The 72,089-nt window shown below is 34.2% G+C and overlaps 5 protein-coding genes across 9 annotated transcripts; 3 read left to right on the top strand and 2 right to left on the bottom strand.

The window, feature by feature from the left end:
* The first annotated feature begins 7,894 nt into the window (after nucleotides 1-7,894).
* On the top strand, nucleotides 7,895-16,382 carry LOC147392482 (KH domain-containing protein At4g18375-like). Its single transcript, XM_086458091.1, is given in 9 exon segments — nucleotides 7,895-8,060; nucleotides 8,924-9,526; nucleotides 10,329-10,656; nucleotides 10,659-10,828; nucleotides 11,783-12,022; nucleotides 12,102-12,365; nucleotides 13,768-13,823; nucleotides 13,923-14,019; nucleotides 15,609-16,382. Coding segments are annotated over 9 exon segments (1,902 nt in total). The 5' UTR covers nucleotides 7,895-8,048; the 3' UTR covers nucleotides 15,741-16,382.
* A 9,522-nt stretch (nucleotides 16,383-25,904) lies between these two features.
* Nucleotides 25,905-28,141, top strand: LOC147392483 (F-box protein At5g46170-like). 2 transcript variants are annotated; one of them, XR_015183141.1, is made up of 3 exons: nucleotides 25,905-27,348; nucleotides 27,779-27,844; nucleotides 27,982-28,141. XR_015183141.1 is itself a non-coding variant. In XM_086459693.1 (2 exons), the coding sequence occupies exon 1, from the start codon at nucleotides 26,142-26,144 to the stop codon at nucleotides 27,327-27,329; it is 1,188 nt and encodes a 395-aa protein (XP_086315819.1). In that variant the 5' UTR covers nucleotides 25,905-26,141; the 3' UTR covers nucleotides 27,330-27,348; nucleotides 27,779-28,141. The 2 variants fall into 2 exon arrangements, 1 of the variants encoding a protein (XP_086315819.1); XM_086459693.1 differs by having other exon boundaries at nucleotides 27,779-28,141.
* Nucleotides 28,142-31,549: 3,408 nt separating this feature from the next.
* LOC147392484 (transcription factor TCP2-like) lies at nucleotides 31,550-45,252 on the bottom strand. Of its 3 annotated transcripts, none has more exons than XM_086459690.1 (4): nucleotides 45,097-45,252; nucleotides 44,432-44,605; nucleotides 42,303-44,062; nucleotides 31,550-31,777 (listed from the first exon to the last, which is right to left on the bottom strand). In XM_086459690.1, exon 3 carries the CDS (start codon nucleotides 43,688-43,690, stop codon nucleotides 42,341-42,343), a length of 1,350 nt encoding a protein of 449 aa, XP_086315816.1. In that variant the 5' UTR covers nucleotides 43,691-44,062; nucleotides 44,432-44,605; nucleotides 45,097-45,252; the 3' UTR covers nucleotides 31,550-31,777; nucleotides 42,303-42,340. The 3 variants fall into 3 exon arrangements, with proteins under 3 accessions (XP_086315816.1, XP_086315817.1, XP_086315818.1); XM_086459691.1 differs by lacking the exon at nucleotides 45,097-45,252 and adding an exon at nucleotides 44,775-45,055; XM_086459692.1 differs by lacking the exon at nucleotides 31,550-31,777 and adding an exon at nucleotides 37,899-38,641.
* Nucleotides 45,253-62,671: 17,419 nt separating this feature from the next.
* On the top strand, nucleotides 62,672-67,237 carry LOC147392485 (Transducin/WD40 repeat-like superfamily protein). 2 transcript variants are annotated; one of them, XM_086458530.1, is made up of 3 exons: nucleotides 62,672-63,368; nucleotides 65,376-65,676; nucleotides 66,830-67,237. In XM_086458530.1, the coding sequence occupies exons 1-3, from the start codon at nucleotides 62,724-62,726 to the stop codon at nucleotides 66,910-66,912; spliced, it is 1,029 nt and encodes a 342-aa protein (XP_086314656.1). In that variant the 5' UTR covers nucleotides 62,672-62,723; the 3' UTR covers nucleotides 66,913-67,237. The 2 variants fall into 2 exon arrangements, with proteins under 2 accessions (XP_086314656.1, XP_086314655.1); XM_086458529.1 differs by lacking the exons at nucleotides 65,376-65,676; nucleotides 66,830-67,237 and adding an exon at nucleotides 64,837-65,153 and having other exon boundaries at nucleotides 62,673-63,368.
* A 548-nt stretch (nucleotides 67,238-67,785) lies between these two features.
* Nucleotides 67,786-70,934, bottom strand: LOC147392486 (putative pentatricopeptide repeat-containing protein At3g01580). Its single transcript, XM_086458528.1, has 2 exons — nucleotides 68,739-70,934; nucleotides 67,786-68,647 (listed from the first exon to the last, which is right to left on the bottom strand). Exon 1 carries the CDS (start codon nucleotides 70,909-70,911, stop codon nucleotides 68,758-68,760), a length of 2,154 nt encoding a protein of 717 aa, XP_086314654.1. The 5' UTR covers nucleotides 70,912-70,934; the 3' UTR covers nucleotides 67,786-68,647; nucleotides 68,739-68,757.
* Nucleotides 70,935-72,089: the final 1,155 nt, after the last annotated feature.

Consider the following 72,089-nt stretch of genomic DNA (forward strand, 5'->3'; position numbering starts at 1 on the left):
CATTGAATGTTTCTCAAAGTTCTGATGATTCTTTATTTGATAAGTTCAAGAAAAATCATACTTTACAATGAATAGTCAATGTTTATCTAATAATCTCGACTTGAGCTATTGAGATAACGTAAGTATTAGTTATTAGATTGAATATTAAATGTTACTCATAATTTTGATGACTTCTTTCTTTGATAAGTTTAAGAAGAATCATGCTTCACAGAGAACAATTAATGTTTATCTAATAATCTCTAGTTAAATTATTACATACTTTTGATCTCGTATATATTATAACTGCTTAATTTTTCGATCTACAAACATTAATTTTGTTTAATAGATCGTGATAAAAAGATAAGTAGAATTCATTAATAGAACTTTTGAAGGTGGATCCAATTGATCTACATTTCTCTATCGTATTTCTAAGTTTATTTTATTTAGTAGTTTATTTTCGATAAATCTCTTTCGAAAACTATTTTTAATCGGTTGCATAAACTTGAATTGGATTGGAAGTAAAAATTCTTTTGATTAATGTTGTCTCTATAGTTCCACCCTTACTTGTCAACGTATTTTTTATTCTTTATTTTATCATCATTTACAAGTGAAACATGTATGATCACATTCATACTATTAACTCCAATTTATAATATTAATAGATATCTATGGTGTTAACAATCACGTGTCAACCTAACAGAAGATTTTTTCATGTACTTTTGGCTGTTACTAATTATGATCATTTATGATAAAAGACAAGTTAATCTTTGTAACTTATAAACAATATTATAACTTTACTGAAATCATTTCAAAATGTCACATTTAGGTTAAGTTGAAACATAAACTCAAGATGTCAATTCGCAGATTGAATTAGGGAAATCATCGGCTGAACCAATTTGAATCAATTTGAAGATTGAAACATCAAATAAGAAATTCACATATAGAAAATCAAATTTTAAAAAATGAAAGTGATATCTAAGTCAATCAAGAAGTTAAAAACTTAACAATTTCATAATACATAACAAAAACTTGAATGATTGAAAATAAATGGATTGGACCTTGGTGTTAACAAGAAACCTCGTAATTCAATACAACATATTTTGTAACTCTTGGAATAAAAGAGGACTAGTCAATTTTTGAGAATCGAGACAATGAGTTTTTATTTTTATTTGTAACTTAGAATGCAATGTTTGTAGATCTAATGAGAATAAGACATACAAAATAAAATAATGGGAAAAAGAAAATTGAATTGATCTTCACACACTCGGTTAACATCCTTTGTTTTTGTTATTTATCAAATCTTTAATGTGAATATAAAATCTCTTTTCTGGATGCATTCTAACAATCATCTATTTTGTTTCAGCTATTACAAAGAGCCAAATTGAAGATTTAAAGATTAAAAAGATCAGAGTTTGTGAAGAAGTAGGAAAATAAAAAGAGATTCTCAAACATGCATTACAGTTCCTTATGAATATAATGATGTTATTGACTACATTTTGCAGTATGTTTTTTGACTTCTGAGATTTTTGTACATCCCAAGTTTTGTTTTGGATTTTGTTTCCAGTCTGTTTGTGCCAAATTTGGGCTATTACTTTATCAACACATTGAAAACTACGACATTGTGAAACAATGGTCCATACATTAAATAAAGAAAATGAAAGGCTGGGGGATAATATAACGGAGTTGGTGAACGGAATAAGTGAAGAGTGTCGGAAAAACATTAACAAGGAAGTTCCGTCGTGTTTCCCAATTGTGGGTTCCTTGGAAGTATCAATTAGACAACCTATTTTTTAAAGGAGAAATTGATTACTCGCTATCAATGGACAATTTGGGCACTTGCAGTAGTGCTGACCGTATTGTCATTAGTTATGACAATCTTCACTCACTATAACTGTGGTAAGTTAATTTTCTTGTAATTTCTTATTTTTATTTTATTACTATACTTATTTTTTAAAATCTAAAATTTTTCAATTACTTTAACAAGGAAAAAACATAAAAAAAAAAATGAAATTGAACCTATTTGGGCCAGCATGAGGTAAGCTTTTTTTTTTTTTACTTATCACATTTCTACATAGTTGTTTTCTCTTATCTAATTCTTACAACTATTAGTTAAAAGGTCTTATCATCATTTCACTTTTTTACCTTCCTAATTTATAAATTAACATTCATCTTAGACACAAATATTTTCCACTTAATGAGGTGGTATTTGTTTGAAATCTCAATTATTATTAATGGGGATGTTAATATCTTTATTATTTTGTTCATTTTCCTAGAGTTTAATTATCTTTAGAGCCTCGTTCTTGTTATTGATCTCTAATTATTTATTCTGTTTTATTTTGTTAATTCAGGTACAGCCCCTGAGCCAAATCTTCTCATACAAAACACATTCCCACATCTAGTTTCATCAAGTTTGCTTTGTTTTGTTGATGGATAACTACTGTCTCACTTGAAAAATAGTCTAGTCTGTCATCCTAAATTTTTCTTGTGTATATTTCTAGAGATGCTACTGTTTTTTGTTAAAAAGAAATTATATTAAAATAACAGTGATGATTAAACAAAGGGGAAAATTGATAACTTGCATCAGTTTAATTGTTTTGTTGACTTATGTGATATGGAAAATTTTGATATATGACTTCAAATAGTCAATTAGGCTGTCACGTTTGGGTGGTGTTTTTGAGCCGGGGTAGACTGGATTAGGCCTTGTTCATACATTTGGTTGGACTCCCGATAACTTGTATGATAATTTTGTTAATCTAGGTACCTGATCGAATTGTAGACCAATGATTTTTTTTTATACTAATGTTTGTTTATGTTTATATTTATTAAAAAAAAAAATTCTGGATTTGAAATTTGAGTAGTCGTATATCTGATTTGATAACTATCCATTGATAGCCTTATTATTGGACACTTCTCATATACACACTTATTCTTTATACACTTTACTCTTCTTATTTCTTCCAAAATTTCAATTACTTTAAATTTTATAATTTTTTATAAAATTTTATGATTTTCTTATTTTTATCTTGTTATTTTTATATGACTAATGATTTTTTGACTCCCCCCTCTAACTAACGCCCTCGGAACATAATTGTAGATCATTTGCTTTAAGATATGCAGAATCATAAATCTTTTTCTTGTGTATCCCGAAGTAAATGATCTACGATTTTGTCGTGGGGTTTAGAGGGGCGTCAAATTATTATGACTATTTTTATATTTTTCTTTTAAAACTATATATTCTTATGTAATGTTTTGAGAGGAAATATTTTTTTTTTCTTTGAGAAAAGAGAAATAGGTTTTGAAGGGAATGATAGGAAGGCAAAAAATAAAATAAAAGAATGAATGAAAAATAAAAGAAATATATTCTTAAGATAAGATATGAATTTTTAAAAAAGATTTGAAGAAAAATTGGACCCATATAAAATATCCAAATTTGAGTAAAATTTTTATTTCATTACCGGTTATACATTCAGCAAGAAGTGTGGATCAGACCTCGGCCCACATAACCGGAAATCCATTTATTAGCAGTTTCATTCTAAAGTCACTACAGTAATCGATTGGATACCCAGCCCTAGCCTGTAGATAAAAATCTCTCAGGCTCAGCTTTGTCGTTTGTAGCTAAGCTTACTGCTACTATTTTCGGTTGCTACTACTTTCAGTTCAAGGAGTTTAATGGTGCCTTTTGTTATGCTAAATGAGATTGAGTTTATTCAATCCATTTTTCTTGATTTTGTAATTGTATCTTTTAGTTGGTCTTCTTGCCCATTTTATTAATAAATTTCGTTATCTATAAAAAAATAAAAAAATAAATCTTCATCACTATGTCCCTTGTGACAAGTATGTATTGATCAGAGTCTAGAAAGTCGTTTCTAAAGTCCTTTTTACATGAATTTTACGAATAAATTGCATACTAAATTCCCTCATTAGACATAATGTATTGTTAGATATAATAATTCTTATTTTTAATTTAATTATGTATTTTGGAACTAATTACCGTTATTTACGTGTAATAAGAATTATTCGTAAAGTTTCAAAACGAATCAAGAATATCCAAAATTACCATTGTGATTCAAGATTAAAAACAAGATCGTTGACCAAAATTTAAGTCAATTGACCAAAATTTTATCGCGACGCTATGGTTAACGACGACGCAATCAACTAAGAAAATCAAGCATCAAAATTTTCATTGAACCTTAGTGGCTAAAAGACATTCGTATTGAAGTAGGACTTTGGTATTTTTGTAATCACGGAATGTTTTCAAAATCTTAATTATCTAAGAAATCTTAATTTGATTTCTCTATAAATATGAGACTAGATTAAAGGACATCTCCGAATTTCCAATCCCCCGAAGGGATCTCTCATCTCCTTGAAGATCAACTTCTGTTATTTTAATTTAGGTTTTTATTTTATATTTCTTAATTTTACGAAAGTTGTAAAGAGGTTCTATTGTTTTCAAGTCAAATAATAAAGATATTTTCTTTCTCTTATCTCTAATTTTCTTTTCATATTTTTTTCATTTTGCACTTTATTATTCTTGCGATGACTGTTAGATAAATCACTGTTAAATCGGTTGAGGAAGCCAGAGCAAGATTTGTTAGTGTTTTGATTGTTCTCGAAATTATTTCATAGCTTTATTGAGATAATGTTGGGTTTGTATTATTAGGTTAACAATTGAATGTTTCTCAAAGTTCTGATGATTCTTTATTTGATAAGTTCAAGAAAAATCATACTTTACAATGAATAGTCAATGTTTATCTAATAATCTTGACCTGAGTTATTGAGATAACGTAAGTATTAGTTATTAGATTGAATATTAAATGTTACTCATAATTTTGTTGACTTCTTTATTTGATAAGTTTAAGAAGAATCATACTTCATAGAGAACTGTTAATGTTTATATAATAATCTTTGTCTAAATTATTACATACTTTTGATATCGTTTATATTATAACTACTTGGTTTTTCGATCCATAAACATTAGTTTTGTTTAGTGAATTGAGATAACCAAGGTATTCTTTTGTTTTTTATTTTATCATCATCTATAGTTCGAACATGTATGACCACATTCATAGTGATAACTCCAATCTATAATATTAATAGATATCTATGGTGTTAACAATCATGTGTCGACCTGGCTGTTACTAATTATGAACCCTTATGGTAAAAGACAAGTTAATCTATGTAACTTATAAACAACATTATAACTTTACTGAAATCATTTCAAGTAGCAAATCATTCAAGATGTCACATTTAGGTCAAGTTGAAACATAAACTCAAGATGTCAATTCGCAGATTGAATTGGTGAAGTCATCGACTGAACCAATTCAAATCAATTTGAAGATTGAAACATCAAACAAGAAATTCACATATGAAAAACTAGACTTTTAAAAGTGAAAGTGACATCTAATACGATCAAGAAGTTAAAAACGTAACAATTTCATAATACATAACAAAAACTTGCATGATTGGAAACAAATGGATTGGACCTTGGTGTTAATAGAAAACCTTGTAATTCAATGCATCATACTTTGTAATTCCTGGAATAAAAGAGGACTTGTTAATTTTTGAGAATCAAGATAATGAGTTTTTGTTTCTATTTGTAACTCAGAATGCAATGTTTGTAGATCCAATGAGAATAAGACATACAAAATAAAATAAAAAATCCAATGATAATAGGAAAGAGAAAATTGAATTGATCTTCACACACTCGGTTAACATTCTTTGTTTTCATTATTTATCAAATCTTCGATGTGAAGATAAAAACTCTTTTTTAGATGCATGCTAACAATCATCTCTTTTGTTTTAACTATTACAAATAGCCAAATCGAAGATTTAGAGCTTAAAAATATCAGAGTTTGTGAAGAAGTAGGAGAACAAAAAGAGATTCTCAAACACACATTACAGGTCCTTATGAATACAGTGACGTCATTGACTGCATTTTGTACTATGTTATTGGCTTTTGAGATTTTTATAAATTTTGAGTTTTGTCTTGAATTTTGCTTCCAGTCTGTTTGTGCCAAATTTGGGTTATTACTGTATCAATACATTGTAAACTACGACATTTAAAAGCAATGGTTCATAGATTAAATGAAGAAAATGAAAGGCTGGGGGAGAATTTAACGAAATTGGTAGACGAAATGAGTGAAGAGTGTTGGAAAAACATTGATAATGAAGCTCCGTCGTGTTTCCTAGTTGTTGGGTTCTTGGAAGTATCAATTAAGCAACCTCTTTCTTTGCAGGAGAAATTGATTACTTGCTATGAATGAACAATTTGGGCACCTGCAGTAGTGCTGACCGTATTTTCAGTGGTAATGTCAATCTTCACTCATTATAACTGTGGGAAGTTAATTTCTTTTAATTTTTATTTTATTACTGTACTTATTTTTAAAAATCTAAAATTTTTCAATTTCTTAAACAAGGAAAAAACATGGGTTGAACCTATTTGGACCAGCATGAGGTAAGTTTATATTTTTCTTTTATCTCATTCTTACAATTAGTACCTAAAAGGTCTTATCATCATTTCCCTTTTTTAACTTCCTAATTTATAAATTAACATTCATCGTGGACATAAATATTTTCCACTTAATGAGGTGGTATTTGTGTGTAATCTCAATTATTATTAGTGGGAGTGGTAATATCTTTATTATTTAGTTCATTTTCCTAGAGTTTAATTATCTTTATAGCCTCGTTCTTGTTATTGATCTCTAATTATTTATTCTGTTTTGTTTTGTTAATCCAGGTACAGCCCCTGAGCCAAGCCCTCTCATATAAAGCATATTCCCACATCTAGTTTCACCAAGTTAGCTTTGCTTTCCTCTAAGTTGATGGATACCTCCTACCTCACTTGAGAAATAGTCTAGTCTGTCATCCTAATTTTTCTTGTGTAATTCATCTTTCCAGAGATGCTACTGCTTTTTGTTAAAAAGAAATTATATTCAAATAACAGCTATGATTAAACAAAGGGGGAAAAGTTGATAACTTGCACTAGTTTAATTGTTTTGTTGACTTATGTGCTTTGAAAAATTTTGATATATGGCTTCATAGTCAAATGGGCTGCTAAGTTTGGGTGGTGTTCTTGAGCTGGGGCAGGGTTGGATTACGCCTTATTCATATATTTGGTTGGGCTCCCAATAACTTATATGATAATTTTGTTAATCCAAGTATCCGATCGAATTGTAGACCAATGATTTGTTTGGATTCGAATTTGGATATTAATGCTTGTTTATTTTTATGTTTATTATTATTATTATTATTATTTCTAGATTTGAAAGTCGAGTAATCCCATATCCGATTTGATAACTATCTATTGATAGCCTTATTCTCGGACACTTCTCATATACACTCATTCTTTATACACTTTACTCTTCTCATATTTTCCAAAATTTCAATTACTTTAAATTTTATAATTTTTTGTAAACTTAAATTTTATGATTTTTTAATTTTTATCTTGTTATTTTTATATAACTAATGATTTTTTGACTCCCCTCCAAGTAACACTCTCATAACAGAATTGTAAATCATTTGCCTTATGTATCCCGACGCAAATGTGATGAGGCGTAGGGGGCGTCAGATTATCATAACTCTTTTTATATATTTCTTTTAAAATAATATATATTTATGTAATATTTTGAGAAGAAATATTTTTTTTTTCTTTGAGAAAAGAGAAATAAGTTTTGGAGGGAAAGATAGGAAGGAAAAAAAAAAAAAAGAATGAATGAAAAATTAAAGAGAGAGATTTTTAGGATAAGATATGAATTTTTTAAAAAGGATTGGAGTCAAAATCAGACCCCATATAAAATATCAAAATCTGAGTAAAATTTTTATTTCATGACCGGTTAAACATTCAGTAATAAGTGTGGATCAGACCCCGGCCCACATAACCGGAAGCCCATTTACTGCGAGTTTCATTTTAAATTTACCGCAGAAACCGGTTGGATACCCAGCCCTAGCCCGTAGATAAAAGTCTCTCAGCTTTGGCGTTCGTAGCTAAGCTTACTGCTACTACTTTCCGTCGTCATTTTTCTAGGGTTACGGTTCTGCTTCGCTTGACAACTCTCCTTCTCTCTCTGTTTATGCTATTAGAGGTATGACTGTCTGCTTTTTCTTTTAACTGATATACTTGTCGTGTGTGGTTTAAAATTCTACTAATTTGTCTTTTTTTTTTTTTTTTTTAAACTAAAATTTGTTTACGAATTGTGTTCGTTACAGATTCTGGTTGTGCATCTCTCCTGGAAGCCGGAAACCCTAGATTCTTGGTATGTTCTTGGATAGATTTCTTTTGGTTCCTCATTGCTTCTTCTTATTTAGTCGTATTTCTTTCTTTGTTTTAAAGTTTAAAATTTTCTGCCGAATTGTTCCTTTATTTTGATACCAGGAAATATATAGTGTTGCCTTCTGTGTTGGGGTTGGTAGTGCAGACCAACAAAGCTTTAAGACTGTTCAGTACCCCCACCCTCCACCTTCCCATCACTACCTGTTGAATTTTTAGAATTTTTTTTGTGGGGACAACTAAGAGTGAAAAACAATAGTTGTGGGGGCAATTAAGAGTGGAAAAACAAATTGTGGGTGCAATAGTGGCAGATTTATTATTATTATTTATTTATCCGCCACTAAAATCTGTTGCAATAAGGACGATGCATGTTTAGGATATTAAAGTTAGACATGTATCGACAAATCCAGATGCACCTTGGCACACATTCTAACTAAATTTTATGATTTTCTATAAAAGAATGCATTCTGAAAGAGGGTTGGTGTAATATATCTTTCAGATGTTGATTTATTAAGTTGTTAATACAACTGTGGTCACTTCTTTATTTTTTTCATTTTTTAGATATTTTTTTTACTTTTTTCTTTGTCGTATTATTATTTTTCCATGTCTCGTCCAATTGTCAATCTAAACATGTTTGCTGATTTTGACTTACACTATTACTGTATTGCGTGCTCTCAGGAAGCAGTTCCTATGGGTGAGACAGGCAAACGTTACCGTTCCCAGAAAGATCAAGACAGGGATGCCTACCACCAGAAGAGGCGGACAAACAACAAAGAGGAAACATGGGATGATGATGAGTTGATTGTTTATCGGATACTCTGTCCCGATAGTGTTATAGGAAGTGTGATTGGTAAGAGTGGGAAAGTGATAAATTCAATAAGACAAGATACTAGGGCAAGGATCAAAGTTGTGGACCCCTTTCCTGGCGCAAAAGAGAGGGTCATCACAATATATTGCTATGTAAAAGAAAAGAAAAATGTGGAAGTTGATGATGATGATGACGAAATGGAGCCTCTCTGCCCTGCACAAGATGCACTTCTGAAAGTGAATGCCGCCATAGCTAATGCATTGGCTTCTGCTGGGGATTCTGACAAGAAACGAAAAGAGAAAGAGGAGGCTCACATTCTTGTTCCAACTAGCCAAGCAGCAAATATCATTGGCAAGGCTGGGGCTACCATTAAAAAATTGAGAAGCAAGACTAGGACAAACATCAAAGTTTCGCCCAAGGATGTCGATGACCCCACTCATTCATGTGCAATGGACTTCGACAACTTTGTTATGGTAAATAATTATTCTCAACATATTGAACTTTTTTCTTTCAAGTAATGATTGGGTTGTAAATTTGTTATGTTAAATATATAGCTTGTAGAAATGATAAGAGGGATTTCTATGGTTTTAGAAAAATTAAAATGTAACCATTTCATTGTGGTATTACATTATACCTAGAAGTGAAGAGTTATGTTCATGCTTTTTTACATTTGTCTTGTGGTTTTTATCCTTATATCATTGCCCCTTTGATCAATGTTTGATGTACATGTGCACAACTCAGATGCTCATGCTTATTGTCAAAATGAAAGGTCTTTTAAGTAGATGTTAAATGCATTGAATTTTAGATGGTAACGTATTATCTATGTTTAATTTCAGAGTTTAAAGAATCAGCACTCAAAATCAATATTTTATGTGTGCGTGCGTATGTTACATTTAATGTAAAACTCTCCTTCATGGCTGTCAAAGATTTGCTTTTACTTTTTATTATATATTTCTTTATTTTTTTTCATTGTGCTTCTATACCTCTATTAATTATCTGAACATATTAAATCTTCATGCATATTGATTGTAATAGCCCTGCAAAGGCCAGCAAGTAATAGTGTAATACTTATATTAATATGGGAATCTCTGGAGATGTGAAGAATCAATGTAGTAATTAGGCAACGCTAAGATCTGCATCCACATAAAATGCAATGATCTTTTTTTTTCTCCTGCATGTGAAATTTCATTTGTTTTATTTCTCTCTGATTTGTTGCATGATCGATTTTCATTTGCTTTATTATATCTGATCTTGAGCTGTTATTGCTGTGGGTAGATTACAGGTGATGCGGAAGCAGTGAAGAAAGCATTGTATGAAGTATCTGCGATCATGTACAAGTTCTCCCCAAAAGAAGATATTTCTCTTGAGACTACCATATCTGAAGCTACTCCGAGCATCATTATCCCATCAGACGTTCCTATTTACCAAGCTGGTGGCTTCTATACTGGTGCAGATCCTATTGCTCCCTCTTCTCGATCTGTTCACTCTGTCATAGGTGCTACACCACATGTATCTGATCTCCATGATTACTCGGAAAAAAGGAGCACATGGCCCATCTATTCATCTGCGCTTCCTGTAGTTTCGGGTTATGATGCTCCCACTCAATTGAGGAATTACTAGTAAGATTGTTGTGCCCCTCTGATAAGATTGGGCGTGTTATTGGCAAGGGAGGGAGTTCTATTAAAAGTGTGAGGCAGGTGAGCGGTGCTCGTGTTGAGGTTGATGATACCAAGGATGATCGGGACGAGTGCATCATAACTATCACGTCTACAGAGGTTTGATTTTTCTTTTATTTTTTCTTTTACTTTTTATTTTCCCTTTAATTTGATAAGCCCTCTAGACAGGGTATGAAGTTATAAACAATATTTTGAGAGGTGGGGCTGAGGCTTGCTCCTCGAGGCGTGCCTCAAGATAAGGCTCGTTAAAAACGCCCTGAGGCACTTAAGGTTGAAACTTGAAACCTTAAAGCAGCTAAGGCTTACACCTCAAACCACGAGGCACCTAAAAGGCATATGCTTTACGCTTTTTGTATTTAAAATAATCCATTTCTTCCTCATTTTCCTTATTCTTTTCTTGCCAATTTACTTCTTTATTTCGTTTTTATTATCTAAGTAAGGTTATATATATATATTACTTGTATTTCTTTGTTACTGCTAGTACGCAATGTAATTGGAACATTTAGAAATGAATTTGAATATAGAATAGTAATATATACAAAGAAAACGTAATTTTCATAGTATTTAGTATTATATAGATAAAGTGTGAAAATATTATATTTAATTGTATTTTTGTAATGAATATAAATAAATAGCTATTATAGAGACTTTCAACTATTCTAATACAAAGTATTTCTATTTAGCTAAATTATAAAGTAAAAATATTTTCTATTATTATTTATTGTTATGGATTAAAACTTGAAATTCGATTGTGTGGATTTGAAATTTATAAATATGTACTGGCTATCGTAATATTGAGTTTTTATATCATATTATTCATTTAAAACAATCATGCATGTGAAGCTTTCGCCTTGCGCTGGCCAGCTGAGTGCCTTTCCTTACGCCTTAGCCTCTGAAAATATTGATTGACAATAAGCCCTTATGTCCACCTCTGTTATTTGCTTGAAACTGGAAAAGAGAAAAAAGGGAAAGACTCTTGGTGATGCTCTTTCTTGATGTTTTTTGCCTCTCATCTACAATGTAGTGCTCATGTTAATAACTATTGGTTGGCAGTCTCCAGATGATCTGAAGTCCATTGCAGTTGAAGCTGTTCTACTGCTTCAAGGGAAGATAAACGACGATGATGATGACACTATCACCATCCGTCTCCTTGTTCCATCTAAGATTATTGGGTGTATTATTGGAAAGAGTGGTTCAATTATAAATGAAATACGAAAGAGAACCAAAGCTGATGTTCGTATCTCAAAAAGTGAGAAGCCCAAGTGTGCCGGAGTAAATGACGAGCTTGTTGAAGTATGTTAATTCCTCTAGTCGTTTTTTCTATATACCCACTGGCCTTTTCTTATATCAATGTTGTTTGTTGCTTGATTAGGTGGTTGGAGAGGTTGATAGTGTAAGAGATGCACTTGTGCAGATCGTTTTGAGGCTCCGAGATGATGCCTTAAAAGATAGAGATGGTGGTCGCAACCCCCCTAATGCTGATTCTATGTACTCTGGTGGTGGTGGTCTTTCGGTACCTTCTGTTTTCCCTAGTGTTCCCCCGGTTGCTCCTTTAGGTTATGATCATAGGACTGAAAGTGGAGGTGGCCTGGGCATACTTCCCTCTAGCAGCCTTTATGGATATGGATCATCGTCGGTATGTTTCATTCAGCTTCCTATGCAAACTTTTTTTTTATTCTATTATTTTCAGATTTCAGATTTCAGATGAATAAACCAGGATTAGGTATTTGAAGATCTCCCATTAACTTTGTTGCTTAGTAGCATATCCTTGTGGTTTGGGAGATGTTAATTTGGCCCCACCATGGAGACCTAGGGAAAATATTAACCTGTTCAGATAAATATGAACATCTAATGTTTAGACATTTTGGGACTGTTTATTTTATCGTCTAGCAGAGTGCCATTATATTTTAAGAAGTCAACATGTGTATTCATCAAAGTGCCATTATATGGCGGCTCCCTCCATACACCCCACACTTGTTAGAGCTAGTGAGAATGTTTTTTCATTTTTTATTTCTTTCTTTATTTTGCTGTTTTCAGCAGAACTCTTGAATTTTTAGATTTTTTTTTAACATTATACATCTTTTTTTTATAAGTATAAATTTTATTAAAGAGAAAAGGCGGAGGTTGAGAAATCTTCCAAGATACAAAAAGAAAAACAAAGAGAGAGAAGACAAAAACCAAAAAAAGGCCAAAAGAACTACAGAACTAAAGCTACTATAAGAAGCAGAGCTCGTCCCATCTAAACACAATGTCCTCGAAGAAAACCCCTTGAAAGTCTTTATTCAGCTTGCACCACAAAAAGAGAAGACACAGAATCTCCAAAACCACTTCTCTAACTGACTGCTGCTTTTCCTGGAAGATCCATCTGTTTCTCTCCTTCCAAATACCCCAACCAATGTAAAAGGAGTGATAGCCCAGAGATCTCTCTTCCTGCTAGAAAAAAAAATTATGATTCCACCCAACAAAAGAGGCACAACAGGTGAAGGGAAAACCCAATCAATTTGTAAAAGAGAGAAAATAAACCCTAATTTCAGTAATGAAGGTACAATGGATTAAAATGTGATTACCCGATTTTCCACTTGATGCAAGTGGTGCACATTATTTGGACTGTCAAGAACACTGTCTAAGATCTCTTAGACCAACAATCAACCTACCAGATCTTACTTTCTAACCATTGAATCTTTCTCTTGATCTCTTCTGTAATTAGTTTCTCCTATGTACTTGCTAAAAAACAGACCCTACTAATTGTATGCTTAGGATTATCAAATTAGGCTGATTTTGTATAGGAGATCTAGATGGTCCCACAGATTAAGTTGTGCTGATTTATATAAAAATACTCGTTAATTGTTTTGTAGTTGCCAAGTATTACAAGGGCTGTAACACACTTCCCCTCCCTCTCTTGGATGCACACTACAGTGTTTACTTACATTACTGTGTTTGGTTTTTGACCATGGATTTTTCTTGCATTTGTAATACTTTTTGAATTCTCCTCTTCCTCATTTTGTTAACCTTCGTTATTTGGTCTTGCCTTTTTTAAGGTTGGAGAGAATGGCTATGGATCCATTTCGTCATATTCGTCTAAGCAGTATACAGGGTTTGTGTTTCACACCCAATAGTTCTTAGTAGTGTTTAATTCAGTTATATTTTCATATTATTTATTTGACTGTGTCCTATGTCTCATGCCTTTGTATAGATTGCAGCCACCTTCAGCTCTTGAGATGTTGATCCCCTCAAATGCAGTTGGTAAAGTGATGGGAAAAGGTGGAGCAAATATAGCTAACATTCGGAAGGTGGGTTTTGTTGCCTTCTTAATTCCTGGAAAAAGTATTGGACTGGACAACATTCTTTCTGAGGAATTTATTATATACACTTACTTTGGGTGCTACATTGTTGGTTTATTGTCTACAAGAGGGTTGCTTTCCCTCGTAGATGTAGTTGTTTTGGGGCTTTAAGATTTCGATGTTGTGGAGAGAATGCATTTAATCTTACTCTTATTACTTTGGATCCTACTCCTGAAGATTTTACAATCCAATTCAATTCTGATAAGATCTAGAATATCAAAATTATTTGCCCGATAGTTCATAAATAACCTACTAATGGAGAATTGGACAAGTGGTGAACATTGGAGGAATAGGACTGGAAATTTACAACACTCATATGTTGATCACTTTTGACATAAATTGATTCTGACCATCTTTCTTTTCGATGCTGTCATATCTCTTCCATAAAAATATGTGAATAACGATTATCTAATTATGCTGAGTGTGAATAGATAAAGTATATATCTAATTATGGAAGAGATATCTGCTTTGTCATACCTCCATTTTCCAAGAATTTTCTGTGTTGGACTCCGTATCACAGTCATGTGGAGATAATGCAAGTGTGTCATTTAAATTTTACTGAACAATGAATAAAGTATTCTTTAATATACTTTTGTTGACATTCTTACAGTAACCAAGGTATTATACCAAAGCTGTGGTATTACAACCCTCAAGCTTTATCAAATGAAAAGTTATTTATATATTGGTTTTATGGCTTTTGCTGGGCATGTGCCGACTGTTTGACGGCACTAGTGAGAAGGAGCACTTTTGTGCAAAGCTAAAAAAAGGGGAGGAAGGTCTGCGAGGCAGTAATTAATGATATGAAGAATTGCCTTGATTGAAGATATGGTTGAATATTGAATTGAATGACAAAATAGGATTTTTTTTTTTTTTTTTAAGATTTGTGTTGCCAATCCAGTGTAGTGGGGACAAGGCACAAAAGCTGATGTTGATGATGATTATGGTCACTTTATATTTCCCAAAGCATGATCCACCATTGAAACGTAGAATTTATAAATAGATCACAAATCAAGTCCCTGAAGTCCTCAAACATTCACATTTGAGTGCTCACAAATCATGATTGAGAAGACTTGATTTGTCACCTCAAGCTATCATTGTAATGGAGAAGAGAAAACCAGTCAATCATATAACACATGATTTGGTTGAATAGATGGTACAAATTGCTGGATTTTAATTTTATTGTTATTATTATTTATGGTTTATTACCTTGTGCAAGATGGTTTATTACCTTGAGGGGTCTGTTCAAATTAGCTTTTAATTTATGATATTTAGGGATTCTGATGAGATGGTTTATTACCTTGAGGGGTCTGTTCAAATTAGCTTTTAATTTATGATATTTAGGGATTCTGATGAATGTTCTGTTAACATCCATATGGGGTGTTAAATAGAAAAAAGTATTGAGTGTTCTTGTTGCCTTGGCCCTGTATTTGATCTCTGATGCTCTTATGTTGTAATTTCATTACCATTTGATTCTTTAAAATATAAAATAGCAGTTGTTCATCTAGTCTCATGTTGAGGACTGCTTGTTTTTGTGCCAGATTTCCGGAGCAATTATAGAGATTCTTGACTCGAAATCATCTCGTGGCGATCGCATGGCTCAGATCTCAGGCACATCAGAGCAGAAACGGGCAGCTGAAAACTTGATTCAAGCATTCATAATGGCTACCTAAGCTTTGAGAATACTTTCCTGGTACTTGAAGGTGATATCTAGTTTTTCTTTGGAGCTTTTCTTCGCTGAAGAATTCCTCTTATGTAGTTCCTTTAGGTATTCTGCCGGAGATAAAGTTCATGTTCCTAGGATTCCCTATAGAACTTCTATCTATTTCTTCCTTGAATTAGCCATTCGAGATCACGTGTGTGTGAATTCAGCTCTCTTACATTTTGGGATATATCTGTATTGCTAACTCTTTTCTTCATCTTTGATTATCTTAGATCTTAGTAGGTTCTTCCTTTCCTTCATTGGTTGTGTATCTTGCCTTGTCTTTGATGCTTGTGTAACCCATCATATTTCCGGTGTTGTGCCATGCTCTTTAAAATGATTTTCATGCCGGAAACCATGCTCAGTAATAACCACAACTTTATTCACTGCTGCTCATAATGTGTATGTTTTATGGGATACTGCCTCATCTCTCTCTCTCTCTCTCTCTCTCTGTGTGGAGCCCAACTGTTCTCGTTCGCTCCTTTCTGGCATCTGACACCAATGGATGCATGGATTCCAGCAGACATTCTCTGTTCATGGTGCCTTGTTTAGGTTTAGAGTACAATTTGGACTAGGATGGGGGTTGAGTTAGGATTAGGGTTATAAGTTATTTTTTTTAAAAGTTAAATGCAAGTCTATATTAAAACATCAAAGTGAACTACAAATAGGAGGACAAGGGGAACTCTAGCAAAAAGCCGAAAACATGAAAATAAGAAACCAATCAACTGGATATCTTCCCCATCTACGATCACGCACACCACATGAATACGAAATCCTCTAATTGCTACCTGCAGAACTTGAATCAGAATGAAATTAAAATCTAATAAGTTGTGATGGCTTGGTGAACCTCCTTCCCAACGGGATTAACCCCAACAATGTTCTCTTAAGCATTTAAAAGTCGTAGAATGCCTACCAAGGAAAAGAGAGAGCGCAGATTTGGCTTTGAGATAGAAGATGAGACCATAGAGTACTAGTGAAAGTGCAATACATAAGGAGGTGATTGGTGTATTCTCGCCCCTAGCTTTGCAAAGGGAGCAGATATTGATTATGACGATGTGCCTAGAGATTATATGTTTCACGGTCAGAATTCTGTTGCAAGCAACTGACCAAATGAGCTACCTTGAAAGCAGGCTATCTTGAAAGGGACTTTGCACCCCACAAATGATGGAAACCGGAAAATCAAGAGCACAAGGATGAAAAACTGGACGGTAAAAAAAATTGACAATATTTCCCGGCATGACTTCTCTTCGATTCCCGGATGTTCCTAACAGTAAGATATATTTGGACGTCAGTAATACATTTAATAAAAGATTAGTTGTGGACTTGACCCAACAAACAATCATCCCTATGGTTATGATTACTCTTGGGTTTAGGACAAAGTTTCAGGTTTAGTGATTGTTAGGGTTATATTTTTTTTCGAGGGAGGACAAGTTTTAGGTACAGGGTTCGGGGTTGGTTGTACTATAATTAGGGTTTCTAGATGAATAGCCTGTTCATTATGAATCATACTTCAGATGCCATTTCTGCATGTCTGTTTTTTTGGTGGAAATGCAGTAGATGTTGGAATGAGATCTGCCCCGTTGTTTTATTTATCTCATCCTTTGGCACTCCTGCTTGACTGAAGTTTGCAGTTTTAGGTTACTCAACAGTACAATATGCTGAAACTAAATTCGCAAATCACCTCAAGGAACTCTCTCTCTCTGAAACTCTCATCTGTGCTTCTTCCCATTCTGGGTGTTTATTGATCTTGGTGTATGATTAAATATTGGTGGAATTTGTGGTGGAAGCACCTGTTCTTATTAGACTTATCCCTCAAATCTCGGATTGCATTTTTCACAGCATAATCATTAATGGTGAATTCTTATTTCAAACGTTTTTCTGTTTCTATCCATCCTTGGTCTTGTTACTTGTACAAACATTACCATTGTTAGATAATCTGCGATTTCTTGGTCTCAATCTCTCTTAGTTTTCATCATTGAACTGCCATCATTCTTGTGTTCTCAAACTATTTCGCAGAAGGTATTTACCCATTCCCTGCCATATGTTTCTTTCATTTTAACTCTCAATCAACAAATCTACTTCAAAAAAACACAGCTAATTTTCACAGTTTTAATCCGTTCTGCAAAATCCCATAATAGGAGGTTTTGATATTTGATAATATTAGATTGAAGAGATCCACGTTGAAGTGATTCTTTACAGTTCATCATTGGTTTTGGTTTGCCAAAGTTTCTGGCGTTTCAAGTATTGGTTTGCTTAAAATACATCTTATTTTGCTTTCTCTGTAGTATGGCAGATGTAATAGTAGATTGACGATGAATTTGAATTGGGAGGTTTTGGCTAGTAGCACTGGAAATACCAGTGCATTGAGTAATCATGTTTTGTTGTGGTACATCTTCCCTTTTTTTTTTTTTTTCACCTGTTTTGATTTATCTGTGTTTTTGTGCCTCTTTGTCTGTTAAAAATTTGGAGGTGCAAATATTTATAGTGATTTACTATTTAGGAAAATATCATTGAAATGAATTGTGGCTTTTCCACTGTAATGTGCAAAATATAGTATATATTAATTTTGTTGTCTAGTGTTGTGTGAAAATGGAAATATGTTGAAATTTCATACAATTAATTGTGGAGGCAATCATGTATTCTGCATGGCCAGCTATATTGTTTTACTTATTTATGGGAATATGATTTCCTAATATTTACCATCGAAAAATTGGCACATAGATGCTATGCCAAAATAAATGCATTTTAAAAAACAAATATCGGTTAGGGCTCACGAGAAATTTCGACTTTGTTATGAAGCTCTTTGTGGGGGGTTTGCTATTAATATCTCTAAAAATAGTACGTCAACTTGGCTTCCAATATAATGACGAAATGTAGAATCGAAAGCTCGTGTTTTTCAATTTGAAAGGGGATCCTTTCACATCCATCCTCAAAACCATCCAAACTTTCTCACACCAATCTCCACCACAAACTCATTGCTTGGATTAGCTTTTCATTATTAGTCTCTAAATTGAAACGGTTCACGTGCTTCCCTCTGGTTTTGGTAAAAGGGTATAGCTTCCTATAAAGGGAGATATTTGTGAACTAAATAAAACCCTAAGATGAATGAGAGGTGTTGAAAGAGTTGGAAAAACTCTAGAAGTCAAATGTTTTAAGTATCTTTATTATCTAGCACCCAAACCTTTATGAAAGGATGACAATACATCCAACCACTAGAAATAATAATAATAATAATAATAAAAGAAAAGGTACTACTAAGAGGATTCCTCATGTGTATCCCATCCAAATAGAGCCTCATGTGTCCCATCTATCAAAAAAAAAAAAATTAAAGAGGAAGAATAATAGAATGGTGATTTGAGTCTACTAATATAATATTTCATAAAATGCATTCATTTACTATCACTATCCTTTATTTACTTCAATAATTCATTATCTTCAAACTCTATGGTAAATTAATTTTAATCAATTCAACATCATCTTCAAGTAGAAACTTATCTTCCTCTTCGAAGAGATTTGTAATGTTAAGGAGAGGATAAAATTTTTTACTTATGAGGTTGAAGATAAGGGCATTAAGGTCATTTTTATAGATCTCTAAGAGAAGATCCAAGTCAAAAGGATATTTTTAAGACGATGAGTGGGTATGTCGACCAAAACTCTAAATCATCATCAAAATAACAAGTGGAGAAAGCAAGTATGAGTGAAGGAAAAGGAAAAGGAAAAGCACTTAAAACGGATCTCATAAACTTGTTGGGGGACACGTGTGTTTATTTAAATAAAGCTTTTCTCTTAAATGTAGTTGACGTGGACCACAAAAACTTGTTGTTTAAATGATTCTTTTATATAATATAATATAAAAAGAGAGTTTTATTTTTTAAGAAACAAATATCCGGTCCGTGGGGTGAGGGAGACATAATTGAGACAAACTCATGTTGTTTTCATAATAAGACAGCTACTTCTTCTTTCTTTTCTATATATATGTAAATAATTAATGGCAACCACCAGACATGCATTGATAAAAAGATGGGAGTCACATTTTGATCTCCACTCACAAGAAGCCACGTGGTACTCTCTCCAATCTATTAAATCCTCAAATATTAGAATTTCATTTTTTCCAAACAACTGTATTATATATAACATACTAATAAATGTAAGGGTAATAGAATAATGCTGAAGCGACCTCAAGATTGTACCTCATATTGGACATGAATGTGTGTAGAAACCATATATGTTTTTCATTAAAAATTATTTATGATTTCTACACACTTGCAAGTTCATATGAGGTACAATTTTGAAGTCACTCCTGCACGACTCTTGGTGATATTATGGAGTGGGGTTGGAACCCACTCTCACATGTCAAAACTTGCAACAAAAATCTCCCTCTTTTTAAGACATGTGTAGTCTAGATAATAGAGAGAGAGAGAGAGAGAGGTGGCAAAATATTGTAAAAAAAAAAAAGGTTAGCTGTTTAATGATTGTGTCATGAAGGTGACCTCTTTTATTTAATTTACTAAATTAGATTTGTACTTAAAAAAAGGTTAATCCCCTCATTTTTTTACTGTAAAATATAATTCATTTCTATTGTGGTATATGTTAAACAAACACTAAAATATTTATTTTATGTCATACAAGTGAGATACAACATGCTAATAAGTGTAAAGTAAGAAAATTAAGCTTTGGATTGCATTCTTCAAGTACAAAGGTGAGCGACCAAAATGAAAAGAGTGGGTAGTGATCGAAACCTTTAAAACTGTAGGTCTATTGTTGCAAAAAAATTGATTCCATTAATTGAAGATTGAAGAAAACATGCACATAGTAACCTCATAATTCATGCTAGAAAAAGGATCTTCATAAGTTGTACTGAAAAGATTTTCGATTAAATTGAATGATCAAAAGAGGGATTTACATTGAGGGTCTGTTTGATTCAAGGAATTGTAAAATTGAGAGAGTTGGCCTTCTGAAATTCAACTTCTTAAAATCGACGTTGAGAGTTAATTACAACTCTAGTGTTTGGTTGCGGTCGAAAATTCATTTTAAGGATGCAAAAAGCTCCAACTTCAAGACTTTGTCAAATTAGATTGGGCTTGAATTGAGTGGTGTAGATCAAGGTTATCAGCAACATTGTTTTCTTATATTAGACCCTAGATTGAGTTATTAACTCATTTACAAGAAGTAATCTCATCACATAGGTAGAGTATTGCAACTCCTTAAAAAAAAAATATACATTATAAACGATTAGGAAGTTAGAATTTTACGAAGTTGGGCATTCCAAACAAATATGTATCAGCTTCTACGATTATGAGTAGTCAACTTTTGCCTCTCAATCCTCAACATCCAAACAAATCCTAAATAGAGAAATAATAGGTAATTTTATAACAAGGACAGAACCATAATTTTGTCTGTGTGGGGATGATTAAGCGTTAGATTTTATTTTCCGTCGTAATAGCATAGAAATCTTATAAGTTTTAAAACTTCTTATCAGATGAGTGTCCCCATTGTAAATTTGCCCGATACGTTAAATGATTTGATATATCACGATACTCCTTATCATACAACTAATATGTGATATATCACGATACTCCTTATCATACAACTAATATGATAAGAAAATAGAGTTACTATTGCCGTGCCAATTTTTCCTAACGCCACACTAATTATAAGCAATTCTTTGATGATTAACCTGAGAATTGGCGTGGCATTAGTAAAAAAAAGTTAGTGTGACAATAAAATCCACAAGTAGATGAAAGAGACTCTACATATGCACTAATAAGTGGAGAGGTGTGGAGGCTCTTTCTCCTCTTATATCTTATTCTAGAGAGTTTTTACTCCACCTAACTAAATCCACCAAGGAAGTTGGGAAACCCTGAGTTTCTGTTCTTTTGTTCTAAACCAGACTCGTTTTGCCAAAATAACCAATTATAACCTTTTCATTGGGATCAGTGTGCGTTTGTGGACAATAAAAATTTTCTTCTTGAAATGTCCAACTGTCTTTCTTTCTCATGAATTAAATGCCCCTCCCAGTTACAGTGGCTCTCTGCGCTCATGTTTTGTCTGTCACAAGTTTCATTTATTACACCAAAGATGCCTTTACCATCTTTCTCTGTGCCAATGTACATGTATTCAATACTCCATGCCTCATTAAATGCTCATTTTAATTTGATTATCACTGAATGATAAAAATAGAGACTTGCTATTACCACACCAACTGTGTGCATTCCTTTGTGTGATTTACACAAAGAATTGGTGTGATATTAGTAAAAGTTGGTGTGGCAATAGTAACTCTTGAAAATTAACTTTTCCTTTTTTTTTTTTCACAAATAAATTTCATTTTAAAGTCCAGCTTGGTAACGTGTGCAATAAATATAATTTGAAAATTGAATTTTGTATTGAAAATGCCTTTAAAACATTAATTTTTATCAAAATACCATCAAATTCCAATTTCCTTTATTTTATTATGCAATTATATTTGAGGTGGTATGCTCGTTTACACCAAAGTTACAAACACACAATAGTTAAAGTTCTTATTTTTATCTTTTATAAATAAATAATTTAAAAAATTCTTTTAAGTAAGAGCTTGAGTAGCCTTATTAATATAGTGAGAAAAAAAAGGCTTTACTAAAAGATCTCAAGTGTGTTACACATCTCGAAGTCTTTTTAACTCTTGACGAGACTTAATAAGGCCTTTTTTCCTCATTATGTTAGATCAGAAAGTGTTAGTGTTTAACTAATATATTTTTACGTAGAGTCCTTTTTGGGATTATATTTTTATAATTTTAAAAAATTAACTAATATTATTTTAAATAAAAATACTCACATATTTTTTTCATTTTAATAATAAATATAAGGAAAAAGACATGTGCATGACTAGTGTTGTAGAATAAAAGATTTGTTGTTTTAAAAGTTATGTGTTAAACTGATCAACCAATGGCATGGCGCCAAGTGTATTAAATGAGCAAAAAGTGATTGATCACTAAGAGAAAATTCAGAGACAAAATTTGAGAGTAATTCAAGTTCTTTATTTTTAGTAACATTTTAGTACACATTGCATCATTGTATTGGTTCATTAGCTTTGCACATAACTTTTGAAAGAACAAATCTTTGGCCAGTGTTGCACGAGTGGTAACTCATGTATTCAAACTTATGCATACGTGTAATCATATATGTTTTTCTCAAAATACAAATAGCGTAAACTCGAGGAAAATCAATGGTTTCTCTAAACATAGTGTTATAGAGGTGGTGTAGTAGGAAGTTAGTGTAGCATACATGGCTCAATTTAATTTGATTCGAAGTCAATTCTATTATTGTGCTAATGAGATTCTAATCAATATTGTGATCCAATAAATCGTCATTGATTCCAAATTGAGGATTAGATGCATAGTTTATAGATTTGTGTTCTGTCTTTTCTTGAAAAGGGGTACTTCAGTCATTTCAAGGAAGAGTTGTCTTCTTGGGATGAAAATAAGGTGGGGTCAGTTAATCAGGCCGGCAATACGGGCTAGTCAATCTTATTCATCTTAAAAGAGTATTTATTTGAGACATACCCTCCACTTTTTGGTCAATAGTAAAGATACCCTTTTGTTTTGTTTTCAAAAAGTAACACGCCCCTTGACTTAAGTCTTCTTTCAAAGATAAACTTAAAAAACCTAAATGCTCCTATCTTCAACCCCTAGTATTTTTCTTCTTCTTTATTTTTTCACCAAAAACTTAAATTTTTAAGACTTCTTCTCTTTCAACCTTCCAACCTTGATAATATAATTAATTTTTGGATTAAAAAAATTATACATGATATTGAAATAGTGTAATGATTTTCTAACGCCCCACATGCTCCCTACATTCTTATCACAGAATCGTAGATCAATTGTCTTAAGATACTCATAGTCATAAATCATGTTCTTGTGTATCCCGAGGCAAATGGTCTACAATTCTATGATGCGGCAGTGTGTGAGAGGGAGAGGGGCGTCATATTATCACAACTTGTTGAAATATGAGGTTAAATATGTTTAAAATAATTTATAATAAATATTAACAACTTGGTAACAATCGATTTTTGGGATAAAAAATTAATCCAATTAATAAAATCATAAATAAAAATAATATCAAGTAGACAGATGAACAATTTATAATCGGCAGATTCTCTTTTTTGGATACAATGAAGAAGGGAAAGGGTGTCATATTATCACAACTTGTTGAAATATGAGGTTAAATATGTTTAAAATAAGTTATAGTAAATATTAACAACTCGGTAACAATCGATTTTTGAGATAAAGAATTAATCCAATTAACAAAATCATAGATAAAAGTAATATTAAGTAGAGAGATGAACAATTTGTAGTAGGCAGATTCTCTTTTCTAGATACAATGAAGAAGGGAAGGGGCGTCATATTATCACAGCCTGTTGAAATAGGAGGTTAAATATGTTTAAAATAGTTTACTATAAATATTAATAACTCGATAACAATTGATTTTCAGGATTAAGAATTAACTCTGTTAACAAAATCATAGATAAAATAATATCAAGTAGAGAGACGTACAACTTGTAGTCGGCAGATTCTTTTTTTTTTTTTTTTACAATGGAGAAGGGGTTTAAGATACACTAATGCCAAGGACTAAGGTCATTAAATGGATGCTAAATAATAAATAAAAATCACTTTGGATTGCTTATGTTAAGATTGCAAAAAGTACAAATCTACTTGGAAATACCAGTTTTCCTACATACAACGACATAATAGTACGGACCCCATTTATTTCCATCCTTCAAGTTGACGATTCCCCTAAAAGATAAGAAAAATACTTTTGGATCTGATTTTTTTTTAATTGATAAAGAGAATATTTCATGTAAGATTAAGATAGAATGAAACATCAATGACACTATACCTATTGATTATATGTGAGAAATAAAAGAAGATAATTTTTTCTTGGAATATTTTTAGGTTGCAAAGTGTCTAAAGTATGCCAAGGTCTGATTAATTTGATGAATCACTTTTGACGAGATTAAAATTTTTGGATTTAGCTGATTTTTGATGAGGATGATCTCCTCTTCATAGAGATCATCCTCATAAAAAATCAGCTCAATCTGAAATTTTTAACCATTAGGATAAAACGTTGTAGATATATGAGTAGATATGTGTGTACACAGAACCCGATCCTATATATATATACATATATTCATTTTGTTTAGTTAAATGTAAATTAATTCAACTAAATTGAATCAAAATATGATCACAATCAAACTAAATTGATAAACTTTTGATTTAGTCATAGTCTTCATTTTAAAACATTGTTTCATTATCAACCCATGTCTATGAGAGGGTTATTAACGGTGTAATTATTTGGACTTGCCACATCAACCATGTATAGACCGTCTATCAATTTATCACAACTCACCAATATAAAAAAGAAAAAAAAGATTTATCTAAATATCTTATTGTGGGATAACAAATATATATATATATTTTATTGTTTGATTTTTTATTTTTCATGAAAAATAAAATTTTAAATTCATCCAAAATCAAGGTAAAGGTGAATTTCATTTTCTAACTTAACCACATGGGATTGGACTATAAAATCCATCTCCCTTTCTTTATTTCTTCTTCATCTTTTTCACCTCTCTCCCTCCATCTGTGCCCCCCTTTTTCATCATCTATTTTTTCTTCCTCGAATGCAATGCAAAAGTGAATTTCAGTTTTCAAACTCTTCAGAGGTTCTTTCAAGTTATCAATCAAATAAAGTATTCTTCTAGAAGGAGTATTATTGGAGTAACATTGAAATTGACATCGTTCACAAAATGATAGAATCCTCTCTGTTGTATCTCGATGAGGATGAAAAGCATTTATGATTCTCTGTGTAATATCCACATCAGTAACGTGTGAAATGATGTACATATCAATGTTACTTTGAGCATTTTCATGGTAGAACTTTTTTTTTATTATTATTGAAGATGAGATATTTAGCATCTCATTAATAAAGACGGTGGCTTCGTACATGATTTCATTGATTGGTGTGCTATAAATAGATTTTGATCTTTCAATAAAGATCATAAACATCACAATAACCCCATCTGACGAAATTAAATGTGTCAAAAAGAGTAATTTAATTTATCTTTCCTCCGTCTCAACTCTCAACTCTCCTCTCTCCTCTCTCCTCTCTAACTCTAATATATGTATTTCTAACACACTGCCAGCTATTTCCAACTAACCCATGTTTCCCCATTTTGCCCTTTATTAACACTCTATTTCTCTCTCTCTCTCTTCCTCTGATACGCGATGGTCTTATCCCAAACTTCATCTGGTCGGAATTAGGGTTTTCTTCTCCACACCTATCAGATCTGATCTCATTACTTTGAGCTTCAGCTCATCTCTCTCTCTCTCTCTCAACCATGACTTCTCTCAGACCTGATCTCACCAGAAGAATATGGCCGGATCCATCAACAGAGTTAGAGACAGATTCTGAATCTATCGATCATTTCGATCGATTACCGGATTCTTTGTTGCTAATAGTCTTCAACAAGATCGGAGACGTTAAAGCCCTAGGTCGTTGCTGCGTTGTTTCTCGCAGGTTCCACGATCTCGTCCCTCAGGTCGAAAACGTCGTCGTCAAGGTCGACTGCGTCATCTCCGATGAAGATTCCTATTCGGCGACAACCTCCTCCGACAAGAACCGTGGAATCTTCTCCAACCTCGCCCGTCTTGTCTTGGGTGGCATCGTTAAGCCTCTCCAAGCCCTAACTCAATTTCTTGGTCCAAAGAAATCCTCAGCTTTGTCTCTCGTTGGTGCGAGTGGTGGTTGCCTAACCATTGAAGACGAAGACGATGACATGGAAGCAAGTGGTGTCACTCACCACTCTCCCACTCAAGTCTTGAAGAACTTCAACGAGATCCGTAACCTTCGAATCGAACTTCCCAATGGAGAATTAGGAATCGATGATGGAGTTTTACTCAAATGGAGAGCTGATTTTGGATCCACCCTTGACAATTGTGTCATTCTCGGTGCGACTTCAGTTCTTAAACCCAAATCCACCAAATCTTCACTAATTCAAGACTTTAATGCTGCTGATGGGTTCGGTGTTGGAAATGGGGATGACAATGGGAGCATCCCTGATTCATTCTATACGAGCGGAGGTTTGAAATTGAGAGTTGTGTGGACAATTAGTTCATTGATCGCTGCTTCGGCCAGACATTACTTGCTCCAACCGATAATCGCAAATCACCACACATTGGATACTCTGGTTTTGACAGATTCAGATGGGCAGGGAGTGTTGAGGATGAATAGAGAACAGCTTGAGGAGTTAAGGGTGAAACCATTGTCGGCTTCGACAGCATCAAAGAGGACGCTTGTGCCAGCCCTTAATATGAGGCTTTGGTATGCACCGCAATTGGAACTACCCGATGGGGTTGTGCTGAAAGGGGCAACATTGGTTGCAATACGGCCCAGTGAGCAGACATCGATCAAGAAGGAGATATCTGATGCATCTTGGGTATCTTCCGCGTTCGAAGAGCCATATGGGATTGCAGCAAGGCTTCTGGTGAAAAGACGAACATATTGTCTCGAGATGAACTCTTTCTGAGAGCCATGTAAAGTCTCAGGTAATTTACTTTTATTCATCCTCTCTTCCTTCCTTTGTTACGACCACCCAATTAAAGTAGATGTTTGCTGTAACTTTGTTAAAAATGAAATATTTAGATGTTTGCTGCTGCATTGTTCCTCCTTCATATAATTTGCAATTACTGTTGCCCCCTTTGTATATATATCCATTGATAATTGTACACAGTGGATATAGCATATAGGATACCAGAAGCACTCTTCAAATATTTGATTGCTTTAGCATTGTAGATGTTAGCTGGAAGATATGTGCTTTTTGTTCTTCCTTTCCTGTTTTTTCATTTTTAATAATATATTTTAAGCTGCTGCGGGTATCTCTGAGGGGGCTTGTATACCTGCTCAAAATTTCCTCATTAAAGTACTCCTCAAGAGTTTGATTATTTTAGGATTACTGAATTTGTTATGGGATTTCAGGGAGGAATGCGGGATATCATAAGGAAGAGGGGATGTTGTGGGGGGTATCTTGGCAAAAGCAGGCAGGCAGGCATAAACATTTTTTTTCCAAGTTCCTTTAAACCTTGCTTCCTACCATTCAAATGGTGCCCCCTGTATATGTTTGTTTTTTGTGTTTGAGCTGAGAGATGAAATGCATCCACTTTTTGGTTTCGTTGTTGCAGGCAAACGCTTGTAAGATATGCGCACATCCACAGCTAAATCAATGTTGTAATAGCTTTAAGTTTGTAATCATCTCCACTTTGATGAAATTATCCTTATTAGAAATGTGAATATTGTTGTATGGATGTTTTAAGATCATGTAAATATTCTTTGTTTAGTTCCCTTTTGTCTTTCTTGGTTTATCTTCTAGTTGTCCTAGCAAAGGCTCCATTCATGGTTGTATATCTTATTTATTCAGCTTTCTCCCACAAGTATCGTATAGTTAATTTCACTATGATTTAGTTATGACGGTTGTTGATCCTCAAGTTTTTTGTTATTGCATCTAATTACTTTTTATGAGTAATACAACACATAATGAATAATATTTGCTAGGATTCTTTAAAGCCATCTGTAGTTAGAGTTTGTTGATGGGATGGTGAATCAATTCGTTTGAATGAGAAATAAAAAAGGCCAAGCACAACTGTTCAACTTTCTAGGGTTCTTTGGTACACTCTTATGGAAGTTGGGTGCTTTTTCCAAAATAGTATTTTGAATCCCTCATTATTTCGTCATTCGGATTGTAGTTAGTTTTGCTTCCCTCTTGAAGAGTAGGAAACTTAGGATGGTTGGTTAGGCAGAACCATGCGAGCATAAAAAAGGCTATGAGTACACTCTTGTGGAAGTTGGGTGCTTTTTCCAAAATAGTATTTTGAATCCCTCATTATTTCATCATTCGGATTGTAGTTAGTTTTGCTTCCCTCTTGAAGAGTAGGAAACTTAGGATGGTTGGTTAGGCAGAACCATGCGAGCATAAAAAAGGCTATATGAGGTTTTCTTTGGTAAAGCAGTTATTATTCCAACTTTATTTGTCCATATACTCCAGACCAGTCTTAAGAAAAAAAATGTCTTTTTCAATGGAAAGATTACAACTCAGTCTCTACATTGAAGATGCCATGACGATGGGTACCTGTACTTTACAGTGGCCAACTTTGAAAATAAATGTGATGCATACGTCAGGCATTGGTAGAATTCTCAAGCAACGATGTCTACACGATTAAAACATGAAATCAATGGGGGGACTAAAAGGATATGAAATTGGAATTTTCTAAACTCAACTGTGGGTTGAGGCTTTCTGTCAAAGAGGTGGTTTATCTAAAAGTAAAAAAACACAGATTTCCCAGAGATTGTTGGTGTTTTTTGGAGATAAATTTTTCTTGGGAATCGTTACCATCTCAACTGAGTTTGTGACTGATGGGGGAGTCCAGTGTTTTCCAATTAAATTAGAGCCCTGATACTCACGCCTACCATACAAGCTCTCGATGCCTATTTACTTGTGGTGCCCACTTAATTTTTCAGAGTCGTGCTGGAGTGACCTCAGGCTGGAATCTCATATGGCACACCTGGACATAAAAGTGGATAGAAACCATAGATGTTTTTCACTTGTATCTCGATGAAAAACATCTATGCTTCCCATACACTTTCAAGTCAAGAAGTGTGATATGAGGATCCAGCCTAAGGTCACTTTAGCGTTGTTCTTTCTTATGATGCTCTTTGCGGCCCACTTACTAAAATTCCTAAATGTCACTGAACCTATTTGGGGTGGGTTCAAAATCAAACTTGTTCTAGTTGACTCGGTAGGTGGGTACCACTGAATATTATAAAATCAATTCGGATTTACAAGAGAGTTATGTGTAGTAGATATCTACCAAACGAATTTGATAAGTCCCCACCAAACATTACTTTCTCATGTAAATCTCCAGCTTGGTATGCTAGTGCTGAATCTTTGTATATAGAATCGGTACATGCCTACCAGACCTTATAATAATAATTCAGTACTAGCATTACCAAGCCAGAGATTTGATACAAAAATTCTCATATGAATGGCTTTGACTCAATTAATTTTTGAGGAGTTAACGATTATAAAAAAAAAATGTATGAGTAAAGAAAGAGAACATCATTGAAACTAAAAACCTTCTCAACTTTTCTAGATGCAAAGAAGAGAGAGAGAGAGAGAGGGGTGGATGGCAGAGAAGCATGATAGAATTGATAGAGGTTAATGTTTCATTTTGTAGAATAGATGAAGATGATGGGTGTATAGTGTGAGTAATGATTTTGTAACTCAACTTAACAGTGACTCAAAAACTCAACTGACGTGTACCTTACAAGAATCGTAGATTTTTCCCTTGGGATACACAATTGCACATCCCCATAAAACATGGGCACTTGTGTATCGCGAGGGAAAAAATCTACTGTTCTTGCACCTGCCACGTCAGTGAGTTTTGAGTTACCCTGCCAGGTTAAGTTACAAAATCAGCACTCATAATGTAATATAATAAGGGTGTAAGTGAAATTTATCTTCTCTTTTTTCCAAAAAAGAAAAAAAAAATCCACTCTAAGTGAGTGTCGAGAACGAATATGGTGGGCGCCAATAGTACGACTCTTAAGATTATATGTAAGAGCAGGTGGAAAATACAGCTCTACTGTTGGCATAATAATGTATAAAAGAGGGGGATTGTAAACCAATTATGGAAAGGAATGTGAAGTGTGCCAAAGAAGTAGTAGAACTCAGGTAACACATCTTAACAAATGCACTAATTTTATATCGTGATGGTGAACATCATCATACAAGGTGGTGAGTACATTTTTGACGGCATGGCATATCCATCTTGCACAACCATGGTTTCAAAACTCTTTCAAGACCGAGATGTATCACTCGAGTCATCTCGATATCAGGCATGGACAAGTCAATGTATTCGATGAGATTTAAAACCTCACATTCATTTTTTTTTTTTTTTCATTGTTGAACGAGAAATCTCAAAAGTATCGAAAAACTCTGCCAAGACGACTCAGTCTCGTTCACGGACGAGACGTCTAAACGAGTTTTAAAACCGTGTGCACAACCAAACAAGCTCAAGGATGGCTTAATGTCAACAAACTGAAGTGATAGGCTTATCAGTGAATTTTATTGGCAAAATGATGGTATAACAATAATCAGGAAGCCTCCTAAATGACCTTCAGATTGAAAATGATTTAAGCTACATACTCCTCAAGAGGCTAGAAGGAAATCCTAGCACCAATAGAAACAGCTTTTCCAGATTTTCAGTCCTTGTCCCTAACCCACAGATGATGTACAAGCCATTCACCAAATCTGAAAGGGAAATCCAGACATATGGGTATCTCCCAATAATTTACTCGTACCTCCCCAATTTTGAAACCCTAGTTTGGTTTAACTCCACAAAACCTGGAATGCTAAAATTTGGGCTGTAACCACCAATTTGGTTACAAGTGAACAATATTTTCCTTTCCTGGTGTACAACAAGACAAGAATGATAATTAAATAACCAATCAGAATCAAGTCATCCATACAAAAAAACCCAAACCTTCCTTCCTCCAACTACAAACGATCTGCCATGCCAAATCTAGAGAGTTGTTGAGTGTTGCTCCAAGAAAATAATAAACCAGATCATATAGGATTGAACTCAATAAAAAATCCTCGGTAGCAAGGGTAGAGAGCCACTTCATGATCACAAAAAGAGGAGACAATTGATGCATGTAGAGTTGAAGGAACATCATTATGGAAACAAGAAAACAAAAAATGAAATCCTCTGGGTATTGCATAGATGGTTTAATGTCATTATCTCATAAAGCACAACACTTGGAATGCATATATAATCATCAAATATGTCGCTCCAAAATGGGATGAAGAAAAATCAATAATTTCATACGCTTATTATAATAATAGGGCTGTCTTTTCAGCCTAAGGATGGTGGGTGTAGGCATTCCATTCTCCGCTACTGGCAACACTTCATGCTTACTTACCTGCACATCAATTGCATTATGGGTATGAGAATATGGTGCGATGCTAAAATTCAGATCAGGATATGGAAATAAGTATACATGAGGATATGATCTACAAAATAATTCTATGAGAGATATGATGACAGACAGTTAGGAGCTTATCCTTGACTACCAACCAAGAGACGAAAGCTACCTTTGAATCAATTTTAGATTCCCAAAGGAAGAGAGAGAGAGAGAGAGACGGAAAACCTACCTTTCTTGAATGGTGAAGAGGTTTAGTAAAATGAATTAACTGATGAGGAGATGCGCTTTTTTTTGTCTTCCAAATAGTATCTTATAATCAACGAAGCGGATATTGGATTTGCTTGGCTAAAGAAATTTCTCCCTAACCCAAAGTCCCAAGAAAAGCCTGTCATCTCTCTCCATAAAATATTATATGATCTTGTTATTTTATTTAATAGAGAAATAACTGCAAAAATCATACAAATATGGATCTCACTTCACCACCCATCTTCCCTAACCCATTGCTTTAGCCACAACTCTAAAACACATCAGTTTCCTCAACTAGGGAAAGAATTTTGGATATCCTTTCAAACTCCACATCCACGTAACCAACTCATTTTCCCACTCATAAGTGTTCTTTTACGATCCCTATTTAGAAATTAAATAAAATTAGTATTTATTAAATTTAATAAGTAATATCCTATCTAATATGAATAAGTTGATTAACTTTCCAATTTTATCTTTAAGAAATAGGGTATTATAAAGGGTTAAGGGATTTAGGTTAGGGAGAAGAAAAGGAGTTTCTGAGAGAAATCCTTTATGACGGTTTACCCCCTTGAAGAGATATATTAGGATTTTGACCCACTCCAAAGTGAACACATAATAAAATTTATTGAGTATTTTTTCTCTCTATTTTTATGTTCTAATTTTCATACAAGTAACGATTGATATGAGAACACTTTTTTTGACAGTTAACATGAGAGAGAGAGAGAGACCAAGATGGCCACCCAAATACAACAAAAACAAAAACAGGAACCTCGTGCATAAAAGATCCCATCTACACATAAAATCCTTAAAAAAGACCACTTGAACTCCTTAAAAATTTACTCCAAGAAAATAACACCACCAATATTACCAAAATTGTATTGTGCAAAGAGTGCTCCATCCCTTCAAAATCCTAGCAATTCCGTTCCTTCCAAATGCACAAATAAAGGACAAAGGGAGTTAAAGACCATAAGATTCTTTCTTAATTCTTACAATATGTTAACTTTGAAGCAGATCAAAGATACAGTATGGAAAGCACCATGGAATTTTGAAGAATGATCCCAAACCTCTATAACAAAAAGACAATGAACAGGTAAATGATTTACCGATTTCCCACTAGATTTGCACATGAAACAAAAGTTGGTCGATGCAATACCCTTTGCCATCAATATGTCTGTGGTGAGAAAATTTCCAAGGGCTATTGACCAAATGAAAAAAGAGATGTCGGATGGAACTTTCAACCCCAAATTGAAGTGTTAAAAAAGGTGGAAGATTAAAGGGAACCAAAGTATTGTAGAAAAATTGAATCGAGAACATTTCATTTTTTTGACTTGCATACCATACCTGATTGTCCTACACTGATATGGGCCTAAGAAATGGTTTTCATTAGGCTTGTAACCCCTTGAATCTCTCAATCATTGAAGTTTCTTCTGAACCAAAAATCCCAAGAAAACATGATCTCTTGAATGAATCATACAATCTTTCACATAAGTGTTTTTCTAGAAGGACAAGGAGAATAAATTTGGGAATAGAGAACTAAGGAAACAACATTCACTCCAACAATCTTCTCAGAACCTAGCCGTAACCCCCTTCCTTACTCTAAACGAAACTCTTTTACGAAAGTTTGATAAGATCTTTCATTTTCACAAAGCACATCCGTAAGTAGTATCATGACCCCGCTAACGCACCACTGGTTGCACGTGGAATGGGTTGCAGAGACCATTTGGTTGAAGTGGAGCCGTTATGTTGCGGGGTGGAATTACTAGGAGTGTGAAACTTGGTGTCACATCGAACATGAGAACGTTCAAATCTTTGTCTGTAAGGACAAACCAAACTTTACATAGTATAACGCATTTAAAAGCCGTGTGGGCTTTGGCCCAAAGTGAACAATATTGTACTATTATGGGCTTGGGGCATTACAAATGGTATCAGAGCCGAGAACAACTCTTCCTGTTTGGTGCGGAGGTTGTCACGGGCCTTAGGGCCTTGTAAGTGCACCACTAGTTGGACTTGGAAAGGACTGTGGAGACTATTTTATCAAAGTGGAGCCGTCATGTTGTTGAGTGGAATACTAGGGATGAGTGTGAAACTTAAGTCTCACATCGGATAGGAGAATGTTCAAATCCTAGTCTATAAAGACACACCAGACCCTATATAGTACAACGCGTTTTAGAGTCGTGCGGGCTTCAGCCCAAAGCGAACAATATTGTACTATTGTAGGCTTAGGGTGCTACAAGTAGAGGACATTGATCCACTATCTTAGTCAAAATGGTCAACCCTATATTTCGCCATAATAACTTTCTTCAATAAACTACAACTTCCATCCCCAAACTTCAACAACCACTTTCCCAATAATGTAAGGATCGTCACTAGGAGCGGATTTGGAGTGGGGGTTGTGGGGGCACTTGCCCCCACAAGAATTTCAAAGTTTATAGATTAGTGAGCTATTGTGACAGATTTTAGCGGCAAATAAAAACAAATCTGCAATTATTGCCCCCACAATATTTTTTTTTTCCACTTAGTTGCCCCTGCAACAATTTTTTTCATTCTTAATTGTCCCCAGAAAAAAATTTCTACTCGGCCGCCCCTACATGAGCAAAATCCTGGCTCCACCCTTGATCTTCACCCCAATCTTTCTAATGTCTAGACCCCATTCTTCTTTGGACAGCAAATTTGTGGAATTTCCTAATACCATCCTTGTCATTTCATAAAAAATCTCAAATCAACTCATCCATCCGCACCTTGACACTAATGGGGATAGAAAACAAGGATAGGCAATAAATTGGAATAATTGATGTCCCCTTTCCTACTTTGAGAGGTAGATTTCCAAAATTCAATTTTATCTCCTAATACGCTAAATGACTAACTCCCAAATATCCTTACTTTTATAAGCAGCACCAAACAGAAGCCCAAGGTAAAAAGCCAATAAATAAGTCCACTTGACAACCAAGATTAGCCCAAACGTGTTGATGTTAGTAGTTGACCCTACCTCGAAAATTTTGCTTTTAAAAAGGTTTATTGCTAGACCTAATGTTACCTCAAAGCAAACTAATAAACCCCCAAGAAATCTTATTTGGAGAGTACAATCATCCAATAACACAATCATATTATATGCAAAGTGTACGTGGGAAATCATCGGGACCTCCAAATTAACTTTGAACCCAAATATTGCTCCAATCCTATATTCTCTTCTTAACATACGATTCAGAATTTCGGCCACAACCAAGAATAAAAAGGGAGACAAAGGGTCACCTTGTCTTACCCTCTCAAGCTTTTGAAAAACCCAGCAAGACTTCAACTCACCCAGATTGAAAACTAGACTAATGCCACGCTTTCATGATCCAACTAATCCATTTTTCCCAAAATTCTTATGATGAATCATATATTTCAAACATTCCCAACTCACATGGTTATAAGCTTTTTTTCCATATCAATTTTGCAAACTATCCTAGATCCTTCCCTTTTCAACCTAGAGTCCACCATATTTGTAATGACTTGAAATCCTAAAATGTATCTCAAGGAAAGAATTTTATATCCGTGCATTGATTAAAAAGTATAGATTCTTAATTTTTCATATTTGAGGAAAATTAACTTCACCAATAGATTTAGAAGGATCGAGAAACATACGTTAGCCTATAAGCACGCCGAAATCTGAAGTCGATTGAAAAAGTTATCAAATCCTCGAGTTTCGCATTAGATATTTTCCAAATAGGTAAACGACACCTTAGAGGCGTAATTTGAGGGAACCGATCATACCATTAGATTCGTGTCGAAAAATCACCCAAAATAGAGTATAAGTTTGTCCAATTCAGCATTTGGGAAAAATAATTCCCAAAATGACAAGTATGCCCCAACTTAAGTGATATAAATATCTAAATTCTATTAGAAAAATCAGATTTTTCTTATTCTCCTCTCCAAACAAATCTCAACCATTTTCCTTCAATATTTGAAACTCAGATCTACACTAAACGAGAACGATCCGAGCTTAGGCGCAAGAAGGAAAGTTGTTCCTCTCGCCGAGGGTTACGCGTGGACGCAAATAAATCCGATTTTCGCCGGAAGAAAAATTTAAAGATTGGCCGGAGGTGATTTTAAACTCCGTTCAACCGTTGAAAATAGCTTGAAGTAGGTTGCCTTCCCTTCTACCTTCTAGTTATGCGATAATTTCATAGAAAATTTATATGATTGTTGATAAATCGATTGTTTCATGATCCTAGCGATTTTTTTGTTGTAGATAAGAAACATGTTAGTTTAGAAATTTTTGTAACCTGATGAATTATGAGATTAAAGATCTTGACTTATATCAGTGTTTGTCGATTTCTTCTGCTTACTCTAGACTCTCGTATAGATGTTAGTTAAATGTTTATTCCGCTGCGTATATTTTCTTTTCATAAGTATTATTATTTATGAATGTTCTGTCAGATTGTGTGATTGATTACCTCACACCTCGAGATTCTAACCGATGAATCATAGGGATTCGTGTTGGGATTTCGGGGCGTGACAATATTAAAGCACTTTCTCGAGATAAAGTTTGTGGCTCAATGGAAGACAATACTATTATGAAGGCTAAAGGAGGAAAAACCCCTAGAAACAATCACTTTTTGTTTTACTACTATTAAACAATTACATTACATTCACATCATGATTCAAAAATGGTGCAAACTTGAAGAAAAAATTGTGATCAATGGAGATTTGAAAATTCTATCATAAATTTTAAACTTCCAACCTTGAGGACAAGATTTCTTCAAAGGTTGGAACATTACAAATCACATTTAGTAGTTAAATAAAACTAGTAGTTATTACATTCAGTATGTAATTCTTAAAGATTTAATTGAAAATGTGATTAATTTACTATGCAATCTTATCTTTAGGAAGTAAGCTATTGGTAAAGATTTAGGGATTTAGGTTAGCAACAAAAATAATAAAAGTATTTGTGATAAAACCTTTAGGCTTTTCCCCCTCAAAAAAGGCATTTATGAAGGGTTGACAACCTTAATTGGTCATGTCAATAAAATATAGTGGTATTTTTTTTTAGGGGATGCTAACACCCAAGACCTCATGGGGAAGTTAGCATTCTCCATCACATTCACTTTCTAATGATATACTTGCCCATTTTATCTTTTAGTAAAGAAAACGAGATTATTTTGGTCTTTTATAGAATCCTTTTTATGTTGGTGCTAATTCTTGACCGTATTACCTAATCATTCAATTGTATACAATAATTGATTATCCAAAAAAATTTATAATAAAGACATGTCTTTATATTCATTTTCTTTTTGCTGGTTAGTCTTGAACCCTCAACGTTTTACATTAATTTCTAGTAGATTGGATGAAGTAAAATGTGCCCAAAATATTATTTGATGTTGAAAGTTTCTCGAATGGTGTTGTCTTCCAAATTCTATCAATTGGTTTATAAACTTAAAAAGCAACTTCTATTTCATTTTGTTTATTAGCCAACACTTATCCTAAATACACCCATAGGACATAAGGCTTTTGGTAAAAGATTGTGTGTGTGGATACCAATAATGTTGAGGCGTGAGACAAGATGGTGGAATAGCCAATGCCTCGAGGCATAAAGCGCAACCCTCACACGCATGATATTTTTAAATAAACAATATAACATTTAAAATAAACCAAGATTAAATGATTGAAAATTTGAAATAGCCACCACATATTCTCAAATTTCAAATCCACATAATTGAATTCAAAGTAATCCCTTGCATTAAATAATAATACAATTATTTTATATTTACAAAAAATCACTAATATTTGAATACTTAAAATTTTCTACAATAAATAACTATTTGGAATTTATTGATTGAGAATGGATTCAAGCAAGAGCACATAATTTCATAAAATCCATACAATTTTCCTAATCTAGGCCAAGTCGATTTTGCATGAAGGATATTTTGCTCAACATGTTCTATCTGATGCAGGTAGGAGAAGAACCCAAGTCGATATTCTTGAAAAAAAAGGAAGCGAAACCAAGTCAAGATGGCACTTGTACTTCTTTTCTCTGATTGCTCAGGTTTGGCTCCACCAAATGATGGTTCAAGATCCACTTATAATGGATAACCATAGTTGTAGGATTGAAAACCCTTGGAATAAGGAGCTTTTTCTGGCACTCCCATAGCACACTCCTTTATATAAGGATTGGCATACAAATCGAGTCGTTTCATTGCCTGGGCCTAGCAAGGTATGTTTTTCGAAAACAAGATCAATAGGAAGATCGGATCCAAAATCAAGGAATTGTCTCAATGGATGGAGATAATAAGGCCTATCTCAAAGTCGAGTCACTATTATGGAAAGGATTCGAACACACCTTTACTCCATTGGATTACTTTGTTAAACATTTAAGCTAGGTGCTTTTAGAGACACGACTTTCCTTACTTGATCAAAGAATGAGATGATACTCGAAGAGGAATCGAAGAATTAAGTATCAATGCATAAAAAGAGTTTTCACTCTTAACAATTGTTGCTATAACAAGAATTATAAAATTGTATGGGTAACCTAACATTCTTGCAAGGCCCAGGGATGAGACAGACATGTGGTTTCTTCGACAATCTCATTCACATGTAGTGATTGGGGATGCACGTGCTCTTTAAAAAACTCTCTACCTATTCAAAAAGACAAATGCGAGATTCAACAAGGAAACATATGCTACTTTTAGCGATTATAGATAAATAGTTTCTACAGTGAATAATTATTTTATCTTTATTGCAAAAATATAACTAAATATTATTTTTCAATAACTTCCTTCGTATGATATTAAATACTACAAAAAATTATTGAAAAATCAAAACAATTCAACATTTATCTTTGTTTTTACACGCTAATAACAACAAAGGAATGGAAGAGAAAAAAAAAGAAATTTATAAAATCTTGCATAATTATTTAAAGAAATAAATATGGCATTTTCATCAATAGTCATGAGACTAAACAACAAGTCTTTACATAATATGAGTTGAACCACTCTTGTATAAAACCCTATGACTTATTGCTTGTTTATATGAGAAAAATATCTTAAGAGATAAGGAAATAAAAACAAATGTTGAGATCTTTACATAATAGAGAAATAACAAGATAGAATATCTTGCTAGGATCAAACCATTAAATTGGATAGTTTTGCATGTGAGATTGATCTATTCATATCCTTCTTGGATATGGGTGATTAGTCATCCTATAGTTTGGACCTTAACCACCTAAAGAGCTAGGAAGTGGATTTATGTTGGAAATGAGAGAAATTAGAAATTAAACTATTTTATGACCGAAAACGGGACCAAATGTGGGCCTCAAGGTAGAAGATTCCTACTACTAGGATTTGGACAACCCATCTCCCTCTAGTATTACTCCCATCAAGTGGGGGTGTGGATAGATACTTTTTTGTCACAAAGCATTAGACAACAATATGAGAAACATTTGGTAAAGCTATCAAATAGTTGAGTGATAGGAATAAAACAAACTTGTAGATGATCTGTTTACTAATTTACAAACAAAATGATAGTCACATGTTTAGGAGCGTGAACAACTAGGTGAAAGGCCATGTAAGTCGCACTTTGGTTATCAACAACGTTTAAAATCTCGTTTCGAGACAATGTTTCAAACAAGAGAAAAATTGAGACAATCTCAATTGACATATTGAGATAATTCAAAACATTCCCCAAACATTCAATGTTGCATTCCCGTCTTAGCCAAAACTTAAATGTTCTCCCAAAATATTCCAAGATGGGAGAAAAACTTTGAACTGTGGTTCTCAATAAACAACATAAAGGGTTGAGAAAGGCAACTCTAAGATCAAGAAGCAAGATATTATAGCAAGTTAAGTCAACATAAGAGATACAAAAGGCTTGTAGTCAGTCTTGAAACTATAAAAAAGAGTTAAGAATGCTAATTTGCACACTACGAGAGGATATTAGCCCCTAGCAAAACTATCGTTAAACTATTAACTTCTTTTTTATGGGAAAGTTGGCCTTGAATCCATGACCTCAAAGTTATTTTGGAATGTGTCAAACCAATGGAGCTATTTAGTTATGAGGCATTGTAATAAGGTGTACTCTAAGCACCCTATCTTAATTCAAGATTAGATCAAATCATTAAAAACTATGACTCTGAGCTTGAAGATTAGAGGCTCTAATACCATATGAAAAAATAAAATTGGATTATTCTATTTTGATAATAAAAATTGGATTACAGGAACCCCATGACTGCTTATATATAAATTAATAACAAATTAAAACTTTGATGTATTGAGACATAAAAAGATCTCTTGTCAGCACCATGCCACTTCATTTAGGATTGCCTTTAATTAAGATCATTAGACTTTACTTTTTTTTCCCATATGCATCTCTTCCTATTTAAGTAGTAGACTTATGTAAAGAGCTGCAACCAAGCAATTGAGTGAATCTTTTTGTTTTATTTTGTGTAATCCGACGCAACATATAGTTAATAACTTTGCGTAAAACTCAAATTCTAGCACATGCTCACCCATTATTGAATGTGCTTATTGTATGCTTGAAAGTCTCTTCAGATGATGAATTCAGATGGATTATATAGATATGTATTACTTGTTATTGAAGATTAGATGGATCACCATTAATTTGTCTTCAAAAGATTATCCTATAATGTTTGTGCCATGTATTTTGTAGGTTATAGCTTTATATTTTGTTGGTAGTATTATATTCATAGAAGGGATTTTACACGCCGAATTTTGTGGAGTGGCATTTTTATTTAATTTTGAAACTTTTTATCCAAGGGAAATTTCATCTTTATACAGTTTATATATTCATAAAAATCTATACGAGGGATATCACTTTTCCTAAGAGGAAGTGAGATTGTAACCCTAGTTTCATGGGAATAGTAAAAGATCTCATAATAGCATGTGGATTTGACAATCTTGCGTCACAACCTTGAGTTCTAGATTTTCGATAGGGACACCCACATCAGTGCGAAAGAGAACTGCGTTGTAGAGGCAAGTTTTTTGGAATATAAAATCAAAATAAGGTAACGGTCTCCAGTGAATGTGACCCGCCTTTAGAATTTTTTTCTCACATTTTCTTTCTATTTATGATTTACATTTTTATTTTGATTATTATTGTTACTAGAGTTTTCTAGTGCATACAACACAGGCTTCCTATTTGGGGTTAAACGAGTAAAAGAGGAACAATAGTAAAATTAGACCATTATTGAAAAAGGGGATAAAAGAGGAAAAATAGTAAAATTAGAGGACAATAAATTGAAAGGGGTGAAAATGAAAAGTAATAAAGTGGGGTAGTATGGATCTCACTCTACTATAATTAGAGTGAGACGTTTATTCTCCACAACTATAACTAGAATGAGACCCACTGTTGTTTTTTGTTATATAGATTATGACAAGAGTCGTGATAAACTGACTCAAGAAAAATATACTCAAGTAAAAGGGCACGTGCATAGAACCATAGATTTTTTCCTCTAGATACACAAGGAAAAAAACAATGGTTATGTGCACATTCCATGTCAATTGAGTATACTTTAGTATCTTTTTTTTTTTTTTTGAGTAAATTTTTCATGTTCTTATGAAAATTTATTTCTTACAAACCCATTTCACCTTTGATCATGTAAATTAATCTAATAAGATACATTTTCACTGCAATGAATTTCAAAACTCTTTTTTTTATCAAATATAACTCTTTTATTAGAAAGAAAAAAAAATGTAGATGCATAACACAGAATGTGAGGTCGATCTAATCTACCACATATACATGTGCAACGTTCGGGATCAAGTTGAACTGTTTTTTTGTGTTGACTTTAACCAACTAGTAAAATAAATTTATAAATAAAATGTTGGTCAAACATACAAAAAGAAATTGGTTCAGGTCGGATTCACTGTATAGTTAATAATTCAAAAAGAAAAGCTATTGGAGTGGTAATGAGACAAAAGGCTCTATGTTTCATTAGTTGCTTGGACACCTGGCCTAACTATGCAAAACCGAGAGAAGAAAAATCAGCTAAATAACAAAGCAGACACAATGTCGATCCAATCAACGCAAGAATCAGACAAGAAAAGGGAGCAATAAAAACCTGTAGAAAAGATGCCTAGTCGCCAGGTTTCGGTGATACCAAGAAAGAAAGTGGACAATGTAGTAAAACACATAGAGCCAAAAAGCCTTCCATTAATTAAATTTTAATACGAACGATAGAGCAGACATCATGTAAATTAAGTCAAATAAAATCAATGCGCATATGCATATGGATATGGAAGAACGAAAATAAAAGATTAGGTATTGCATGAGATTTTCTCACCTCTTACGGTACTGATGAAGAAGACAAGACGAAAGATTTCAGCTTTTCCCTTTTCCCTTCAGGTCTGAATGCCTAGTGCCGTCGCCATAACAGAGTTGCAGACGGCTATCAAACCCAGCTGGGAACTGATTCTCTGCAGGTGAAGCAGTGGAACCCACCACATTCCCAAAGAAATACGGTGTGTTCGTTCCGTCTGCAGGAGAAGAAAACCTTTGAAGATGAGGCAACGGAGATGGTGAATTGGACTGAAGGGTCCCCCTATTGAAACCAGCATAACCAGAAGAGATGGTGCAATTGAGGTTGTAATCGCCTCCTGTGACAGCTGCAGCTGTTGTATCCGAGATGAGGTGATCAGGGAGGAATGAGAACTGATGCAGCTCATGGTGATGATCAGTTGTGAGATTGAATGGAGATGGAACCGTCATTGAATTGTGCGAAGGAGCAATTCCGAAGTGAGGTTGGCCAGAAAATCCAGAAGAGTAATGGGTTCTCGATGAGGCTGGCCCAAAAAGATCTGAGGTGTAATAATCCATTGAAGTGGGAGGAGATTGCCGGATTGGCTTGAAAGCAAAATTAGAAGCATTGGGGTTCTGTTGGGCTGATGCAGTCGGGCTATGGCTATTGGCAAGGCCGGTAAGAAGTTCAGTGAAGGAAGAGTTGTGGGAATTATGTTGATTGGTAACATGTGACTCATCGTTGTGTTTTTCTTTCTCCCTATCCTTTGCTGTCCTTTCCCTGGCTCTTTCTCTGGCTTTCACCCGGCTTTCCGACCGTGAGAGAGATAAAACTGAGCCCTTGCTCGTCTCTGAGGTGCTGCTACAGGTAGATTTCGTACGAGACATGTGCTGCTGTTGCTGATACGAGGGTTCAGTCTCGAATTCAACCTCGGCCAGGTCGAATTGGGAGGCGCTGGGCCTTTTCTCATCGCTTGGTTGTTTCGGCGTCTCAGGAAACTTACTGTCGAGTGAAGGCAGTTCAGAGATAGCATCGGCTGCAGCTTTGATGAGCCACTCCACGGCTTTGCTGGGCTGATCGACTCCTAGACGGTCTTGAAGGTCGTAGAACTGAATAGCCGTGGTGACGGAGAGACGAACCCTTCGGTCTCTAAGCCCTTTCGCCGTTAAAACTTTGCTGTGGCGATCTTTCCCACCAGAGGCTCGAGAAACCCTAATAATCCTCGACGAATGCCAGCCTCGAAGGCGACCAATTTCAGTTCCAACAATAACACCATTGTTGCCTCCTCCTCCTCCACCTTTTCCTTCTCCATCTTCTTCGTCTTCATCTTGGTATTGTTCTCCTCCTTTTTGCCCTATCTTGTTGGGATAGTTTCTACCGTTACCGATCCTTGACAGCTTACAAACCTGTGTCTGAATCTCATCTACCTCCATAACGCTTCGGCGCTTTCATACCTTTTTAAAGAGAACTGGAACAAGATCCGTCTGGTTTTTTTGGTTTTCCTCTTCTTTCTTCTTCACAATTCGAGAAAAGGGAAGAAAATGCTCCCTCTCTCTCTCTCTCTCTCAGAGAGCAGTAGCCAAGTAGGTGAACAGTGGTTAGTGAGTGCAGGTGAGCTCTATCTTTTGCATTAATGAGGAGTTTCTGAGTACTTGCGTTTGTGATTAAAAAAGAGTCCTTCCAAGCTCTCGATCTGTCGCGCTCGAAGCGGGAAAAAATGTCAGCTCTCGTATAGCTTTTTACAGTCCTTATAAAAGCAAAGCTTCTGAGTGGATGAGCTGTTCTCACTTCTTCTCATCAGTCACCTGCGTAAAGAAGTATCTGATGCTCATTAGCCGTACCGTACAGTCTGCTTAAGTATAACAAGACTTAATTAACAGACTTTAAAGAGACGAAATCGGACCTGAAATTCTGAAAAAAATAAAATAAAGAACCTCTCTAATCAAAATCAACTTCAAATTTCTTCTCGATAAACGAAACTAGAGAGAGGCATGGATTCACATCTTAAATTCTTGACTTTTGAGGACTTTCTATTAGTAACTTCAACTCGGATCTGAGATTTTTACAAGTAGCAAAGCTTCTGGAAGGTAAAATGGCGGAAACAATAACCTTATAGATTATAAAGTATAAACAACTACGACAAACGCATAGAGGAAACTACGGGGGAAAATCACCTTTATTTTATGCAAATCTGTCTCGGATCTGAGCTTTGGCTGAAGATTCGAGCTTTTGAACGGTAACTTTTACTACTTCGATCGATATTTAACTGAAAAATCAACGAAGAAACTATCCACAGCTCACTGATCTTCGTCTGCAGATATTATCAGAACCTCAAACTTCATCATTTCCTGAATCACAAAATAACAAACAGAAACGAAGATATAATCGAACAATCAAAAACCGAAGTAATTGACAAATGCGACTGATTACTCCTAGCTTATTAGCAAATTTTCATCCCAGATTCGATACAAGAGCAAGCGATTAACGAGGTTAACACCAAGAACGTGTGGACTAGACCTCCTTCGCAAGTTCAAGTTCGTTTCCCTATTTCTCTCTCCAACGCAGATTTCGTGTGCGATTGTTTCCTAAATCTTGGCCTCGTCTCAACTTCCCAAGTCCTAAACTCCCACTATCTCTCCTCGCATCATTTACTCTTCGTTCATTTCAGGTCTCAAACCTCCATTAATGGACCTTGAATTCGCCCGAAAATCACGGATTTTAGCTCAATTAAAGGTCTCTCTCCTGTTTTAAGGGAGAGTTTAAGAGAGAAGCGGAGTAGTGTCTAGGGTTCTTGTGTGGAAAATCAAATCAAAAGAAAGTGAGAGCAGTTTTATTTTACCCAAAAATCTTGGCGCGAGATCGCTCTTCGATGCCCTAACAGTTCCCCATTCGAGCATTCACCGGGCTTATCAGGAAAGGACAGACATAGCGCCGTTCCTTCTTAAATAGTGATTTTCCATTCCCAAATTACCCTTCCTTTTTTCGAATCAACACAAATGCATCCCCGTTACTTCCATAATTCAAATACATCCCCCTCCGTCTTTTTTTCTTTTTTTTTTTTTTTTTTTACTCCTTTTTGTTTTTTCTTATCTTTAGGTAAAAACAATGTGGAAAAAAGATCGAAAAAACAAAAAATAAAGTTGAAATTTTATTTTATTTTTACAAAAAGAGAATATTATGACTTAATTTATATGATTTTTTACAAGATTGTTTTATGATTTTAATTAATGTATAGTAATATATATATAGACAACTTTTACAAAAAGAACATAATTCCCTTAATCAAGCCATTGCCTATAAAGTCTTTTTTTTTTCTCACAAACTCCTCAGTGCTTGTCACGTCAAGTATACAAGGGTAGTTCTGTAACTAATAAAGATAATTTTGTAAATTAGAAATGTCATTCAATACAAATTTTATTAGCTTTACAAGCGAAAAAGAAAAATTCATTGCTTATGAGTTGTCGGCTCATTCTTCAACAAGCAAGCGGTAAGAGCCCTGGTAAACCACTAGTCTCCTTTTCTAGATCAAATATAAATGTGTGTTGACACCAAAAGAAAATATGAGAAATGATGGATTTTTGAGTTGTGATACATGGTATTGATGGATATCCATGGTTTGATAACATAAAATTTCAATTACTCCAAAGGTTAGGAATGAATTTGAGAGTATTTGCACATTATAAGAGAGAAGGTTATGAAAGAGAATAAAAATGTTGTACCCAATTAGTAAGTCATCTCTATCTCACCAATGATTGCTAGAATAATGCTAGTGTGAGAAAGGTGTGTAAGAAAGAAACAATGCACCTAGATTTAATAGGGTAGGATGGAGGGACCAAATCTAAAATGTAAAATTACTAGATCCGTGTGAAGCATACCTAAGTTGACATATACTCAACTCAATTGATTGATTAAATATGTGAAGATCAATTTACAATCCCCTTATTTATGGGAGTTAGAAAGAATGATTCCTATTCTTATTCAAAGAAATTACACTTGGTTTGAACTTGAAGTCCTAGTTTTATATTTAATTTTGGGCAAGCCATTGAGTTTTCATTTCGAAGAGTCCTTCCCAATGAGTTCCTTGGTATTGTTAGGGAACATGGCAGTCCCCCAAACCTACTTTAGGTTTGGGGATCTATCTTAATCCTTGTTTACCTTTCAAGAAAATCTCTAGCCACTAATAAATAATAGTCTTTTCAGTACAATCCTAATTTTTATAAATATAGTCTCCCATTTGAAAAAATTTGACTCCAATAAGTTAGAAATTTGAACACAAGGAATCATTGTTATAGAGGTCTTTTTCGAGTAGACTTTGCACCTCGAATAATAGTTCCAATGATTTTTTGCAGGTACCAAACTTTCAAATAGGAGTCCTTTTCGAGTATACTTTCAATTATGTGTACATAATTGTTAACTCCTTTGTCCAGAAGTCCTTTCTTCCATCATCTCCCCCATATTTATAAATAATCTTCCTTATGTAACCGTTTCTTGACCCATCTTCTTCTTCCTTGATTCTTGGAATTAGAGGATATATTTTCCCTAATTTGGGGGGAAATTAGTCATGGGAACCATTTTTGTTATCCCCTAGGATTTTTGGTGCGTCCCTGAGATTGATGATGCCATGCATTCTAGACTTAGTTCAAATAAAAAATACCATGTTTTCCCATCCCAAGATCATCACACATGTCTTTGACATTTTTACACTAAGCCAGGTGGAATACTGAACCAAATCAAGGTGATAACCCCCCTTGCCCTCCCAAAGTGGACATCCTTTGTCTTGACTAACCAGTTTGGTAGGAGTCGCGCGTGCATAGAGTGCAACATAATAAAACATGGCATTATATAAATTTGATTTTAGCTTGGATATTGGATATTCATCAAGCTCAGTTTTATCAAGTCCAACAACATAATGAGACGAGATGTTTATGAAGACCTGAGCCCTCCTTTCAAATGAAACCTTGCATTTAATGTGATCCCCTCCTTTTACATATCAAAGGGACTGGGAAAGAACATTTTTTTACTAACTTACCCCCAAAAAATTGGATCCCACCAACTCCACATTACATGTTCCAAGTCATTGTGAATCACACCTAAATGTGGCAATAAGGATGCAATCCCCAAGTAAAATCAAATGAAATCTCCACCTTAAATTTGTCCAACTCAACAAACTCAACTTATCTTAACTAGACCAATCATGTGGTGACCTCAGTCCTGAATTTTTTTTTATAAAATCTTATTTCAAAGACTAAGTGAGGGTTCAAAAGTTGAATTATCATCCCCATAGTTAAAAAATCCCTCTATAACTCTACTATTCATCTTTTTTTTCCCTTTATTTTAGTTTTATTCACTCTCTTTTATCTTGCAATTACCTTGATCGTCAAAGTATCTTTAGTAGGCACCACAATGGTGCTTTCACCTTTTCTCCTTCAACTGTTACAGAAACCCTTGAAAAAGCAAGTCTTGATTACAAACAAATCATCCGCTAGATCAAGCCAAAAATCATTTTAACTACATAAATCAAATCTCGAGGAGTGGAAGCCCCAAAAAATCTTTCAAAATAGTTGTGGAAGGTTTATCCTTAGTAGGAATTCAGTTTAATTATGGAAAAGATTCTTTGATGAAGTCAATTAATGCGAAAATTGTGGGGCAAACCCCATTTCCTCCGCTCAGAAAGTTAGGCGCATGTACTAAATTTAAGGTTCTACTCGGTCTTCATGATTGGGCAAGGTTGTCTCATTGTCTCACTAAAGAGGTATCACGAGGCTGATAGACCTGGACCCTACCATATTTTGCCTTTGATTCCTTACCAGATTTGGCCATGTGTAAGGTCATGATCTAATCCACTTTATGTCCTATACAATTTTATTCACCTTTCTAATAGAATGAGCAGTCAAGATGTTGGCATATTTTCAATTTCTTCTCATTCACATCATCAATTAGCACCACATTCAATCCAATCTTAAAATAATCAATCAAGTCAAAAGCATTATTGAAAATACTCTATACACTTTGATAAAATCATAGTGAGGTATGTTAAAGTGGTGGAACTTAATATAAGTGGGCATCATGTAATCCAACATTTACTGAATTTGATAAAAGAATTAGAATATTAGGTTTGATCCCACCTATACTTTGAGCTAAGAGAATCATGAATGGCGATTTTGATACATGTGGATACAATGGTCCAATAATGGGAGAGTGGTGAAGTTTCAACTTTAATCACTTTTTTATGGGATGCAATTATCCTTTGTACTAAATCCCAACAATTTTTTTGACATCACAAAAAATTTACGCTTGTGATATTTAAATAGTCCATTGTGTTCATACATCTATACACTTTTACCTTGGCTTGTCATGAAATATTCTAGTGACAAGTCTATGATATATAGGTGGCTCTTGTGATGTTTCGGTTCAAATGTCATCACTTTATAGCAATATAATCTCACTCCATAACTAGCTATCACATCTACTAATCGATCTATTCTGTAGTAGAGAAAACTGTTTTAGGGACAATATTGGTTAGGTAAAGTCAACATAGGCACTCACTTTCCAATTATTCTTTGGGATAATGATTTTCTGACGTTCCCCTCCTCTGACACACACCCCCATACGCTTCCTAACACGGCATATGCTAGAACCATTGAATCTTTTTCTCAGGATACACAATTACACAAATTTATGGGAATGTACAATTGTGAATCTCAAGGGGAAAAATATATGATTCTAGCCCATGCCACGTCAGGGGATGTGTGTCTAAGAGGGCATTAGAAAATCACAACTCTATTCTTTAGAACACAATATTAATTGACAATCTATTCAAGTAATTGGACTCTTTCCCTGGATGAATCCTATGCTAATATCAACTTCTCAATTTTAATATCGATCGCATCAAGAAACTGTGAGCCCCCTTCATTTTGTTTCTCATTGGTTGGGTCCCTTCTTTGATGTTAAGCATGTAAAAGATCTTCCTGAGATCCATAACCGGGGTCCTAAGCACAAATATTTACTTTTGATCTTCAAATGATACATGAATAGTGGAGGATAAAAATCACATTTTCACCCCACTATTTTATTATTCCTTCAAGAACGTGGATATGGTGGCTTTAGATTGAGATGTAAATCTAAATCAACTTAGCCTTGGGCTTGAGCCAAGTTAATATTAGTCCCAATAGAACTGTATCCCACCCAAATAATTGCCTATTTGAAACCTCCCTGGCCTACCAAGGTTTCCAAGTGGGAATAGGATAAGGATTTTCCTCTCAAGGGTAGTATTGTAATTTTAATAGTTAGAGGATATTTATATAATTTATGTAAAAAAGAAAGGGTTCAAGCAGAAAATGACAACGTGAGCACTGTCTCCTCCAACTTGCTTCCCTAAAATAAAAGCTCTTTCCACTCCACCATCCCTGCGTCGAGTTGAGAACTCACTCACTCACACTCGCAACTAACCACAAACTTCAAATATGTTTATTAATTTTAGTGAAAAAGCCTTTGTTTAATTAAAAGTAAGGATTTGAGTGTATTTTAAACAGTAATTAAGACATTTAATTATTAAGTCCGTACGACTCATGATGTATCCCGTTGCCTCCCACGCTTTTTTTAAATATAAAAGAGCCTTTTTTAAATATAAAAGAGCCTTTTGAGTGGTATCGGGTGGGTCCTAATAGCCGAAAATCATCACCACTTTCCATTTCTTAAACAATCAAACCATCAACTCATAAGAAGCCTTTTTCAAAGGAAATATATATATTTTAGTTTAAAATATTTTACTTTTCTCAAAAATAATTTTGAAAGTGCAGTCTATCATATTAAGATAAAATATACATAAATCATATTCGTACATGTATAGTTTCAAAATACATATTAAAGATGAAAATTAAATCATAAATACTTGAGCTCTTGAAATTGATGACGACCCATAAATGAAATCCACCACTTAGGATTGTATCTTTTTGCTTTGCAAAAGATCAAAGCGTTAGCCTATGACTCTAACATGACATTATAATTATAGACTATTTGGTTGGGAATATGTCACAAATAAATAATTGAGGGCATGATTTTTTGTTGTTTTTTATAATGGGGTATCCCAATAGAGAGTGTAGCGGACTTAAATTTGGCCTTCATTCAGTCTATAGACCATGATTTTTTTCAAGAATTAGTTTAAGGGCACATGCAACGCCCGCACATCATACACACCAAGTAAGCAAGGGTGTGCCCTCGCGAGTGGCCCATGGGGAATTAACGCTAACATTAATCGTTTATTGGTCTGAAATTGCCATTAAGCCAACCCCTCTGGATTAGGGCATGATTCTTTAAAGAGGATATAAGAAACCTTGAATATCGTGGGAGGCAACAAGGACACAATTATACCATAAATCATTTTACAAGTGTGGGAGTCTCATATTAGCCTTTCTTGATGAGTCAATTTAGGTAGATCTTCTATTCAAGTTTGGATTTGGGTCGGATCAAATTATTATTTTTGGTTTGTAGGTAATGCTATAGTTAAGCAATCTAATAATCAATTTTGTTTTTGGACATGTAAGTGTTAGGTTTGGAACTAAATTAGAGTATGGTGATCAGATGATGGATTCCAAAAGGTATTAGGCATTAGTCCCACCTGATTAAAAGTTAATTTTTACTATTTTTCATTTTTGGTAAAGTCAATTGATTATGAGCATGCATTCAATGTTTTAAAGTGGCAATCACAAATATTAGATATCAAATATACCATACTTTAGAAAATGTGGAGAGTTTTAGGCAAAGTATGAAATAATTAAGTTTTGTTGTTAATGTTTTAGCTATCAGGTATGGTTGCACGACCAAACATGTGGCCTACAAATTATTACTAAAACAATAACAAAATATATATACAAACAACTTTTGATAGCCAAAGTTTTAGAAAAAGTTGGTTTACATGGTTATAAAGTTTCGAAATGGACTGATTTTTTGAATTTGGGATTCTTAAAATTTTCGCAACTATAATATATGCATTTCAAGAGGTTTTATCTAGTGTCGAGGTCTAAAAAAACAAACACAAATCATGATTACAATGCCCACTTCAACACATTTTTTTATTGTTGAGATCAATAATTTTAGTGTCAAGTTCAATATTTTTTATAGTCAAAATCAACACTTTAATTATTGAGATTAACAACAAATTTGTTGACCTATATCTAAAACACAGTTTTTGACTTGACCGATGGTATGTCAAGGTGACCCAATTGATATGATTGGTTGATTTAATGATTTTCCGAGTTGACTCAATAAGTTGGTTCTAACTTATTTTGTGTCTGAATCATCTCAAATTACTTAACTCGGTCAAGTTTCCTAGATTTAAAACCACCCTTGTTTTTCAACAATGTCTCCCACTCACTGGTCAAAGTTTTCTAACAGTTAAATATAAAATAAAAGTTGCAAAATTAACAGTGTTGTTGGGTTTGGGTACTGTGTGCTACAGTCCAATAAATCTCCATTACATTACTTGCCGGGGAAAAAGAAGCAAATTAACAATTGAAATAATTACAGAGAGAAATCTCCAACGGGAGACAAGATTTTTATAATATTATTGAAAATTTTAGAAAAAAAAAAAAACCCTACTATTCGATGCAGTGGAATTCGCAGTTTGTTTGATTCATTGGTAAGTACTATGTAGACATGGCACGTGTCCTGATCCTAAGTAAAGCAACTGGGCGTGTAAAGGGTCAATGCGTGGCTGACTTTTCAATGACCTGACAAAGACTACGTGTCGTGATATTAATAAAGTATCAGGCGTGCTTAGATCACTTGTCGTGTTGCAATCTCGAGGACATTATCTCAAAATCATTCTTTTTCTTAATACCTTTTTCATGGTTGGAACGGAAATATCGGGACCTGTAACATGAGTCAACCGACTTGACTCGGCAACTCAAACGAGGTTAAATTTTTAAGTGAATTTATATTTCTACAACAATTAACGTCTTTTATAACAAAGTACCCTTAAAAAAAAATATTTTAACCAAAATATCCTCATATTCCAATTTTGAAAGTGTATCTATTACATGTTAACAAGAACTTTTTATTAAAGAAAAATGTTGGAATAACACAAGATATTTATTGTGATTCTCAAAAGTCTGACGTGGGATGTGTATATAATCATAAATATATTTCTTCGTGATATAAGTAAAAATCGTTTATGATTTTGTACGCATCTCCACGTCAAAATTGTGAGAATCATAATAAATCCTATGTCACCCCAACACAACTCTTTATTAAAAGGTCTTGTTAACATGCCCCCTTAAGGTGCAATAAATACATTTTAAAAATTGAATTTTACATAAAAAATTATCTTAAAAAAATATTATTATTTTTTATAATCAAAATACCCATATTTTTAAATTAAAAGATAACCCTAATACTTAGAAAATGGGTTAATGAACTCACCATTGGATCAATATATCACTCAGTGAGTGAAACAAAAGCCCTTAATTGACAACTTGGCTTTCATCATGCATATAAAGCACGTGTTTTAGGTTTGTTTGAGCTTGTGCACGTGCTTGCGTGTGACAGTGTGAAAGAAAGACCCAAAGCATCGAACCCCAGCCCAATTACGCAAACGTACGATAAAGAAGTAGAATCGAGGAATCAAGTCAACCAAGCTTATCATATTTGACCCTCCAGCAGAGATTATGTGGCGCAGCTTCTCTAACGTAGAGTCCTTCCGTACTCGTGAGTTGTGAAAAACACGAATGCCTAACTTTTTTTTTTTGGAAGATACGATTGCCTAACTTCCTTTGCGCATGCTTCGGATACAACCCCATGCACGCGTATTTAGCTCCCACCGTCCATGGCCATGCTTGGTCCTACCTTCAGAGGACTTATCATCTCTACTGCCCTCTGTACGTAAGAAAAATGGTTACTCGTTTCATGTTTATCGTTTTCATCAACCTTTTTTTTCAATTCTTCCTTAAAACATTTCGCCATTATAAATTTATAATATAATAAGGATAAATGAATAATGCTAAAGTGACTTCAAGCGGAACCTCACATCACATATCTTGACATGAAAGTGTATGAGAATCATAGATGCTTTTCATCAAGATATGATTTACAAAAACATTTATGCTTTCTATCCATTTTCACGTCAATAAATGCGATATGAGATTCCAACTAAAGGTCACTCCAGCACAACTCATACGATAATGTTGTTGATGATAAAAATCCATGTAACTTCCTCAATATACATAAAATAAAATGGTAAAACATATGATTTTCTATTGATGATGATTGTTATAAAGAATTAAGTTTATATTAATTAATGGAGTATTCTCCTCTCAAAAATTATAAATGGTGTTTAACTTGAAAAAAGAGGTAAATTTGATGTTTTGGATGATTGCCATTTGGTATGTAATTTTTGATGGAGAGCTTGTTACTTAATTTTTGAAAGTTTGTTATGTTAATTTGACGGTCAAAGACAACAATCATTCAATGTGTCCATGACTGATTTGTTTTCTTCCAGCTTCATATTTTATCAAGGAGATTTATTTCTATAGAAGGGTAATTGTATAATTTAACAAATTTGTTTAATGTTGATTTGTGTTGACATACCCTTCTCTAATCATAATAATATTAGTGGGCAGCATCGGCAATTCCATATGAATTACAAAATTAGTATTTATGGCTAGTTAGAATTATCATTATAACTAATTTAAGAGATTATTTTATAATAGATAATCTAGCTTCACAATGTGCTGTATTCATTTTTAGTGAAACACAAAGGAGTTGAAATTTTAAAAATTAATGATGTGGATTTGAGTAAACAATACTCGTTATTCTCTCATTATAACAGTAAAGATATATTATATTATAGTATAAATCTACAAATTCTTGAATGCTATGAGTTTGAGCCTGCAGAGCGTAGTTGGTAAGGGACAGTGGGGGCAATTGCCCACACAAAATTTTGAAATACCCTTGTATTTTCAGCTAATTATATGCCCCATTTGTCCCCACGCCCTCCCTATTTTCCCCCCATGCCTCATTTCCCTCCAATTTTCACCCTTCTTCAATTTTTAAAATGACATTGCTTCTTGATTGGACTTTCTTATCATAGATTAATTGGAAATAACCTAAATATCATTTTCTTTGACTTCCAATAAAAAATTTCTGAATTTCTCCCCAAAACCATTTTTTTCAACTCCAACATTAACTATAGTTTGCCTCCACTACAAGAAAATCTTTGCTCAATCATTGTCAACTTGACACCTTCCTTTGTTGCCTAGTTGTATATAAATTATATGATAATAATCTTGAGAGAATTTATTTCCAATCATTGCGGAAAAATAGTCTCTATTGTATGTGTGAACATTACAAATGCTAGATGGTTCCTTATTATATTATTTTATTGACAACCCATTGAGCAATCATGTTATAAGCAACAAATATGGCATCACTAAGCCTACGATAACCTAAAATAGGATAAGTATAAATATTTGACCAGACTTTGCATTTTTTTGCTTGGCAGGTTTGACTTAATGACTTGTCAAGTAGACTTGGAGAGTTGGCTCCATCAAGTTTTGGGGGGTGAGTTTCCTTGAAATCTAATCTAGTTGAGTTGCCTCTACTAAGTTTTGATTTGAATCCATAAGAGCAACTCCAACACAAATAAGCATATCTGTGAGACATCTCTGCTAGGCATGATATTATGTAAAGTCTTTTTGCTTATTCAAAAGATCTTCACTCCAATCGTATTAGCAAAAATCACTTTTTACAAATTCAACTAAAATAAGATGTTTCATAACTACCATTGTTTTTTACCGTCAAAAGATAGAGAGGGGGAAACCCATTCTCTTCGTTTGCCTATTGCACTTTCTTTCTCTCCAAATTTTTTTAAAGTAGAGAGTCAGACCCCAAGTGCATTGGAACTCTTTTGGAGGGTTATGACTTTATAACGGTAACTGAGACAAGATACAGAACGAGAGCCGGAGTGCGTTGGATAGAACCACATTTTTTTTCCTTGGGATATACAACTGCACATATTTAAATGAGTGTTCGAAAGAAGTAGTTAGCCTCCTTTTTCTTAGAAAGGAATCCTCAAATTTCACTTGATCAATCACTCAAAAGTCAAAACATCTTCCTCTTATTCTATTTCGTTTTCAATTAAATAATGATGTAAGGCATCAAAACATATAATCTGAACAATGCTGTCCCACTACATATTCTAGTGTGAGGCTACTTGAGTACTTGACACATGCAATTTTTTCCTTATATTAAATTATATTTATTAGGAATAATGCTGAAGTGACCTCAAGATTGTACCTCATATAGTACATCCTAATGTGAAAGTGTGTAGGGACCATAGATGCTTTTCATTGAGATACGAGTCCAAAGCATATATGGTTCCTTCACACGTTCACATTAAGATGTGCAATATGAGGTACAATCTTGAGGTCACTCCATCACGATTCATTTATCAGGGCTACTAATGGGAGGGTTGTAAAAGGGCCGATCGTAATTGGGCTAAAAATTCCTATCCCAAGGCCAGCTAATCTCATGATCAGATCAGACTGGGCCGAATAAAAAATGCATCAATGGCCAAGCCCAGCTTGGCTCACAGGTACTCGAGCCTATTAACTAACCCCCTGAAAGTCCTAGCTCGTGTGCCCAAGTCTGTCCTAAACATGAATTGGGTCTAATCCAGCATGATAACCTAATGGGCCTAGTAGCACTACTCATACAAATCCTCAATGGATTAGACTGGGGATTAACCACCCTAACGCAAAGAGGGTTCTTTGGAGACACTCTCATATAAATTTTATTCTTTCATTGTTGACTACATTCTAAAATGTTTTGTTGATTAATATACCCAAGATTCCTTACCTCAAAAATCCCATCTTTTCTTCAGATTTGAAGCTTGAAAGTAATCTTAAGTTTGAAGATGAATAGTTTTGATGTTAAACAAAAATAAATACATACACATATATATATACCTACAAGTTGAAGATCAGGGTATTGAGGTCATTTTCTTTCAGTCTATCACAGAAGAAAAAGGGAGATGGGGAGTCCTCAGTTTGAAAACTTAGGGGTATCTTCAAAGTGTGGAGGGGAATGTCTAAAATACTCTTATGTAGGTTTCCTTCGTCGTTGGTTGTCCTTTACATCCGTCGTGTAAGAGAATATGATGCATGAAAATTATTGGATGAATAATACATGAACCTTAATAGGATATTTATAAAGATTACATCAACCAAGATATAAAAATATCTTAATATAAAATATTCTAATTTATTAATAGTTTAATACTTTCCAATGTATAATATCCTAATTGATAGAAAATATGCATGAGATACATTATATCATCATCCATGTATCTTATCACAAAAGGAAGGTAATGGTGAAAACTAATATATGAAGCAATATTAATTAAGATATTCTACATTAGGAAGTATTAGTAAATTAGAATATTTATATTAGGATATTTTCATATCTTGATTGATGTAATATTTATAAATACCCTATTAGGGTTCATGTATTATTCATTTAAGAATTATCAATCAAAATCATATTTCTACATGGTGTCAGAGTCCAAGCTGCACTAAACACATCGATCTTATAGTGTTATTCTTTGGTGATGGTGCCACCGCCATTGAACCCAAATCATTTTGTTTCCGTTATTAGTATTTAATTTTTTATCAATAAAAATCTCATCTTTCTCTATGTTTCTACAAACCTCCCTACCTCACAAATTAATGCCTCATGATCTTGATTTTCATTTTATCTAAAATCTCTTCAACGAGAGATCTTGTATTTAAACCACAGATCCTTATTTGTATATTTATAAGAGATATCATGACAGACCTAATTAGTAGGTCATTGACATTGACAGACTAAAAAAATGAGCGGGATTTGACAATAATACACATCACATACATGCGGTGACTACCATCAAGCTTGATCAAAGGGTTGCAATTATCTATTATCAAGTATTTCAGGAGATTAAGAATAATTATTCAATTGCATATTTTTTCTTCAAAAGACCACGTAATTGCGGGAAATAGTAAGAGAATATAATACATCATATCATAATATATTATAATGATGAAAAATAATATACGAAGCGCTATCAATTAGGATATTCTATATTAAGATGTATTAATAAATTATAATATTTATTTTAGGATATTTCTATATCTTGGTTGATGTAATCCTTATAAACACCTTATTAGCGTTGGTGTATTATTCATCCAAAGAATTCTCAATCAAAATCAGATTTCTACACATTGTCAACCTCGTCTACACTGTTAGACGTCTCTCTCTCTCTACGGCAGTTGTTGCGATCACCACTGGTAAATCATTTTCTCTTCCACGTAGTCTTCTTTTTCTTTTTTTGTTTTTTGTTTTTTGGTCCCTCTATACCACTAAACTACTAATTTGTTTCCAATTTGATTTTTTTTTTCTCTCTCGTCCTAACTATCAATGGATCCGAAACTAATCATCAATTTCAAGTTTTGATAATCTTGATTAATTTTTCATGATTCCATGGTGTTTCGGATGCTGCTTCATTGTTAGTTTGATGAGTTCAGAGTTTATATTTCTTTCAAAGTTGGTGTGAAAGAAGATCAAGTTTGAATAATTTTTAGTGCTCTAATACTGAAGTTTCAATCTCTACGAAGTTGAAATAATAAGCTTTCAAAGAATACATACATATATATATATATGGGTCCCGTTCGGCACCCTAAGTTTTACCACACACTTTAACAAACGCGTTTTGTCCTACATGGGTTAGAAATTTCTATTATATATTATATATATATATATATATATATATATATATATATATATATATATATATATATATATATATATAGGGTCCCTTTCAGCAACAAACATTTTGACAAACATTTTGGCAAAACATTTTTCAAAACATGGGTTATAGGTTTTGGAATGGGCTGATTTTTGGTGAGGATGATCTCTACGGTGAGGAGATCATCCTCATCAAAAATCAGCCCATTCCAAAACTTCTAGCCCCATGTTAACAGGTTGAAAAATTGTGAACCGTCCATTTTTTGTAAACCATTTTTGATGGGTTAGAAGTTTTGGAATGGGCTGATTTTTGGTGATGATGATCTATTCCCTGTAGAGATCATCCTCACCAAAAATCAGCCCATTCCAAAACCTGTAACCCATATTTTCAAAAATGTTTTGCCAAAATGTTTGTCAAAATGTTTGTTGCTGAACATTTCCCATATATATATATATATTATATATATATATATATAGGGAAATGTTCAGCACCCTAAGTTTTACCACACACTTTAACAAACGTTTTTTGTCCTACATGGGTTAGAAGTTTTGGAATGGGCTGATTTTTGGTGAGGATGATCTCTATGATTAGAAGATCATCCTCCCCAAAAATCAGCCCATTCCGAAATGTTTAGCCCCATGTTTACACGTTGAAAAATCGTGGACCGTCCATTTTTTGTAAATTATTTTTGATGGGGTTAGAAGTTTTGGAATGAGCTGATTTTTGGTGAGGATGATCTCCTCACCATAGAGATCATCCTCACCAAAAATCAGCCCATTCCGAAACTTCTAACCCATGTAGGACAAAACGTGTTGTTAAAGTGTGTGGTAAAACTTAGGGTGCCGAACGGGACCCTATATATATATATATGGGTCCCGTTCAGCAACAAACATTTTGGCAAAACATTTTTCAAAATATGGGTTAGAGGTTTTGGAATGGGCTGATTTTTGGTGATGATGATCTCCTCACCGTAGAGATCATTCTCACCAAAAATCAGCCCATTCCAAAACCTCTAACCCATGTTTTGAAAAATCAGATTTTTTTTTTCGTCGTAACTCATTAGTCCAGAAATCTTTTACCCGTTTTCTATAATTTATTATTTTATTTTATTTAAATATCTTAGATATGTAATCTTATTCAAAAGTTCAAGAGAAATTAACAATCAGTGGTTCAAGAAAGAGTCAAATTTTTTGGGGGGGAATCTTTTAATGGGTTCTTCCAATTTATATAATTTTTAATATAATCTTTAAAGCACCAACCAGGCAATTTTTTGGGGGAATCTTTTAATGGGTTCTTCCAATTTTTAATATAATCTTTAAAGCACCAACCAGGCATATATGATGATGTGGGGGGTTCTGCACTAGAATATTCTTCCATGTTGGATTTTTTTAGGAGCCAGTTTGAATGAAGAATCTTATATGGATGTTTGAGAATTGGGCTAACCATTGTCAGTTTGTGTTGAATCCATGATTTCCAGACTGAGGAATGTGTGCCTGACGCACGAGAAATCCCTATGAACATAGAATAGAGAAGAAGCTTATCAATTATTCTAAGAAATCCCTATGAACATAAAACAGTTGCCTATTGAATAAGTTGAAAGCTTCTTACATTATAAAAAAAAAAAAAAAAACACAATAACCTCACTGAAAAAGTTATTAACTCTCCAGGGATTCTATTATATACATTTTATAAGTCATTTATGACTCTTATATACCTATTGAATGATGAAGTTAAATTAGAATAGATGAGAAACATAGGATCTTTTCTTAGTGTTTTATTTTAAATGGGAAAAGTGGGAGATATGTATCTTGTACGTGCAATATGGGTAGTTTGGAGAACTATCCCTATTTTGTAGGAGATTAAGTTGTAATGGGTAGTTATGATGTTTTACCATTTAACTTTGATGATTTGTATCAGAAAATATTATGAAAGTCCTATTTGGATTTGAAGACTAACCATCTTGAATTTGGTCATGGAGGCCAGATCTCCCTCTAATGAGATCAAATCTATCTTTTTCTTCTTTTTTACTATTATTTTTTTCTCTAAAAAATTAGGTACCTTAAAGTATAATTAATCCTATTATGAAGGTGACGATTTGATAAGTTGGTAGAAGATAACATTTTAGTTCCTGATTGATGATGTGTTTTATTTTTCTTCATTTTTGATTCAATCAACTTAAGTAATTGAATTGCCTGTTTATGGGGGCAGTATTAAACATGGGATAATATTCCTCAAAAAATAGTTATGCGATCTTCTCCTTCTCCTTCTCTTTCTCCAAAAATTCTATCTTGTTCTTGTCATCTGAAGATTGAAGGAAATAGAATCTTAAGATTGACGGCTTTACCGTAAAAATCTTTTATCTTCAAGTTGTTAATCTCTAGGGTAAATTATTTTTAACCTATTCAATCTCATCATCTTCAATGTCTTATCTTGATTTTTCAATGGCCATGCTCAGAACATTTTTATGTGCATATTTGCAGCAACAAAGGACATTCATACACCTTAAAGTTGTCGATAATTCAGGAGCAAAGTGCATACATGCCATGAGTCTTAAGAAAGTTGCAAGATTGGGAGACACGATAATAGGATCAGTAAAGGAAGCCTAACCTTGTGGTAAAGTGAAGAAAGAAGGAGATGTTGTCTATGGAGTAGTTGTGCATGCTGCCATGCAACGGGGAGTGCGATCAAGTTTGATGATAATGCAGTAGTCCTCATCAATAAGGAAGGCATGTAAAGATCCTTGCTTTGGCTGAGCACATACCTTGAGGCATGAATTTCTCCTTTTTGAACTTGAGATCGAAGTTTTTTTTTTTTGATACTTATGGTTTGCAAGCACTAAAGTTCTTGTTGAATCCTTCTGTTTGTTTTAAATCCCATAGCAAATTCGCCTTCAATTGTTCCTGCTTACTCATTTATGGTGATCAAGGCTTGAGATCTCAGTCTTGTTTCGTTGTTTAAAGCACTTGAAACATGAAACTAAACAAGTCAAAATGGTTGGAAAAAATAAAAAGAATTTCTTTTATACTTAAATAAAACCTCAAAGCACACATCTTATTTGTGAATCTAGAGGGTGTTGGGATGATTTTACTTGTCACAGACAACATTTATACTATATACAGATATAAGCCCTCACTAAAGCTCATCAACTAGCATGCCATCCATACTAGTTGGAGGCAACTGAGCGAGATATCCATCGAGAAACACTTGTATTTTAAAGAGAACTTCTATTAACATACCAACTTTACTTATCTATAGATAAACAGTGATTTAATTTCACAAGGATTGGTGTGTTATAAGTAAAGTTGGTGTACCATTAGAATCTCTCAAAACAAATATATATGATCTCTGTAAAATAATCTTTAGTGATTGAACATCTACTAATAGAGCTTAATTATAACATAAAAATTATTATTATTTAAATATAGACATATTTATATAATTTTTTAACAAGTTTAGAGTGGTTTAACTTGTCCAAGGTGATTTATTATTAACTCATTGAGATTGAGATGGCATGCTTGAATCATATTGGTATCCTTTGTGATAATGTGAATTGTCATTTAAATTGACATGTCCAAGATCCAAGATAACATATTTGAAAAATATCAATCAAGTGAACTGTGTTTTTTATATTATTTGACAAAAATACCTCATTTTTGTTAATTTAAAATTTTATTAATTAAATACAAATATGATTTTTGTGTCTAAAATCTTTTAATTCATATTTTAAAAATTCAATTACTTAAAAATACAGATAAATTAATTAATTTTGAATACCGAGTTTTAAAACCATGGGCTCGAAAGACATAAATCAGATTTGAAAACCATTTCAAATTTGGGATTGAGCTCTAACTCGACCCTAAAGAGTGGGCTCTACCTAGATCAGCCCTATACCCCTATCTGGTTTAAATGGCCTAAGCCCTAACCTAAACCTAAGGGGCTCGAGCTTGATTTGGGTTGGGTTTGGGCCAAATAAAATAACTAAAATTCAATGCTTTTAATGGGAAAACAATGTGTAGTTTTTAAATAATTTTTGTTTCGTATGCTTGAATATTTCTATTTGAATTCAAATTATGTTTTATTAACCTATCATTCTCATCATTCTCATGGATGAGAGTTAAATTGTAATAATGCAATATACTTTACTCTTATTAGAAAATATTCATTTAATTAAAAATATTAAGAATAGAAAGGAATTTTATTTTTGTTGTTGTTGTTGAAAAAAATGTGTTTAAAACAAAAATAGTGCATCTTTTAAAAAGAAAATGCCATTTTTTTATTATTATTCATTTTAATTATTAGATATATAAGATGTGTTTTAAACACATTTTTTTGCTACTACAATTTGACGTCATGGTTTTAAATCTCATTCGAGATCGAGATGATTTGCCCAAGTCATCTCGATATCTTTAAGCGACGAGAGTCTCACCATATCACAAGATGCAGATTTTTTTTTAAATAACTAATTTATTTAAAATTTAAATATTTATTATACAAATAAAAAATAAATTATAAGTTTTTTTTTTTTTTTAATTTTTAAATTTAAATATATATCATTATAAGCAGAGTTAAAAGGTTTATCTCGTCCGAGACGACTCGGTCTCGTCCATATACGCGACAGGTATCCGCAACATAAATAAAACCCTACCTCCTAATAGCTTTGGAGCTTAAACCCAGAGGGAGAGAGAGACACCATGACTCTGGTTGCAGGATCTTACGAGAAGTTCATATGGGGATTCAAAGTGAAAACCCTAGAAGACTCTCCAACCCTAAAACCCCTCTTCTCCTACCCATCCCACCTCTCCACCATCAAATGCGTAGCTGTGTCAGGTCCTGTGGCCGTCTCTGGGGGTGCAGATGACTCTATCAAGATCTACGATCTCTCCACATCTTCTGAAGTTGGATCCCTAATGGATCACACGGGAGCCATCACTGCCCTCTCCTTCTACAATCCCTCTCCCTCTCTATCTTTCCCTCGCAATCTCCTCAGTGGATCCGTCGATGGAACCGTCTGTATATATGATGCCGATCCTTTCGTTCATCTCAAGACCATCACCGCTCACAGGAAGGGAGTTAACGATCTCAGTATACATCCATCAGGGAAATTGGCTTTAACTGTTGGGAGAGATTCGTGTTTGGCAATGTTGAATCTTGTGAGAGGGCGGAGGAGTTTTTGTTGTAGGTTGGATAAGGAGGCGTCAATGGTGAAATTTAATTCTGAAGGGGAGAGGTTCTTTATGGTAATGGAGGAGAAGGTTTCGGTTCATGAGTCAGAGGATGCGAGGATGATTTTTGAGATGGAGAACCAAAAGAGAGTTCTTTGCATTGCATCTGCCGCGGTTAGTTTTTATTTTTATTTTTTTGAATTTGACTGCTAAATCATGATTTTACAATTAATTTTATAACTATGGAGTTTGAGATTATGCAATATCATTGAATGGATTTAGCTTAATATTTAATAATTGTTAACATGCATCTGTTATCAAGAGGAGAATTTTAAGGAGGTTTTAGTTGAATTTTTCCCCTAAAATTATAAAGAATACTTCTGTTTAACGGTATTAATTTTGAAGTTTTTGAGTGGGTGGGTCTGGGAGTCTTTTTAAAGTGGAGGTCTTGAAAGCTACTAGGAGCTTTCGGTGGACAAGATGATTTCTTTCTTACCACTTTCTTACCACTTTTAGGACATATTGTTAGAGCATTTTGTTGAAAGTTTTGATGATGTTTCACCAAGATGTTTATTTAGACCTGGCATAAAATTGTATGATTTTAGACTCATGAACTCGATAGGAAGTGTTTATAAGATCCTTACTAGAATAATTGCTTCAAGGCTAAAAGTAGTACTGTCTGATTATTTCTTCATTTGTGGGTGCTTTTGTCAAAAGGTGCATAATTATTGGAGTGTTGATTGCTCATGAATGTATGAATTCTCATATTCAAAATGGAGAGATAAAGATTCTATGTGAATTTGATATGGAAAAGACCCACGATTATGTAAATCAGATTTTTTTAGAATTCATGAATATAAGTATCGGTTTCAACTTAAAATTGATTTTTGGTTTTGAACTTGCATTTCAAAATGTCCTTTCATCCAACTACTCTTAATTTGTATGTTGAGTAATATAAGCTTTGAGTGGGTTTACTAAAATGCAGAGGGTGGAAGTGTCAATGAATTTTTTTCTTGTAGGTGATGATTGCCTAGTTGTTACGATTTTTCGTATTTTTTGATGACTCACTATTCTTTTCTAAGGCTTTTTATTTCAATTTATGTACCTGAGATGCATCCTTAGGTTCTTTGAACCCCTATAGGTTTCACATATCAATATATCTAAAGTGGGTTGGGTTAATAATGTGGGTGAAGTTGAGAACATTGGGGAGCTTGTCGATTGATTGGTTGTAAGGTTGGTTATTTTTAATCATCATATCTTGGTGTTCTGACTTGAGAATATCTGTAGACCTAAAATCTCTGTAATGTTAGACAGATCAGTTTAAGAGAAATGATGGAAATCTTTGAAACTTTTGGAAATGGTAAACAATCATAAGTGCATAACACACTCTTAGGCCATGCTGACCAACATGAAGAAATGAGGGCCGATGTCGTTTTATTACACATTGTCACAGGTAGCTAAGGGTCTAATGTCCAAAATAGTTATAACCATACATGAAAATGATTAGAATAATGTTACTTCACAAACACAACGATTTATGCTTGTATGCCTCTTTGTTGTTTTGTCTCCCCCCCCCCCCCCCCCCCCTCTTTTCCCCCCCTTTCTTCTTGTTCTTCTACATAATGGTTCAAAATTGCAACAGAATGGACTGTTATTTGCTGGTGGAGAAGACCGAAATGTTACAGCATGGGACACAGCCAGCGGGAAGGTTGCATATTGCATTGAGGATGCACACTCTACCCGTGTGAAAGGTATTGTTGTTCTCACCAACAGGAGTGGTGGTAGTGATGATGCTGATTACCCGTATCTAGTAGCATCAGCTTCATCAGACGGGGTGATAAGGCTCTGGGATGTGCGCATGGCTAGAAAAGAGAAACAAATCCATTGGCCGAGGCAAACACAAAATCAAGGCTGACTTGTCTTGCTGGATCCTCTCTTAAAAGTGAGTGGTTAAGCTTATTTCTAACTGTAATCCAATTTTTTTTATTCATGATTAGGATTAATCATTATTTTTTTGGATGACTTATTTAATATTGTTAAAATTAGTTCTGTCCTCTGCTAAGAGGAACTTCTTCATATATTTTTATAATGATCTAGTATTCTTGCATATTACCTTGGATAGAAAAATTCACAGGAAATAATACCTGTCTTGCCAAATAACTAATTAATAATTTGCAACAGAATGGACTGTTATTTGCTGGTGGAGAAGACCGAAATGTTACAGCATGGGACACAGCCAGCGGGAAGGTTGCATATTGCATTGAGGATGCACACTCTACCCGTGTGAAAGGTATTGTTGTTCTCACCAACAGGAGTGGTGGTAGTGATGATGCTGATTACCCGTATCTAGTAGCATCAGCTTCATCAGACGGGGTGATAAGGCTCTGGGATGTGCGCATGGCTAGAAAAGAGAAACCAAATCCATTGGCCGAGGCAAACACAAAATCAAGGCTGACTTGTCTTGCTGGATCCTCTCTTAAAAGTGAGTGGTTAAGCTTATTTCTAACTGTAATCCAATTTTTTTATTCATGATTAGGATTAATCATTATTTTTGTTGGATGACTTATTTAATATTGTTAAAATTAGTTCTGTCCTCTGCTAAGAGGAACTTCTTCATATATTTTTATAATGATCTAGTATTCTTGCATATTACCTTAGATAGAAGAATTCACAGGAAATAATACCTGTTCTTGCCAAATAACTAATTAATAATTATCATAAAACTAACCATTTATATTGCATTGCATGCTCTGGGGTGGAGTTGGCAGAATATGGTGCCGGACTCTATCCCAAACCCGAGACCCTAACCTAGCACGATACGTATTAGCCAAAATGCCATATGGGGCAGGGCCATTCACATATTTTGGCACCATTCCTGATTCAGGAATAGAAACATGAAATGGACCCCATTTCATACAGTTTGTGGGGACAACTTTTGATGATTTCGTTTTTAGATGGCACTCTTTATGTGATTAGTGTAGCTGTAACTTTTCTTTGTTGCTCTTGTGGAGGCTTTCTCGGCCTCCTTGTATCTTGTTTTCCCTCTTTATCAATATATTATACTTTCCAAAAAAAAAGAAACATGAAATGGTCTGTCTGAGCCAAATAATCTACTCTGGAGAGTTCTGGATTCTGGAATAGAAACATAAGTTGTTGAGCCAAGGAACTTACTCCAGAGAGTCCTGACAAATGTTGTGGTTGTGACATATTTCTCAACTTGGTTCACCGTGGCTTCATTGGGTGAAATGTATTACATATATGAAATGTATTATTTATGCTGGTGTCAGACATGGAATCAGGATATCTAATTCAGATTCAACTAAAGGTAGGATACCTGGACCCAACTGCCAGTTGTGTGGTGGGCTTTTTCAAGCAATTAAATTATATGAAAAGCATTGGAAATTCAAAACTTGAATTCCACCATTGCAAATGTTGAATGCTCAGACATTTCTTCTTTCTTTCTAAAATTTCTGTCATGCTTGGTAGCTCTCTTGATTATGTTGGTACTTTTTATCGTCTGCTTCAGCTAGGTTAGGATTAAATTGGTCTTTCAATGGCTTTTTCATTTAAAATAAAATCACTCTTTGCTACTCTTTGCATGGTCAAGGGTTTAATTATTGCTTTCTCTTTCTTAGGCCCTTCCTCAGCTTTCAGAAGACCACAGATAGGAAACAATGTTCCAAAGGAAGAGCACGATGGCACTCCAGAAGACTCGTAGTGTTGGAGAAGTGCTGAGCCAGGAAATTGGTGTAAAGTAAACATTTAATACGCATTTTAAACCTATATTTGGGTGAAAAGGCCTGCAGGATCAGCATTTTCTATACGTCGGATGGTATTCCTTCGTTAAAGGGAACGAACAAGAGGTTCAGTTTTGGGATTCAATGGATAACTGCAGTGAATCCATCGGTTCAATTTTGAAGTTGCAGTTAGAAAAGTACAAACATATTTTATATAACAAAATACTAAATTTTGTGTATTGTTATTAATGATCAATGATAATATTTTTTTGGTTAGAAGCCTCTCAAGGAGTTTAGGGGCCTTTACTTTAAGGACTTCATGTTCACATCGTAGTTAGTTATTGTTGTGTCTTTGCTTGTTTGTAGTGTCTTTTGCTTTGTGGGCAGGTGAGGGCTGCCTTCTTTTTTATTTCTTCTTCAATAAAATATTACCTATAAATAAATGTAATGATCTATAACCTATCCTTTTGTTTAGAATATTGATCTTATTTTTATTCCAATCATGTTTATAAACATTTTCTCTCAAGGCCCTCATCCCATGGTTTTAAATCTCATCCGAGACCGAGATGACTTGGCCGAGTTGTCTCGGTATTGTTCACCAACGAGATGAGTTGGCAAGTCATCTCAAAGACATGGTTTGTCCTAATTCTAAGGCATTTTTTTAAATCTCATCTGAGACGACTCGGTCTCGTTCACGGATGCGACAAGAAAACGAGTTTTAAAAATATGTCTCTTCCTTCATATGATTTTTATTAGTTTGTTCAAGAATGTCAGGTCCCGCGCTTCACTTGCTTCAGTCGCATACGTATATTAGGAGTGACTATTTCCTTGGTGTGTCATACATAATTTCATTAATTGGTGTGCTTTAAAAAGTAGAAAACATCGTGAGCTTTCTAGTTAACTCAAACTAAGAAAATTGAAACGATTTAGCTGCTTCATATGTTATTTAAATATCATCTGTTTTTCTAAAAACTAAGATTTCATAAGAAAAAATAATTACTGTAATCATAAAGAGGTCGAGGAGACCATCATTGAAAGATTGAAAATCCACTAAGGGGACAACAAACAAATCCCGATAAAAGCAATTCCATTTATTGCTCTACATCTCGTTTACAACCTTGGATTCTCATCTAAAAACAAAATCTTCAAAGAAACATCTCTAAATTCCTCATATAACTTGCACCACTAGTAGAGTAAAACTCAGAAGTGCTTATGATAACCTTCCTTGTTTCACACTCTTTCCCAATAAACACGCTCCTATTTCTCTCGTTCCAAATGCCCCAGCAGATTACAGATGGAATAATACTCCACAATGCTTCTGTCCCGATTTGAATGGAATGGGGAGTCCAACATTGGAAGGAGAATATTGACAGATGTGGATCAAATAGATTTCGCAAAATTGCAGTAAGAAGAATATGGAAAAAGGATGATCATCAAATCTAGTTCTGTGGTACATTTTGTACCAAGACTGGTCACTTATTCGATCTGTTTGTATTTCCAATAACACAGCAGTCTAATAGTTTCTTTCTGTTGGACCATCTTCGTTCCTCTCGCTCTGCTAGTGTAGCTCGGCAAGCAGTGTTCAGTTCACTCTTAGTCATTATTGTCTGGGCTGGTTGTACAAGCATCAGCCTCCTTGAATAGTCTCCAGTGAAACTACCCTCAGAAATGACACTGAGGTTGTTGGAGTAGTTTATCAGGCTGTGGGTTTCCGCACTGTTTCATGGTAAAAATTTAACCTTTATCACGGCCCAGCTAGCACCAAAGTATCCGAAGCTATAACATGCTTTACAGGAAAAACAAATACCTTGCAAAAAAGTTCACACTCAAGAAAGTAGTTTTAAACCCATGTCGTCATCATCATCCAGCTTGATCTCCATCTGTAGAATTCCTAATATGGTATATATATGTTCTGATTTTGGATGGGACTTATCTGCAACACGAAATTCATGTACACGTCCATTAATCTCTAGCCAGCTACAGCCAGGGGTCTTCTTCAAACCTCTATCTCTGAGAACACCCCTCATCTTAGCAACTCCATCCCATTTTCCAGCTTCAGCATATATGTTAGACAGCAAAACATAGTTGCCAGCATTTTTTGGTTCCAAACTTACGAGCTTCTCAGCTGCAAACTCCGCAAGTCTAGTCTCCGAGTGCATCTTACAAGCACTCAACAACGGGCCCCAGGTCCGTGCATCCGGTTCAAATGGCATCATTCTTATTAGTTCTACTGCTTCACTAATATGCCCTGTGCGCCCTAGAAGATCCACCATACATGCATAGTGTTCTTGATTGGGTCGGCAATCATATATCTCAATCATTTCCTTGAAGTGTTCCCACCCCTCTTTCACAAAACCTGTGTTGACACAAGCTGTCAATAGCCCAAGAAAGGTTATTAGATCTGGTCTCAAGTTGGAATTCTTCATCTGGTTGTACAATTCTATGCACCGAGACCAATTTCCATGCTTAGAATATGCACTGATCATCGAGTTCCATGAAACTATATCCTTACTGTCAATTTCCTCTTCATCGAACAACTTTTGTGCCATCTCTATACACCCGCATTTGGCGTAGCTGACGAGAAGAGCTGTAACCACAGATACCCGCAAATTTAAACCATGTTTGATTGAGTACCCATGAATGTATTTGACTTGCTCCAGTGCTCCTACATTCACAAAAGCAGGCAAGATGTTTATTACCATTATGGAGTCCGGTCTCACTCCATCCATTTTCATTTTGGAGAAGAGACGCAAAGCATGGTTAGATTGATCATTTCTTACATATACTCTGATCATTGAACTCCATGATATCACAGTTTTGTCCAACACCAAATCAAAAATCTTTCGTGCAGTTTCTGAGTCCCTACATTTGCCATACATATCAATCAACGAATTATGAACCGATACTTGATAATCTGAACCATTTCTAACCACATGAGCATGGATCTGTTGACCCAAGTCGAGAGATTTCAGCTCCGCAACAGAAGAAATAGCAGCAATGGCAGTAAATAAATCAGCTCTGATACCTGAACTTACCATCTGAACCATCAGTTCAAGGGCTTCCCTGGGATACCCATTTCTGGAGTTTGCCGAAATCATCAAGTTCCACACAACACAATCCCTCTTAGGCATTTTCTCAAATAGTACTTTCGCCTTTTCCAAACTACTCAATTTTGAATACATGGTCAATAGAGCAGTATTCACAGACAAATCATCACCCAAATTGTATAAAACAATCAAAAGGTGAACGAGTCTTCCTGCTTCGAAAGAGTTCAAAGCAACACTAGATCTCAATAGGTTTACTATAGTAACCGAATCCGGTTCTAGTCCTTGCATTCTCATTCTCCCAAAGAGCCTAAAACTCTCCTTGGGATCACCATTTTGAGAAAGCTCAGAAATTAATGAGTTCCAAAGGGTCAAATTCATGCTGGGTTGGGAATCCACATTTTCGCCACAATTCCCATAAACATCTATCAAAGTGGAAACCACCGAAACATCCGAATCATAACCCAATTTAACTAAATGAACATGAATTTTTCTAATATTGTCAAGATGGGATTGGGAACAAGATTTCAGAACAAAAGGATAGGTAAGTTCATCTGGGTACATGGATTTCAGAACCATTTCTTGATAGACAAAAAGGGCTTTCTCCCATTTCTCAAACTTGGAAAGAATTCTGAGGATTGTGTTGTAAACAAGAGGGTTTGGGTCTTCCACAGAGGTGAAGACTTGTTGAGAGAAACGGAGATGGCCCAGATTAGCATAGCTGCTAATGAGTTTAGAAGAGAGTGTTGGATTTTGGTGGAGACCAAAAACAATGAATCTGGCGTGAATTTGTTGGAGAAATTCGGTTTTGTTACAGAAATCTAAAAGAGAAGACAAGGAACTTAAAGGTTGGGTTCGGTTGTTGGCGGGAAGGTTTTTGAATTTGAAAGGCAGTTGGTTGAAGAGAAGTATCGACCGTTGTTGAGTGGGTAGCATAATGCAGCTTAGAAGTGAATGATAGGGGCTCTTGGGCGAGGAGTTTTATGATAATAACAATAAAATGACCAAAATACCCTCTTATTCAATCTCTTGTAAAAACTCGTAGTTTCCTGTCTTCGGTATCTTGCTAGGAACCTTAGATTTTTATTCCCAAAAAATCCTATCTTGTTCTTCAGGTTTGAAGGTTCAAGGAGAGAATCTTGACACTGAAATGAGAGAAAAAAAAAAAAAAAACCTTTACACTGGGATTTTTGGGAAAAAAATTCAAGGGTTTTCAACAAGAGGTGTTGAAGATGAAGGGCTTTTTGGTCACTTCATTAGATCTATGGAAGATCAATGTCAGTTTGAAAACCAAGGGGGTATATCTAATTTGCTTTGAAACTAGGAGAGGTACATCAGAATTAGTCTACCTTTAATGTTCTTCCCTGAAGACACTGATGCTTTTGGTCATTTCATACGTGATGCACTATTACCCACTTTATATGAAACTCAAGAAATGTTGTATCCTCTTCTACATTTTGTAAAAGGTTATGTTGAAAGCTTTTGATCTCTATCTATGTTCTTTCTTCTTCCCAGAGTCAGTCCTTGCTGGAGATATTCAATTTAAGGTAGCCTTTAGTATTCAACAAAACCCATTTTTATTTTTGTTTTGTGATCATCAAAGTGGTCTATTCATAATTTCTAGTCAGTTTCAGTACTAAATCTCTTAGTGAATCAATTATTTATCAACTTCTGCACCTTCACCACTATCTATTTTGAAAAATTCAATTTGAATGTGTTTTGAGGTTGCTTCATTATATATATTATACATGCTGTTTGCTAGACAACTTTTGCATAATGATTTTCGGGTCAAGTCCCAACATTTTGTTAAATGTAAAGACATTGTGATGCTATTTGTGGAATGCATCATATCACCTTTTTTTCCTCTTTGCAGAGTAAGACATTGGCAAATGTTGATCATAGTTTGTTCTCCTTCAAATTGTCATTGGATTAGTCAGACAATTATCCTTTATTTGAATGTTGTTTGGGCAATGGATGTTCTACTTTTAATTCATTTTGCAAAGAAGAAGAATTCTCTCTATTGATCATCCTCTCTTTTGACAATTGACTTCCTAATAATTGTAATTTTTTTTTTTTTTTGGTTATTGAAGATCAGTTAAGTGTGTTCTAAATAG

This window comes from Akebia trifoliata, chromosome 11, assembly GCF_017979445.1.
Source record: "Akebia trifoliata isolate Shusen 1 chromosome 11, ASM1797944v1, whole genome shotgun sequence".
NCBI lineage: Eukaryota > Viridiplantae > Streptophyta > Magnoliopsida > Ranunculales > Lardizabalaceae > Akebia > Akebia trifoliata.

Excerpts from the sequence above, each read along its gene's own strand:
- LOC147392483 (XM_086459693.1), top strand. The coding sequence starts at position 26,142 with ATGACTTCTCTCAGACCTGATCTCACCAGAAGAATATGGCCGGATCCA.
- LOC147392484 (XM_086459690.1), bottom strand. The coding sequence starts at position 43,690 with ATGGAGGTAGATGAGATTCAGACACAGGTTTGTAAGCTGTCAAGGATC.
- LOC147392485 (XM_086458530.1), top strand. The coding sequence starts at position 62,724 with ATGACTCTGGTTGCAGGATCTTACGAGAAGTTCATATGGGGATTCAAA. Across the intron at positions 63,369-65,375 it reads TTTGCATTGCATCTGCCGCG|AATGGACTGTTATTTGCTGG; the intron begins GTTAGTTTTTAT and ends AATTTGCAACAG. Across the intron at positions 65,677-66,829 it reads TGCTGGATCCTCTCTTAAAA|GCCCTTCCTCAGCTTTCAGA; the intron begins GTGAGTGGTTAA and ends TCTCTTTCTTAG.
- LOC147392486 (XM_086458528.1), bottom strand. The coding sequence starts at position 70,911 with ATGCTACCCACTCAACAACGGTCGATACTTCTCTTCAACCAACTGCCT.